Source organism: Aulonocara stuartgranti (genome assembly GCF_965226115.1).
Source record: "Aulonocara stuartgranti genome assembly, chromosome: 18".
In the NCBI taxonomy this organism is placed as follows: domain Eukaryota; kingdom Metazoa; phylum Chordata; class Actinopteri; order Cichliformes; family Cichlidae; genus Aulonocara; species Aulonocara stuartgranti.
This window is the reverse complement of record NC_138954.1, coordinates 4,113,842-4,184,579: the sequence shown is the minus strand read 5'-3', so window position 1 is coordinate 4,184,579 and position 70,738 is coordinate 4,113,842. Positions and strand designations below refer to the sequence as shown.

Below are 70,738 nucleotides of genomic sequence, written 5' to 3'. Positions count from 1 at the left end.
CAGACTACTGCCACAGAGTGTAGCTTGCAGATGTTTGCTTCATTTTACATCAGCAACACAGAAGCTGTGTTCACTCAGTATTAAGACCAAAGAACAACAAACAAGGTGATAAAATCTCTGCAGAAATGCATCTCCCTGTATCATGGAGTAGAAAACCTGACAAAAAATTAAGTATGGCGGCGCCACCAGCTTACTTGTGGTCCTGCAGGTTCCTGGTCCGTACAGTCTGGACCGGATGAACTCCTCGGCCACCTGCTGTTGGAAGGACGCCAGCGTTCGCTCCTTCACCGTCGTCACTGTGTACTTCCCCTTCAGACTGACAAACAACACGAGTACAATAAAAGGACGGAAAGAAGAATGCGTGTTTGATCAGCTTCACTTTAGTGAATAATGATCGTCTCACATATATCAGGATCAGTTTGAGACTTCTTCAGTAGCACCAGCATGCACTTTCATTGGATCCAAAAGGCTGAGAATTAAAACAAGTCTCTGCACACAGAGTCCAACTAATATCCTAAATTTAAAGTGCCCAATGAGGTGAGAACAATGAAAGTATCACATTTCTGTATCATTATTTTATTGAGAGGTTTTCAGCATCTTCACTTCCTCTCTGAAATGTCACTGAGTGGATTCTGATCAGTGGGTCCAGCAGTCAGTGAAGTGCTTGGTAACAACAGATTTTGTCTAATCGTGGTGGGTGAGGAGCTGCAAACTGGCTTTCATCAGTGAATCAAAGTTTGTCTACCAATATTTTATCTGCAGAGATGTTCCCAAAACAATCAGTGGGTCTCTCCTGCTAATGAACTCCAGCTCCACCATCATGAACCATCGCTGGAGGAGAAACTCATGAGGACAGGCTGGAGCAAAGTCTTCATTAAATTAGACTGAAAAATATTAGTTTGAGACACTTCCTGTCTTCAAATACATCATTTTCTCTTGTTTCTATTGGTGCCTGGTAATGTGTAACAGCAACAAGGTATTTGCTGACCACACTAAATAATAAAGAATCTGGCAAGTCCACCCAAGTAAAGTGTCTCTCTTAAACTCTGAAATAAAATGGTTTAAAAACATTGACATACTTCCGGGCATTTGCCAATTTCCCACTCCTTTTCTTTTTCTTCTTCTTTCCATCTCCCCCCTCTTTTTCTGGCTTTTCCTCCTGTTCACCTGGGTGAGGACAGGTTGATTTAGCTGAAGTCACAGATCTGAAGTTCAATCTGCTGCTCTACAAATCAGTGCCCAGTCCTTCCACAGCATCAGCTAAATGGTTAAAGATGTATTAAGAAAGCTTCTTTACCTTCATCTTCAGACTGTTTCTGCTTCCTGGAGAAAAGAAAAACAAACAAATGTTGTGAGCACTGAGTGAGTTGATGGAGACGATGTGTTAAATCCAAGAATTAGACGGGTAAACTTACTTTGAGGAAGCTGAGTCGATTTCCTCCAACACGTCAGCCGATAAGAGTTTTCTTTTCTGTGGAGAAAACAGTCTGTGAAACTGCAGGTTCACACATCTTTTAGTTTTTCTACGGCATTAGGTCACACTGAAAGGCAAAAAGAGAGAACTGTTTTTTGTCACTTTGCATTTTGAGCTAAAGTGAAAAATGTCAAGAATGGGACTGGAACAAAACACTGACATCCTCCTCCAGAATCAATCAAACCAGGCGTGCTACTTCCTGCCTCTTTACTGTAAAGCTAAGCAAAGTTAACCACCCTGCAGTGAAGAAGACTCACAGGCAGAGGGATTAAAAACAATAATGAAGAAAAATAAATAAAACTCTCCTCCCCATCATTTCCTTAATGTTGCTTTAATACACCTCAAACAGCACAGCGGTGTCTCCTTCTGAAATGAACACCCTCTGAACTCTTTTCAGATAGAAGTAAAATAAAAGAAAGCACTGATGTGTGATTGGGTTGAGCCTGGATCCTGAACTATGAAGCAACTTCAGCATACTCAGGCTCTCCTGATCTGGCTTCACTTAAACTAAAATCAATAGTCAGACTGTAATGGGAGTTAAACAGGTTCTGCACTTTCTGAATCTGTTAGTCCGCTTGTGTTAGGGTGATGTAAATTTCATCTTTAGACTTTAAAAAAATACTTTAGCTCATATTAGTGTCAATGCAGTGAGCTCTGAGGATTGGTGACACCATTTTCTAGGCGATCCATTGTTCAGCAGGCAGTAGTTTTGAACTTGTCCATATGTTTTCTCAGGAGCAGGTTATGACTTCATGAGAAGTTACCATGGTTATGCACCCTGGTAAGAAGGTAAATGCATTTGTAAAACTTAAAACTCAGGGTTAGACAGGGTCCAGGCCTCTGAAAGTATTTGAAACCATTTAAAATGACACACACTGACCTTCTGTTCTTGGAAGAGCGCCTGTCTCTTCCTCCTCTTCTCTTTTAGCAGCTGCTTTTCCCTGCAAACAGAGGAGCATTTCATCAGGTTTATGGATAACAATGACACAAACACACAACTGTACAGCTTCTGCTGATAATGTAATAACACTTATGGGGAATTTTTGCTGGTGGCGATCAAGCGTAAGCCATTCTCAGGGGACTGCTAATAATCAAATCAAATCACTTTTTATTGTCACATCACATGTGCAGGCACACTGGCACAGCACATGCGAGTGAAATTCTTGTGTGCGAGCCCCACAAGCAACAGAGATGTGCAAACACAACAACACAAACGAGCAAAATACAAGAATGGCCAACCTGAAACTAATAAATATATGTACAATATATAATAGTGTATGCATTTCTGGATGTGTATACTAAATATTTTCCTACGTGTGTGTGTGTGTGTGTGTGTGTGTGTGTGTATACACATTTTTACAAATTAAATAGTTTATAAAAAAAAAAAATATATATATAATAATAATAATAATAATAATAATAAAAATATATAAAATATACAGAGTTGAATATGTGCAAAACAAGTGGCATTTATATACAGTGTGGAGTGCATAATGTTGGTCCCTCATGTATGAAAATACTGCAAAAACCGGCAAACGCCTCAGGATAATTTACTGATCCGTTTGTGGCCCTGCTGAGGTCACCCTTAAATCTGACTAGACGTGAAGTTTATGACAGAACTGTTACAAATGTGGCTAATAAAAAGGCCTCTGAGTGTGCAGTCCATATCGGGTTTATTTTTTGACGCTTGAAAAGTTTCTCTTTTAGACATTAGCCCAACTAAACTTCGTCAAACAATTCAAAGATCCAGACCAATTTGATGACACAGAGCTGTGCGTCTGAGAGTACACAACAGCTAAAAAAATACACACGTTGTGAACATGAATTTTGTTAAATTTCGTGCTGCCGATTTGATATACGCCTACGTAAAAATTACGTAATGTATCTGTAGTGTTCACTGGAATAGAGACATCTGAATGCAAAGTTTTTTGAATGGAGTTTGGCCCAACCGTCCCAGCACAGGTTAGCTAGCGGTTAGCTACCTTCTAGCGGTATCCAGCGCCTGTTTCATGCTCCGCAGAGCCGCAGCTTTGGAGTCTTCAAAGGTCACCTCCTCTGGAGCTTCATCGTCGCTAGACTCCAGCGACAAGGTGAAACTCTCTGCGGGCTTTTCGATGCCCGCCGTCTTTGACGACGAGCTGGCTTTCCCACGTTGTTTCTTCGCCATGTTGTCCAGCGTTGTGAGACGTCATCAGGCCACGCCGCACACAACGTGACGCAAAAAGAATGAACCCGACTGATCGACCAACCAATGACTGCAGCCCAACAAACAAACCGTTTTAGATAGATCTAAATGAGCGAATGATAGGATTATCTAATTCTAGAAAGTTTTCCCATTTTATATTTGTATTAATTTAATATTTATTTAATAAGTTGTTTGTTGTTTTTGCAGAATATATTTCACCATCCATACAATTATGCCAACATTTCAATATCTCGAAATGTCTAGTTAGTTACTTCTGAGTAAGTCAAACTTTTGAGATAGAATATCATCTATATTACAGTTAACGTTTAACAATTTAGGTGTTTGTAACTGTAAAGTTTGTTGTAGGTAGTATTTTCCAACAGATTTTTATTCATTTATTTTAAATTTAAGGCCAGTCTCTCAAAATTGTGACTTTTTAACTTAAATTTTCGACTTAAGAATCTTGAAATCAACTTATTCAGAAGTTTCAGTCACTAAAATTTTCAGATAATAAGTCGAAATTTCTATTTAAATCTGAATTTTATTTTATTTTATTTTTTTGTTTCAGTGGCGGAAACAAGTGTCTATATTTTCCTCATTATGTGCTTGTTTTGTAATATCTGGAGGAAAATGTTAACTACCTGTGCTTTAATTTTGAAAGATAAAACCGGAAAACCATCTCCTCTTTATTCTAGGGATCTGCCGGGCTGTTAGTAGTGAACGGGACTCGGGCACAATGCACCGACTTCTGCTCGTGTTTGTGGCCGCTGCTGGGGCCTCTGTCTTCGTCCTCCCGCGGATGGATGCGTCCCCGGCGGTCGGGCCCTGCGTCGCCCCGCTGCAGTGGGAGGGAAGGTGGGTTGTGTACGACCACAGCACCGGAAGGAACAGCCGAGCCGCCGTCTCGTACGACGCCCTGAACCAGAGGATCCGAGTCCTGCAGCAGCACAAGAAGCACACCCCGTGTCAGAGGTAAGACCAGTAAATAAACACAAAGTAAACATGTTGTTTACAGACTGCGTTTTATTACTGCACACAGTCAGTGTGAAGAGTTACAACAAAACAAGCTGCAGCTGTAAATCTGCGCTTAATAATCTCCAAATCATCTATATAAGCATCACTCCATTTATCATTAATAATCATTAATAAAGCTGATTTATAATGGATTTGGTCCCAGCTTTAAGCTCTTCTTTTCTGTAAGATCGGCTTTGTTTTATAGTTTATATGTATTTTTATTCACAAAACCAACCCATAATTTACACCCATAGTTATTTATACTGCAAACACTACAAAAAGTAATAATAGTAGTAGTAATAATGATTATAAAGGTCATATTCGATTAATGGATAAATTATTTTCCCATGCGTTACACATCAGTGCTAAAGATCAGATTAAAAAACACATCAGAGACTGACTTATAACTGTACTATTAATCTATAAAACAATGTTTTGTTTAGTTTTTTGCATTTTTGTGTTCTAAAAAGGGTCATAAACAGTCTGTTTGAACACTTCTCAGCCTGGACTAAAGTCTGGAGTTGTGAAATGTTCCCTGGCTGGTAAACGAGGCCACAGAGCGACTTTGGAGTGTTTGGTTTGGGCACAGAGGACTATCCTGCCAAAAGTAACCATCTTCAGACTTTAGAAGACAGAGACACTATCAAACTCTTGGACAGTTTTCTTGCTGCCGAAATAGATGCCCTATAGTTTCTGTGCATAAGAAATGGAAGTAGGAGCCACGATGTTGCCCACTGGTTTTGGATTCTGCGATTTGAATGTTGAATGTTTTATGTTTTGGCCACTGCTCAGGTGGTTTGCTTCAACTGGATGTGACCATGTTTGGATGAGAGCATGCAGTGTTATCACACAGATCCAGCAAGTAACAGACTAATAAAATATTAGACTTTACCAAAACTGAAGCACAAACTTCTTAAACACCAGGATATACGATTTGTTAGATAATTTATTAAAAATGCTCCAAAAGGCACCAACAGGACAAACACAGTGGAGCGCTCCGGTTCTTTCACTGGATTTACTGGAGCTGAGGCCAAACATAGAAATGATTAAAACACATTCCAGTTAAATCAGCCTCTGTAGAGTTCTCATCAAGGGGAAAACTATCCATAGACACCAAAAATGGGTTTGTAGCAGGCTGTAAACATGATTAGTTCTACTGTAAAATCGGTCATTTGAACCTGGGAGTCTGTGCAGAATGACTCAGCTGTGGAGCCGGACTCTAGTGGACATTAGGGGAACTACAATTTCTGATATCTTGAGATTGGCTTTTAGCTCCGTAGGTTGATGCTTGGTGGTGAGACTTTTTTTCACAGTTCAAAACTATGAGTCAAGCAATATCTATTTGATCTTTTTTTTTCCACTGTTTGTGTTTATACACCGCTCTCTGTGTCTTTTGTCCTCTGCACAGTCCCATCCAAAAACTTCTTTAACCTCTTTGTTTCAGGTTTTTTGAGTACATCTACTTGTATCAGAGCATGGTGATGTTCCAGATTGACCAGAAGACGAAGGAATGCTCAAAGATCGCTCTGACTGAAGCCTGGGATCCCTTCGACGTCCCTGATAACTCCACCTTTGAGGATCAATACTTCATCGGCGGCCCTGGGGACAGCATTGAGGTTCAGGAGTGGTCAGATAGGAAGCCGGCACGCAAACGTAAGTCTGAGATTTTTATGCTTTCAAACAGGCCATAGTGAGTGCTGAAGAGTTAGGTCAGTGTTAGCGTAAATTCAGCACGTCCTGCAGCTGCTTTATAATAACAATAAGCCCTTTCACTGTGGTTTTATTGAATTATGAGAGTGGCTGTAGCTTCTAAATGACTTCTTTTCCACGAAAAAGAGTAATTCTACATTTTACATGCATCCTTTCGTGAACTACCCCACACTAATATACAGTACTGTGCAGTACTGTTCCTTTATATTTATCTAGGAAAATGTAATAAACAGTATATAGGTGTATAAGGAGTTGAAAGGATGGCTTGACAGTCAATATGTGGTGTGACCACCTTTATTCTTCAACACAGCCTGAACTCTCTGAACTCTCTTAGGCAACTTTCTTGTAATTTATTAAATAATCTTCAGCAAAAGTTCTCCAGACGTCTTGAAGGACATTCAAAGCTTTTCTGTGGATGTTGGCTGCTTTTTGTTCCATTCTCTGTCACATTGCTTTAATAATATTAAGGTTCAGGCTCTGTGGAGGCCAGTCCATGACTGAAAGTGTTTTTTTTTCTATCCAAATATGCTTTTATTGGCAGTGTGTTTCATCACTGTCATGCTGAAAAGAAAGCCGTTCCCAGTCAGATTCTTCCTACATCCAAAATCTGACTGCACTTTTCTTGGTACAGTTTTAGATTAGGCACTGGAGCCATGGTGGTGGAGATGAGGTAAGAGTGGTTGATCCAAAATTTGGGAAGATTGTTTTTATTGGTTTGAGAGGGGTTACTACAAGACATTCTCCAATGATTTGCCAATACAGCCACAACTCCCACTACCCACTGTGAGAAAACTTTTGGTTTTTGTGTGCTGCTTCTGAAAAGGCACCGAGGCAGAGCTGGCACCTCATCTGAAATCTGCTATTTCAGTAACTTGTCCTCGTCTCTCCACCAGATGAGACCTGGGTGGGCGTTTACACCATGAAGGACTGCTACCCAGTGCAGGAGACCTACACGAGGAACAGCAGTGTCACCACCTCCACCCGCTTCTTCAGCCTGGAGCTGGGAATCAGCGACCCCAACGTTTTCACCCCACCGAGCACATGCCAGTCAGCCCGGCCTGAGAGGATGGTCGACCTCGAGTGCTGAGACCTCATCAGATCTCACCTTTGACCTTAAAAGCTAAACTGCAGTTTAAGTCTGAAACCGCTTCCCTGTTTAGTCATTCACTATTGAAGTATACTGACATTTTGTTTGAGGTAAAATTACAACTGTACTTTAGTCTGAAACCAGTGCCACAGTTTCAAAATTCTCTACTACAAGAGTAGCACTTACAGTAAAATAACTCATTCTGCATATGCCCTGTCAGTTAAATACTACTAATATATAACTACTACAGTTCAGCGCTTCCCAAACTATGGAATCAGGACCCTCGAAAAGGTCAGAAGATGAGATCTGAATGGTTTTAAGATGATTCATGGGAAAGACAAATCGTTACTATTTTGTAACCTGCTTTTATTTTGTGACTTGTATCTTTAAATTTCACTACGACATTTGGGATACTTGTATGAAGCATGATGTGTAAAGACTCAAAGCTAAAACTGTCAGATATCACTGGAATAAAACGATTATTTTCCTCTGAAATGTTGTGAAGTTGAAGTATAAAGTAGTATGAATTAAAATACTCCGTACAATTACCATAAAACTGGATAAACACTTTATGAATGCAGTAGCTTTCTATAACTGTCAGACACTTTAAGTAAACATTATTTTTTTGTGTGTCCTCACTTAGAGCCTGATGGTACTTTTGGCTATAAAATCCATCACATGACATCATTCAATTACGTTCAGTTAACTCTGTGCTCGAAAGGGACTTTAAGAGTTTTGATCTCATTATTACAATTATGGGTAAACCATCATTTCCAGACTGCCAGCTTTGAGTTAATTTCCGTATGATTCTTCTTTTGCCATTTAAATTTATCCCCCAGAACTAAACACAGTAAGAAATGTAAGCAGGTGTACGTAGATTGTTTCCCTTATTTTATAGACATTTTATTACCACAAAACCATTTGAATTTTAACATCAAAGAAAGCTGATGTCTAGTCATGGGGGAGGGGTGTGTGTGTGGGCTTTTGATGCCTCTAATCTGCCCAAAATCCAACGGCGAAGGGCGGAAGTGACGCAACTGTCAGTGCTCAGGCGTCATTTCCGTATTTCAGAGAGTTTGTCAACATTAGAGACTACCGGTGGTTAAAAATCGATCGTGCGGTATGAGGGGGAGATCAACCATCAGAGCAGACTGCAGGATATGAAGACAGCTGAGATAGAGTGACACATAACAGGTGTGTAAAACTGTGACGGTGTCAATGAGCTAACATAGCGCGCACGAGCTCAGTTTGAATGCTAACGGACTGAAATCAATGAAATAACACAAGTCCTCCTCTTGTTTTTAAATGAAGGGTTTTAGCATATAGCATCCGATAAGATACAGGGGAGAGTGACTTTACTATAAGCTGGTTTTTATACATTAAAATCAAAGAGTCGGTGACAGGAAGCTTCTGTTATCAGCACTGTGCTACCATCGGCTCTTTGTCCCTCAGCCCGCGGCCGCCTGCGGGGGCAGGTGTTCCGAAAGTGAATTTTTAAACGAGTTTTTTTTTTTGCAACATTATGTTTGGCCTGTATAAACTAATAATAAGGGGCCAAAATAGCCTCCCTCTGTCTGAACCTGCAGGCTCTCCCACACAGTGAGCAGCAAGCACAAGCTTGTGAGCATAATAACTGTATACATTCAGACAGAGCTATGATGGAGTCTTCTTTCAGACGCTGAGCGTATACAGGACAGTAACAGACATTAGAAGACTCAGCTCCTGCAAAGCTGCAAAGAAAATAAAGTCCACGTGTGCTGATTGTAAAGAGCTGTTTTTGAGACATCCAGCACTGACTGACGCAGACCAAACCAGAACCAAAGGCAGGAGCGACATTATTCTGATAAAAATCTGTAGGTTGGTCTGTTACAATAGATTATTTCCATAAGATCCACCACATCTGCCCTGCAGCTTCATTTAATACACTGATCATTGCAGTGCTCTGAACTCACCAATGCACATGTTCATGCACTGACAAAGATCACCTGTCAGTTAGCGCCTCAGGTTATATCCTGAAATAAAAACATTCTGTTAGGACAAAATAGACTGTTTCCAGCATTAAATCATGTAAATGGACTGCTCATTATACAGCACTAACATTCACAATAAACTAGGGTTTAGTATCTTGGCGTGCAGACTGGCGCAGTAAGTCAAGCCACAATATTACATCTTGTTGAGCAGACTGGTGCCCATGTTAATCTGTGACAAACGGCGGCAGTTAACATGAATGTGTTTTCTAAGTCACTAACGTGTTAAACAGCAGATAGAGTGAACGTGTCACATCCAGGTATGGCAGCCTTTGCTCACAACTGTATTTTCCTGTCATCATATTGGTAACATTTTTCTTATGTCCCACTGTTCCTCAAGACCTCCCACAACAAAATGAATTGTGAGAAAGAGGAGGGTCTGGATGACCAGGAGAGGAACAACAGCCTGGACCAAAAGGACCCAGATCCTCCTCCAATTAAAGAGGAAAAGAAGGAACTCTGCATCAGTCGAGAGGGAGAGCAGCTTGTAGTGAAGCAGGAAGCTGAAGACATCATCGTCTGGACCGGGGAAGAACAGCTCAGACTCCTGGATAACATGTGGAAACCAGAAATAAACTTACGCAGCACAGGTTTGTAAAACCAGCCAGCTAATGAGAGATATATTTCTACAGTTTGATAATCACAAACATCGAAATATTGAGATAATTTTTGCAAATTAGAATCCAAGAACTATGCAGTCACTTGCACCAGTGTCCAAAATGATCTGCCACAACTGAAGAATAAATTTCATTGGTAAATGTGAGTGACATGCTCACAAAGTAAAGACCTGCTAATAGTTAGCATTATATTTTCTCAATTGTGTGTTTTCCTGTTATGTTTCTCCTTTCAGATTTCCCACAACAGCATGACTGTAAAGAGGAGGTTCTCACAGACAAGCAGGACTTTAATCAAGAGATGAACTCAAGTATAAACAATGATGACCCTTCACAGATGAAAGAGGAACAGAAGGAACTCTGCACCAGTCAAAAGGGAGAGCATCTTGTACTGAAGCAGGAAGAAAGCAAGCATGTGGAATCAACTAGAAATGCAGAGCTGAAGAAAAGACCTCAGATAAACAGAAATAAGCGACTGTCGCGTAAATCTGAAACATGTGAAAACTCTGTAAAATGTGACATTTGTGGAAAAACCTTTTACTATAAATCCTCTTTGACAAGACATCTAAGAGTTCATAAAGGTGAGAGGCCACATTCTTGCAGCACCTGTGGGAGAGGATTTAGTCAGATGATAAACTTGAAAAGTCACATGAGAGTCCACACAGGTGAGAAGCCATATTGTTGTAGCACCTGTGGGAAAACATTTAGTTTCTCATCACCCTTCAGAAGCCACCTTAGAATTCACACAGGTGAAAAGCCACATTTGTGTGGCACCTGTGGAAAAAAATTCTACAAGAAATCAGATTTGGAAAGTCATATAAAAGTTCACTCGGATGAAAAGCCCCATTCTTGTAGCATGTGTGGTAAAAGATTCAAGCATATGATAAACTTGAAAGTTCACATGAGAATTCACACAGGTGAGAAGCCTTATTCTTGTAGGATCTGTGGGAGCAGTTTCAGAAAGAAATCATCACTGGAATGTCACGTAAGGAGTCACACAGGCGAGAAACCATTTGCTTGCAGCATCTGTGGGAAAGGATTCACCCAGACACCAAATTTAAAAATTCACATGAGAATCCATACAGGTGAGAAACCATATTTATGTAGCACATGTGGGAAAAGCTTCATTAGCTCATCAGAGTGCAAAAAACACATGAGAATCCACACGGGTGAAAAACCATATTCTTGTAACACATGTGCGAAAAAATTCACTTATAAATCAGGACTAGAAACTCACATGAAAATTCACACAGGTGAGAAGCCTCATTCTTGTAGCACCTGTGGGAAAAGCTACGCTACAATGGTATACTTGAAAATTCACATGAGAATACACACAGGTGAGAGGCCATATTGTTGTACTACATGTGGAAGAAGATTTAGTAATTTAACAGGATTCAAAAATCACATGAAAATTCACTCAGGTGAGAAGCGACATGCTTGTAGCACCTGTGGGAAAGGTTTCATTCAGCTGCAAAACCTGAAAAGGCATATGAGAACTCACACAGGTGAGAGGCCATTTTCTTGTAGCACCTGTGGGAAAGGATTTTGTGGCCTGTCCGGTTTAAAAAGACATATGACAGTACACACAGGTGAGAGGCCGTATTCTTGTAGCACCTGTGGGAAATCATTTAGAGAATTATCAACATTGAAAACTCACATGCGAATTCACACAGGTGAGAAGCCATATTCGTGTGGCACCTGCGGGAAAAGTTTCATTCAGTTGGCACAGTTGCAAAACCACCTGCGAATTCACACAGGCGAGAAGCCATATTTGTGTAGTACCTGTGGGAAAAGATTCCGTAATGTTACGAACATGAAATCTCACATGACAATTCACATGACGACTGGTTAAATGTTTCCTGTTTAAGAAATGTGTCAGTGTAGCATGTGTGTTAATAGTAGAGCGAGCAATGACAGTGCAAATCACACCTGTGGGATAAAATATGATTATCCCACAGGTATTATTCAGCTCAATACGGCATATATTTATTTTACACAATAACTAACTGTAACAATTGTTTATTCTATTAATTGTCTTATTCATATGATGCAGGGGAAACTCTGGTTTTATATTTGTCTGACTTCATATTTTTATTGTTTTAGGCTGTAGAGGTGACAAGCACAAGTTGTAGATAAACTTGTTCCACTAAACAGCTTTGTTATAGAGAAAGAAGCTTATATAAGTTTTTTTTTTTTGTCACTTGTTGCTTATTATGGCAAATATTTAATTTCTCTGTTGTTCAGAGGTTTCACTGCACAATATTAAAAGCAGGGAAGTGTCACACAGAAGACACAAATATATCATTATGAACTTGATGTTCATTTTCATTAAAATTAAACTTCAGAAGATGCTGAAGGGTTTTGAGTTTTATAAGGTTTAAATAAAGATGTGTTTTAAACTCATGGCTTTTTTCTGAGTTGTAAAGTGAAGTCCCTACAGTAATAGAGAGAAAACGCCAACAGTCACATGTCCTTCTATAAACAACAACTTGGTGTAAGTGGGAAGGAAAAACTCTTTAACTTAAAAAATTGTGGCACTACATGCAGTGGTGCCAACATTAGCCATGTTAAAATGTTACCGTTAACAGGTGGTCAGGCTGTCCGCAGGCAAAGACTCAGAGATTTGGCTCTCCATTTCACAGCAGAGTCCTTTCACATTCTTCACATATCCGTGTTGGGCAGAGTGTAGAAACAGCTGCCGAATGGCATTTGTCAAATTAGGGTTTTTTTGAGAGTTTAATTCTTTTTTTGTGAAATCCATTTTCGATTTGACGTATTTATCAATGGATTAATAAATCATTTTGAAATATTGATTTATAAATAGTCTTTATTTAAAATGTAATTATTAAATAATAAGTTACTTTTGCAATGTTTAAATAAATAAAATAATTTAAAAAATACATTTGTAACTGAATTTGCAAATGCATTTTATTGCACTAACAATTCAAAATTGCAGCATAAAATTTTTTGGGGGTGTGTGTGGCTCTTGTGGTCCTCCATAATCATGTTGCTCAACTGGGCAAACAAAATTACTTGATCAGAGATTCATCCAGGAATCATCCTGATCACAATCAACCAATAACACGAGTAATGCGACTCCATGCGACTTGAGTGTGTGTCTTTATTCTGGTCCTTGATTTTGTAAACTTTGTTTCTTTTTGTCAAAATGTTGGCCTTAGTCCCATGTTTTTCCGTTAATCAACAAGGTTTAAAGTGGCTTTAGGTTAACCAAACAGGAAAATATCCACTTTGGGGTTTTCCCATTAATCCACACAAAGAGTTGTTTTTTTCTGGTCAGTGAACTTTAACCTTCTTTCTTTATGAATAAACTGTAACACCTGGAACTTGTCTGAGTTAACATGAGCTGCAAGTTATGTTTTCTTTTACACTTGGGTTTGTTTAATATATTGTTTTTTTCCCCCGTTGTGTTGTAATTGATAATTTGTGCTTGATGAGTTGTGCAAATGTAGGCTTCATTGATCTTTCAGAGTATGGCTTGGGAGTATGTCTTCAAATCAAAATCATGATCAATGAACATTTTACCATGATTATGATTAACCTTTCATGCATGAATTATGACAACCTCAATCTGGATTTTCACTCATCTTTAGGCATGAAAAAAAGATTTTTGAACTTCATTTTTAAGTTTAAGTATACCATTAACACTGACACAAATCCAAGAAAAGAGCCTTTGAATAGCTGTCCACTGTAGTGACCACTACGCGTGAAAGCGTTAATAAATATGCTAGTAAAGCTTAGATTTTCTTTCCATATTTTGATGATAGTATTACTCTTGGTCACTGAAACAATTTTTCTCCCAGTTTCCCGTTTTCTTCTATTTGTTTGAGTCTTGAAAGGGTTTGAACTGCAGGAGGGGAGGGTTTCTGTGCGCGCACACACACACACACACACACACACACACACACACACACACACACACACACACAGTGCCTGAGATTACAATAAAGAACATCCCCTATTAGTGACGAAAAAGAGCCAACAGGAGAGAAAAAACTTGATAGTGACTTTCTGTCAGGGCAAGCAAATCAGGCAGTACGTGCCCAGTGAAATCTATGAACACATATGATCTAAAATCTGAGTGGCCACAATCTCTCTTCTTGCATCTCAAACAGCATTCTGTCATAAAGCGTCTTGCCTATTTGCAAACTTTAAATTACTGCCATCTTGTGACAGTGATCAGTTTTTCAGTTGGTCAAGTTGATCTTCGTTCAACAACTTTACTTTGACATTAAATATGGCACACAGGGCTGGTTCAATTTTTTTTTTTTTTAAAGATCACACATTAAACCATATTATTCGACACAAGTTTTAATTAGATTGTGTTGACATCTTACAATAAATGACCCACATCACAAAGAAACAGTGCGAGAGATTAAATATACAGGACAGGATAAAAATCAAGTTTAGTCTTCATTAAAATAAATATCACCACAAAATAACTAATGTTCATAAAAAAAATATGTTATGTGTTTCTTGATCTTTGTCAGTTTTTAATCTTATGTAGTGTAACCTGTTTAGTGGCTAATAAAAATATCAAACTAAAACATATTTAAAACTAGGATGAAATTAGTAGAATAATATTTTCTTTTTTTCCATCTCGGTGATGAAATAACCTTCAGAGCATATTCAAGCTGGAACTTTGTCTCCATGGCAGACTTCAAAGCACTTATAAAAGCTTCTGAAGCTGAAGAGTAAACCTGCTATTCATAAACTAAAAAAATAAATGTTACTTGTTGACTTCTGGGTAAGTCTGTGTCAAATCAACAAAGACTTCTGCTAGCCCATCTCAGATTTGCATAAAAATTTTACAGTAGAAATTTTAAACATTTATACTGATTGCCGTGAAATTTTAGTTTCATATATTGAATAGTTTTGTTTTTTTTTTGTTTTTTTAAATGGTCCAATGACCCACTTTCAGCCCTTTCCCCCCCCTACTCTACCTACCTACCATTTTGAGTCCTACTGCTTACACAACTCTGAACACTTTTATTCAAATTAGAAAAGGTTCAACAGAAACTTTTTGTTTTTATAGAAATTTAATTTGATGCTTTTTAAGAAATTAAATCCTGTCCAGTCTAGCAGCTTTTAAAATACGAATTATGGTGTAAAAATCACTTTTGTGCCAAACATATGTAGCTTTTCCAAGATACATTCCATGAAGTCTCTATCCGGTTGTTCAGTCTGACGTCACTAGCCGTGTCTGGGTCTAAACTCCGCTGCAGGTCCATATATCAAACGATCAGTATGGCATTACTGAGAGTTGAAAAACTGTCTAAAGTCTTTCATCTTTAATAAAATGATCAGCGTTCTGCTCTACCAGGTGTAACAATTGAGTTTAGCATCCAGGCATCCATGAAAACGGAATTTATGACATTTAACGGAGTTAGAAGTTAGCAGGGAGTTAGCTCGCTAGCTTCTATCTAAATACAATATAGCATGTCCTGACTGCGGGGTTTTGGAAACAAATTAAAACGTACAGCTCTGCTATCACTTCCAACATAAATGAAGACAGAAAACTAAACAGCAGTGACGCTTGTAGGGTTACTGAAGTTGGGCTAGCTGGTATATAATGATGTGCTACGTGACCGCTAGCGACACAGCTATGTTAGCATAATATAAACAAGCTAACTTTTTTTCCACTCGATAAAAGTTAACGTGAGTGTTCTCGGTGGTCAGGAACAAATGTAATCGCATGGCAGGATGCTGTAAAAGGACCAAACTTCAGCCAGGAGAACAACTGAGATAATACATCCACAATACGAGGTTAGTCATTCATATACTGTTGCATGGGCTGGGCTGTAGTTACATCCTAAGGTTTTAAAAACTGAGCTTAAATAAATGATTAGCGGTAATAAAAGCCGAGGGAGGTCAACAGGGATCACTGACTGTTTTAGGAGCTTTTTGAGATTAAATAGAAGAAAATACATAACATTAAACATGTTAACAACACAAAAGCCATATTAAACGCAGACTACTTTAGACCCGGAAGTAGGATTCGTCGCGTCATCACTGAACAACCGGATAGGCTCCTCTTGTTTATGTTTCTTTTATTGGCTTATTTCATCATTTTATTTGTGTTATTTCAGTTATTAGATTATATGTAACATAGTATATTATAATATGACAATGTCTAAGCTGACAGGCAGAAGAGGAAAAAAATACTGCTTTTGGACAACTCTGATAATTCTTGTTAAAATATGAAAAGAGGGAAAATATGCCCACACTTTGAAACATAACATTGTTATGTAAATTGGAGAAGGCTCAACAGAAACTTTCTGTTTTGATAAAAATCAGATTTAATGATTTGATTAACCTCCTAAGACCCAAACTCTTCCACGGCATGCATTTTTAATTTATCTTTGATATCGGGGCATATTGGGACCTGATGAATGTAAAAACAAAGAATTACCAGATTTTTTTTTTTACCTGATTTTTGTTTCTAAGAAAAATGAGAGCCACATATGAGGATATTTGTTTAAAATTTCGATAGAACAGTAGCAGTATAATGTCCTCATTAGTGGATATCAGGCCATTGTTGAGCAAAATTTAGTATTTTGGTCTAAATAACCCAAAATGTGATGTCCACATATGTGGACGGCAGGTCCTAGGAGAAACATGCAAATATCTAATGAAATTATTTTCTGAGTTGTAATTACACAACCATCTAGAAACTTGTTCTATTCAGATTAAACTCTTTACGGATATTTTTGTTTTTGTTAAAACATTTATCGTATTTGCTCAAATGCTTGAAAGCTGAATGAAAATAGAATATTATCACTTTACGACTTAGTTAGAAACCATTTAAGTTTTGAAAGTAACTTAAAACATATAACTTTTTGTTTTGTTTTTGTTTAATATATGAAGCTAAAATTTCACAGGACTGGTTATACAGGTTTAAAATTTCTACCGTGAAATGTTAATACATATTGAAGATAGTTCAGTAGGAAATGTTCTAAAAACTGGCTTATTTGAGACCCTTTATAAAACTGGGCTTCCAATTACATCAGAACAAAAACACAGCCAACTTGAATGACTATTATTAAAAGCTATTCCATACTGACCAGAATATAAGGTCATCTTTTTTCCCCTCAGGTGTAGCTGTGATTTTCCTCACTATGCATTCTAACAGTCACACACTCCTACTCTGCCACATTTTGTAGGGTAGTATGAATTCTCATGTGACTTTTTAAATGAGTCAACTGACTGAAATTTTTCCCACAGGTGCTACAAGTATATGGCTTCTCACCTGTGTGAATTCTTGAGTGAGTTGTCAGGTTTTTAATATGACTAAATCTTTTTCCACAGGTGCTACAAGAATATGGTTTCGCACCTGTGTGGATTCTTAGATGAGTTTGCAACGTCGAATTCTGACGAAAGGTTTTCCCACAGATGTTACAAGAATGTGGTTTCTCTCCCGTGTGAATTCTTATGTGCGTTTTCAAGTTTATCAAATTAGTGAATCTTTTATCACACATATCACAAGAATACGGCTTTTCGCCTGTGTGAACTCTCATGTGAATTTTCAAGTGTATCATTTGGCTAAAACTTTTCCCACAGGTGCTACAAGAATATGGTCTTTCACCGGTATGAATTCTCATGTGCGATTTGAATGCTGACATGTCATTAAACTTATTTCCACAGATGCTACAAGGATGAGGCTTCTCACCTGTGTGAATTCTCATGTGCTTTCTTAAGTGTATCATCTGACTAAATCTCTTCCCACATGTGACACAAAAATATGGCTTCTCACCTGTGTGAGCTCTCAGATGTCTATTAAGTTTGGACTGATACTGAAAAAATTTTCCACAAGTGTCACATTTTAATAATTTTTTACTTGATGCTAAGTCCACATGCTCGCTTTCTTCTTGTTCTAGGCTCTCTGGGTCAGGAGAGTTGTGAAAAAGGAACTGGTCACTGTTTGGTTCTGATTTACACTCCTCGTAAGTAGAAGCAGCCATAAAGGTCTCAGTCTCCTCCTTCAATACAAGCGGTTCTTCCTCATGACTGATGCAGATTTCCTCCTGTTCTTCTTTAATCTGCAGAGGTTCTGGATCCTCCTGGTCCAGATTGGAGTTCCTCTCTTGGTTACAGACCTGCTGATCTGTGACAACTTCTTCCTCCTTACCGATATCCTGCTGGTGGAGGTCTGTATAAAGACATTAAACATAAAAAAGTTTAGTGTATAAAACACAGGAGAAAATAGAAAATAGAAATTGTTCAATTAACTGCTTCCCACTGGTTATTAATGCTGATGGTTGCTGCTGCAGAAAAAAAAACTGACAGTGAGCTCAGCTGCAGGTAATTTTAATTTTCCTTCAGATCCACACTTTGCTGAATTGGAAGCTAGTGCGATTCTTTGAGGACTAGAGTGATGTGTTCGCTAAGGTGTGCGTTTGGGAGTAGTTTTGGTGTTGTGTTTTGAATTCATCGTAGATGGGACACTGCTGCATAACTTCAGGATGTATACAATGAGTAGCAATAATTTAGGGAAATGATGGTTTGGTACGGTGTTCAGTTATATTACTGAGAAGCACTGGACTTACCTTTCCAATAAATTTCTAGTTTTTGCAAGGCAAGATTGGACTTGCAGGGAATCTAGATTTTTGTGTTTTCCTGCAATAAAGAAGACAAAACTGGCAATCAATCTCTTAAGACACCTGTGTTTAATTATGGATTTCATGGACAAGTGGCAGCAGATATAAACTAAACTAGAATAAGGACTGAACACTATTTGACTCCACAAACAGTGACCTAAAAACGCTTTTTACCTACTGTGGTAACCATCTTTGAAAAATAAGCCACTCTCTCTTTCTCAGGTTATTCAGTGTAAGAAAGAGATCCCTCATATGAAACATTTTAACTTTAGTGTTTAGGTCTTGTTTTTTTTCACCCCCATCAGTGTTTTTAGCTCATCTACTTTTTTTGGCTCAAGGGTTTGGCCCTATTTGGTTTAAATCTAAAGCCCCTTGTCCACTAGTACCTACTCAGATCAACTCGGCACGGTTCGCACAGTTTCCAGGATTTTCCATTAGGTCACAGTGCCTGGTACCAGGTACTGTTTTAGTACCTGCTCGCCCAGGGTTCCAAGTGATCCAACCAGATACTAAAATGTGACGTTGTCGCGCTGCATGTCACATTGGCTGGTCAGTAGCATCACTCGATGAGTCATGAGAGCATCTCGCTCACGAAAGTCAAAACCACCATTTCTGAAACTCGGCAACAAAAGAAATTACTACAAAAAACAACGCCATGCTCTCCCAAGTGTGACGAAAAGCTACAGACTGAGCAGCAGGGATATATTTGCTTCGACATCCACATTTGTTGTATGTCGCATATTAATTATGTCGCAGGATGCGTACACAGGTTTTTATGACAACAAGCACGCAAACAAGGTACTACTGGGTTGTAATGGAAAACCAGTCGATTTGAGTGCAGTCGACTGCAGTGTGCATTCACACTGAAGTCAATTTGACAACGACAATTGCATAATTTTGCCTCATCTATTTGAGAAGACCTGGAGAGAAGCACTGACACTGCCGACCTTCACCCAGTATGTGACGTGCCACACGAGAGACAATAAAACATTGGACCTACTGTATGCCAATGCAAAAGAGGCATAAAGTTGAGATGACCATGGGGAGGACATAGACAGCCTTGTGACCTGTTTTACTGGCTACAATAACTTCAGTGTGGATAATACCGTACCCACCAGGACTGTGCAGCGTTTCTCCAACAACAAACCCTGGATTACCCCAGAAATTAAAGCCATCCTCGAGCAGAAGAGGAGGGTCTTCAAAGCCAGAGACAAGGAGGAGCTGAAAAGGGTGCAGAGAGAGCTGAAAGGCCTGATCAGGAATGTAAAGGCCAGCTACTGGAAGAAGATGGAAGACCAGCTTCTGCAGAACAATGTTAGCGAAGTCTGGAGAGGCCTTATAACCATCTCAGATCACAAGGATCAGAACTTTCTGCCTGTGGGGGATGCAAGGTGGGCAAGTGAACTGAATCACTTCTTTAACAGTTTTGATTTATCCATGAGGCAGTCTTCAACATCGGCTGCAGACTCACCCACCCTCACTGCTGCTGTTCCACCTCTGACACATTTTTACCTCTTCTACTCACCCTGCTCACAACTCCCCACCCCAAACACAGCATCCAGCACACAACCGACACAAGGCTCTAGCCTGTCTCTCTCGACCATCCAGGTTAGGAGGGAACTGAGGAAGACCAGAACCAAGAAGGCAGCGGGTCCAGACGACATCAGCTCAAGGGTCGTCAGGTCCTGCACAGATAAACTCTGTGGGGTGATGGAGCACATCTTCAACCTGAGCCTGAGGCTGGGGAGAGTCCCACACCTCTGGAAAACCTCTTGTGTTGCACTAGTGCAAAAGACTCCACGTCCCAAGGACCTCAACAGCTACAGGCCCACCTGATGAAGACCCTGGAGCGGCTGGTCCTGGCTCAGCTTCTGTGCCTGGTGAGTTCATCATTAAACCCACTTCAGTTTGTCAAACTGCTGAGACTCAGCAGTCCATCTGCATCTTAAGGTTAAAGGACACTCTTTCGAGGATGCCAATGTTCACATTTTGGACAGAGAGGACAGATGGTTTGAAAGAGGAGTGAAAGAAGCCATCTATGTCCACTGTGAGCGACCATCTTTGAACAGAGGCGGGGGTTTACGACACCAACTGTCTGCCATCTATAATCCAGTTTTGAGATCCCTCCCCAGACGCCTTAACGCCCACTCACATCCTGGGCCATCTGATCTCAGGAATTCGCATGATAAGGTGGGGCCAGGTTTCACAATGAACTCACCCGAAACTCTGGCTGATTGGGACCCACACCCAGTTTCACACCTTGGCTCAGGCGATTAGAGGATCATCAGGGGGTCCTTTTGTCCCTCTGTGGGGGGTTACTCCCACTAGGTTTATATCTGGGACTCTCCACCATTTGACCCTAGAACTGAAGAAGCTTCTCGGATGAGAGGTGAAACGTCTTCAAGTAACTTAAAAAAGTCCAGACGCTTTTCTTTGCAAGCTCCTTTGACTACGATGACCTGGATGACTGAGAACCTTCACAGCCACTTCAGTTTGCCTACCAGCCTGGCATTGGAGCAGATGAAGCTGCCATTCACCACCTACATCGTTCACTCTCTCACCTGGAGACCGCTGGGAGCACTGTGAGAATAATGTTCTTTGATTTCTCCAGTGCCTTCAACAACATTCTTCCCACGGTCCTGAAGGACAAGCTGGAGAACTCGGGAGTGGACCATCACCTCACAACATGGATAATGGACTACCTCACCGACCGACCACAGTATTTGAGAACTCAGGGCTGTGTGGCAGTCATCTGCAGTACAGGGGCCCCACAGGGAACGGTTCTGGCTCCGTTGCTCTTCACCATCTACACTGCAGACTTCTCCCACAACTCCACCCAGTGCTTCCTGCAGAAGTTCTCTGATGACTCTGCAATAGTCGGCCTCATCACTGATGGGGACGACAAGGAGTACAGAGACTTTGTGGACTGGTGCCAGCAGAACTACCTCCAGATCAACACTAGTAAAACCAAGGAGCTGGTGGTAGACTTCCGCAAGCACAAACATCCTCCACTGCAACCACTAAACATCCAAGGTATGGACAATAAGGCTATGGATAGCTACATGTACCTTGGTGTTCATCTGAACAATAAACTGGACTGGACTCACAATTCAGATGCCCTCTACAGAAGAGGGCAGAGCAGGCTGTACCTGCAGGTCTTGTGGAGTGAAGGGCCCACTCCTGAAGACCTTCTATGAGTCTGTGGTGGGCTCAGCCATCTTTTACTGTGTGGTCTGCTGGGGACAGAAACAGACTGAACAGGCTGATCTGGAGGGCCAGCTCTGTTTTAGGATGCCCTAAAGGTTGGCTAAGTTGTCATCCCTGGTGGACAACATCTCTCACTCCATGCAGGAGACTCTAACAACACTGAGCAGCTCCTTCAGTGGCAGGCTGTGGCCCCCACGATGTGGGATGGAGAGATTCCTCAGGTCTTTCCTTCCAACTGCTGTCAGACTCTACAACATGGTCTCTGCAGATGACTGCACACGTGCAGACAGACACACACACATCGGATACACAATTGTAACCGTCTCCCTGATGTGCAATATTACAAAGTGCAATTTTTTTCCTACAACAACAGAGCTCTTTGTACAGTATTTTATCTTATTTGTATAGTACTTTATTCTATTGTATATAGTATTTTATTCTTGTTGTATAGTATTCTATTCTAGCTTACCCTATCCTATTGTGTTTTATTAACATTTACCACTCTTAAACTTGTACTTTCTGCCGTGACCGAAAGATTTCCCACGTGTGAGACTAATAAAGGTTATCTCACCTCATCTTATCTTAGGTTGAACCTTTATCATGCAAAAAAGAAACCAGAAACGCTGTCGTCTTCTCTGAACCAAAGCTTGTTTAAAATGGAATTAGATCAAAAACTGTACTGAAACTACATGTGAAATTTTTTTTTTTTGAAAATACTTTACCACATTCTCTGGTCTAAAAATGAGAGACACCATCTGGTTTTTTTAATCAGCACTCAGTTCAAAAACCTGCATCTTTGTTGGTACAGAGGTGCATTTGTATCCACTGACCTGGCAGCTTACACATCTGGAAAAGCACCAACAATGCTGAAAGGTATATCCAGATGACGTAGTTTTAAGGAAGACCTTGCATATATCAGCAAGACAAAGCTGAATGTCATACTGCATTTATTACAACAGCATTAGTTTGTAGTAGAAGAGTTACGATCCTGTGAAAAACCAAGTTCACTCTTAGTGATTCAGTAGCTTGTAGAACCACATCCAGCAGTAATAACTTGAAGTCATCACTTTCCGTGTGACTTAATCAGTCTCTCACATCATTGTGGAGAAATTTTGGCCCACTCATCTTTACGAGTTCATTAAAGTTTATGGGGGATCGTTTATAAACATTTAGGGAACTCTTAGCATTTTATGTCCAAAGCGTGCCCTGAGTGCATGTGTAGTAAAATGGCTGAGTAATGAAGGTATCAGGACAATGGTCAACCCATGGGACAAAAGATCTTTTGTCGCAATAATTTCTCCAAGTTTCTATTTCTTTCATGTCTGTGAAGGTTCTCAGTCATCCAGGTCATCGTAGTCAAAGGAGCTTGGAAAGAAAAGCGTCTGGACTTCTTTAAGTTGCTTGAAGACGTTTCACCTCTCATCCGAGAAGCTTCTTCAGTTCTAAGGTCAAATGGTGGAGAGTCCCAGATTTTATCCCAGTGGGAGTAACCCCCCAAAGAGGGACAAAAGGACCCCCTGATGATCCTCTACCTAATGACATGAGCCAAGGTGTGAAACGGGTGTGGGTCACAATGAGCTCACCTGAAACCCTGGCTTATTGTGACCCACACCCGTTTTCACACCTTGGCTCATCTTCTCGGATGAGAGGTGAAACATCTTCAAGCAACTTAAAGAAGTCCAGGCACGTTTCTTTCCAACCTCCTTAGACTATTTCTTTCATATTATTCCCTCTCCACTCTCTCCTTGCGTCCTTTATACTATCCCTAAAAATTTTAGTACCTTTTAGCTAAGTTTAAAATCCTAAAAGAGTTATATAATTTTTATGGACTTTTATTTACAGTTTAACATACCTATTCTGTGTAGCTTTATTTCAGGTTTCCAAATGGTATCCAGCAGTCTGAGCCGCTCTTTCCCGGTCCAGACGATGATGCCTTCGGCCTCCTGACCAGTGCAGACTTCCTCCTGTTCCTCTTTAATCTGTGGAGGCTCTGGGTCATTTTGGTCCAGACTGGAATTCCTCTCCTGGTTACAGACTTGCTGATCATCCACACCCTCCTCTTCCTCACAATTCATGTTGATGTGGGAGGACTTTAGAAACAAAGGGATATAAGAAAAATGTTACTAATGTGATGACAGGAACACACAGATATAATCCAGAAGGACTGTACACTGCGAGCATGTCTCTCACTTTAATGTGCACAAATTTGACAAATGTGTCGGGAGTACCGTGTGAGACAGTCTCGAGTTCTGGTGTTCTTATTTGCAAAGTTCAGAATACAAAACATTCAGGTAGTGGCTTAAAGTGTGAAGCAGCTATTTGATTAAAAGTTGTACCCTGCAGAATCACACATGTCTAAAGAGGAAACAGCTTTTCCTAAATCCATGATAAAAACACGCTGCAAATAAACAATCAGTTGCATTTAATTTTGCCCATGAGAACTTCTCTGCCTATGATGGGAGATCTACTCCAAGATTCACATTAAGAGCTACTTTCCTTTGTCCAGTGTCTTTCACTCATTTCAATCAGACATACTGTCAAGCACAGAAAACCAAGGGAGGCTCTGCTGCTGCCATGAGATTAGCTGCAGCGAGATTACTGCTGGATACCTTTAGTTTAAGGGTGCTCTATCTCAGCAAAACTTGGAAATATTTTGAGAAACATTTCAATTTCAATTATTTTACCTGATCATTTAAAAATTAATTTTCTTACACCCAGAGTTGGCACAAATACAGGCTTTCTTTACTTATGCAGAAGTACCGATATACTCCAATAAAAGTTGAAGTACTGATTCAACTTCTTTACTCAAGTAAAAGTGAAAAAGTACAGGCTCTGAAATGCACTCAAAACAAGAAAGCAAAAACTAATTCATTGAAGAACATTTCTATTTCCTATTTCTATGCAAAGCTAACTGAACTTCATGCTAAACTAATGTAATGGTAAAATAAAATTAGTAGAATACAAACTTTGTTTGTCTGAATTCAATTCTAATAAATGTACTCAGCTTGAATCAGTTAAGTAGGACATCAAGAGTGAAAAAGAAGGAAAAAAAATATCTCTGTTTGCTGTTGCCGACATTGTAGAGGGCGACTTTGCCACTAAACAGCAAAATGAGCACAGTGAGAGGTTAAAGTGGATTCAGCAGGTGGGGGAACCCTGAAATCAGTTGTAGTGGCTCAGTGTGAGGAAAAGAATGACAACTCACAATAATTTATATTGAGAGCAGATTATCTTAATGTGCAGGCTGTGATCAGATGACCTGCTGCTACTGCTGAGGTTTACTGTGGATTCACACACCTGCATCAGATGTTCCATGAGTTTTTCTGGCTGATTTCCATCCTCTACACTGACAGTACACTGTTGATGCTGTCTATTTTCTAGATGGTAAAAAGGTTGAATTCAGTGAATTATTCTCCTACCTTTGAATCTAACCTCTCTTCTTCCTCTCCTGTCCTCTTTCTTATCTTTCTCCATCTCTGTGTGACATCAGCTCTCTTTCTTTTTTCTCCCTGTGAAATATAGCAGCTGGAGCTTTAGCTAGCAACACACTGTGAACAACTGCACACAGTTTGTGTGTTTGCTGATGTTTGTTCAGCCTTTGAACTTGAAATGACCTGTGACTTAAATAACATCACTCCCTTGTGTTCGTTCCTCTTCTGTAGCGTTATCTAAATGTTAAAAGTACTGCAACTTACAGACATTTGCAGTTGTTCCAAAAATATAACAAAATAAAATAAAATAAAAACACCACCTCATGTTAACCCCTTACTATGGCACACCGTTTTGCCTCTTTTATCCCTTTTTATGTGACATCCTCTGGTAATTAATACACAAACAGGATTCCCTTTTATGTGTTACTGTTTAGGCTCAAATAAGTTTGATGTTTGGAGGCGAGAGGCGGAGAGAAAAACATGTATTTAAAAAAGGTGAGGGTCGTCTGCTAGGGTGTTAGGACCTGATCGGGGGTGTTTTCCACAATATTTCTCAAAGTAATCTGCAGGTTGTACAAACACAGTGACATTCAAACTGTTGTAAGCGACCCAAGGACCTAAAATCTGCCAAGCACATCTGTCCTAGATATTATCAAAGTCATTTAAAGCAGAAAAAAAGGTTTACAAAACGTGACTTTTAACAACTGCACACAGAGTAGACACAATAAGGGAGATTCAAAATGATATTTTCCAAAGAGATACGTAGATCCTGCTGACTACAGCCAACCAACACATAAAAAAGGATATTAAAGATTTTTTTTTTAAAGAAAGGAAAACACGCCAGCACTGCCAACCCCTTTTATGCAGAACAAAGTCGCTTCCCTCAGTGTCTCAGTGGGTATTTAACGTCAAATATTTACATTTAAAATAAAGAGAAGCGCTTGATTTTAGCCTGTTAGCCTACAAACTGAGCCGCTACATGAGCTCCAGCACGGTTCACACTCCCGTGTTAGCTCACCGAGACCGTCTCAGTGTTACACACCTGTAATGTGTGGCTTTATGTCGGGTTTCCAGCTGATGTCCAGCAGTCTGAGCTGACGGCTGGTCTCCTTCTCATGCCGGACGATCGTTTTTTCTTTTTCTTTTTTTTTTTTAACTTGTTAGCAGATTTCTTCAACAACAATCACTCTGAAACCCGAACACTAGACATGTTAAACAGTAACCATTGCGTCATTTCCGTCATTTCTCTTCTATTGTACTTCCGGTGGACTAGAAAGCCTAAAAGCGTATTGCTGCGCTTCTCAGGTCAGTCAGACGAAAGTAAAGTCCTTACATAAAGTCTGGCAGCCCTACGAAGGAGTAATGTACGATAGATAGATAATAGCTTTTTTTGTTTTATTGTAATTGATCATTTTGATAACAACATGGAAATTTAGAGATTAAATAATTATTAGTGGGACAAGTAATAATATTACGGGGCTCAGGGGGTTGGGAATCGCATCTGTAACCGGAAGGTCGCCGGTTCGATCCCTGGGCTTTCTGTCCTGGTCATTGTGTCCTTGGGCAAGACACTTTACCCTACTTGTCTACTGGTGTTGGCCAGAGGGGCCGATGGCGCGATATGGCAGCCTGGCTTCTGTCAGTCTGCCCCAGGGCAGCTGTGGCTACAACTGTAGCCTCCACCAGTGTGTGAATGTGAGAGTGAATGAATAGTGGTATTGTAAAGTGCTTTGGGTGCCTTGAAAAGCGCTATATAAATCCAATCCATTATTATTATTAAAAAATAATGCTTTTCTTAATGTAGTCCTGATGCTTTGCCTTACCTGCCTCACACAGATGTTTCATTTTCATCACAGCAGTAAAAGTATTGCTGTTTTATTGACAGCTGTAAAGAAAGGAGTTCACACTGAAGTATCGGTTTATATAAAATCAAACACACTGAGCTCCACATAAACTTCATGCTAACCAAAATGCGTGCAAAAACAACCAGATCATTTTAAACATGCTGGAGGTGCTGCAGACAAGCAAGAACCAAAAAATGTCTCTTTGTCACCATTTTATTAGATTTTTACTGTTTGTGTTAAACTATGCTGTTTCTGTCCCTGCTCTTTGTTCTCATCAAAAGTCTTGTTCTGTTAACACTCTGTGCTGAAGCTGAAGGAAATATTAGATGATACAGCTCCAGACTAAATCACTGACCCATTAATGACGCTTCGATACAGTTGTACCTTGCACTTCTATCAACAAGGATGCAGAGGTTAAAGCACTTCAGCTTAGTTTGTTCACAGCTGTGCCAAAATTCATGAATACCTCCACGGATGTCCTGAGGAGGGCAACAATATGCTTTTAATGCAGCCGATCTGACGAAAATTTAAAAGGAGAAGAGGAAGAACGGAAATGATGCGTAATGCAATGTCAGACATATGATGGTGAAAGAAAAATTGATCAGGTTGGTGATATAAAAGTGAAACTTGACTTGATTGATTTGTTTCGTACGAACTCGAGAAGTGAAAGTTATCAGACCCTATTTTGATTCTTAAGGCAGACTCGTTGGTTTTGTGAGGATTTCATTTTTTTTAAATAACCGGTCTACACTCCACACCAGTTGGTGGCGGTAATGCGCCATTGTGCTGTTTGCCAACAGCCATTAAACAATAAAAAGAAGAAGAAGGAACCGACGTTGCTCTGTCCCGTTGTGTCTGAGAGGAGGTGACTGCTGCTGCTCAAGAAATCTCAGAGGTTAGGACAGGATCGTCCGGTATGAGGAGATCAGTCAGCACAGACTGCTGGATATCAGCTGGAAATCTGAGATAAAGTCTCACATTACAGGTATGTAAAACTGGTGATGGTCTCAGTGAACGAACACAGGAATAACATATAGCACCATATAGGACTGATCAGAGCTCAGTTTTGGCTAACAGACTAACAAGGACTTCTTCTCTATCTTTAAACAGCAAACCTTTAGTATTAACATCCAGGAGACAGAAGCCGGTTCTGTGTATTTTGGTCCGAGAGTGACAAACCTGGCAGGTTTTCACCGGACGGCGTGTCCGTGCCGTCGGGTTTTGTGTTTTGTGTTTACGTCTTTTTGCGGTTACCTGCCCTTTAATCGTTTGCTGTTTTAGCCGACTGACGGTTGAAATTGTTTTGTGAGCTTTAAGTCGAGATTCCGGCTTTTCTGGCAAAAAATACTTTTACATTTAAAAACTGATCAAATTAAATCAGGATTTAATGAATCGATAACTCATTATTCATATTAAAATCGTTTTTTTAAACCCACCCTCACACAGAATAGCTGTAAAAGAAGAGCACTGTCCTGCAAAGTAACAGTGTGTAGAAATGAATACAGTTTCATATGAATACAGCTAATGTAGTTATAAAGCTATAAGGCATCTGGTATAAGAAGAAAAAATGATAAAAACATAAAAATGTTTTTCAATAATTGTTGTTATTATTTTTTAATAAGGATAGAAGATGTTTATACGTTTATATTACTATGTTTTATTATTGTTTCTGTGAGGTGCAGCAGGCCATGTGGTGGTTGTGACAGTGTAGAATATATATATACTGGAAGTGCTGGGTATACAAGTCTGGCCTAAGTCTTCGGTCAGAAAGACTTCAGCAGTCCAGGAGTTTAGTTCACCGTCTTTAATGAAGCTTCACAGAAGAACTGGTTACAGCAGGGCTTGCCATGATAAATCCAACTGTGATACAGCCAGATATGCACTTATAATTGTGGCAGATGCAGTATAGGTGACTATAAGCATGGTTGTCTGGAAACAGAAACAGGTAATACTATAATTAGCAGGGTCAAAGATAACTAAGCAACAATCAGAACACATCATCAACTCAGACACAGCAATATTTTACAATGTCCACTAGGGGTCGCCGTAAGACCAGAAGTTGGCTAAATAGCACATATCTTCCCAGTTGCAAATGTTAATAACAATTTAGCATCTTTTTACTGTCTTGATGCATACTAAATCATCCAGGTATTAAAATCCCCAAAAGATTGTGGTCATCTGGACGTAGTGTTCTCAGTGGTAGAAATGTTTCATCACTCATCAAGTGACTTCTTCAGTCTCAGCTGACTGCAGGTTTCCCCAACCTTATAAACAGTACAATTGCACAAGGACTTGAAACGAGCCCACAGAATGAACAATGGGCTGTGAGGTCAGTTTAATGATCAAGACGATCATTAATATGCAAGTTGTCATGACCACTGCTCAAAGACCATTGATCAATGGTCATTGATCCATTCACATACAATTTACAGAGAGCTGCACTCACAGCATTGTAAGATGGTGAAAGATGGACCATTAGGCCCCCTCCTCAATTGAGAGATTGTCTTTCCCTTTTCACAGGTACTCCTCCTTGGGGAGTCAAGGAGGTCTGTGATCAATGTCTATTGATTTGTGGCCACATATATGTATATGTGTGTGTGTGTGTGTGTGTGTGTGTGTGTGTGTGTGTGTGTGTGTGTGTGTGTGTGTGTGTGTGTGTGTGTTTATGCATATGTGTATGCTGGGTTTTGTTTTGTTTTTTTCATTTGCCTCTTTTATGGGCCCCCCAGCTGTCTGTGGGTCCCTGGGCATGTACACAGAATGCCCACTGAAGTAACTTTGCCATAAGATTTATTAAAAAATTGGGATTTAGATTGATCTACTTAGAAACATGGGCTGTGAGGTCAATTTCTTTTTTCATTAATATGCAAATTTGATCAAAGACCATTGATCAATGGCCATGAGTACCAATAATGGCTGCACTCACAGCACTGTAAGATGGTGAAAGATTTACCCATAGGCCCCCTCCTCGATTCAGAGATTGTCTTTTCCTTTTCATGTAAATTACCTCTTCAAGGAGTCTTTGATCAGTGGTTATTGATCAATGGTCATTACAATCTGCATATTAAATCAAGGAACTGACCTCACTGCTCGCCGTTCATTCACTGGTTTCAGTCATTGTGCAGATGTACTGGTTATAAGGTTGGTAAACCTGCAGTCAGCCCTTTGAGTGCTCCAGGAGAGTAGAAAAGCGTTATTTAAGTATCAGTCCATTTACCATTTAGCACTCACACGGTGTTCCTGAAACACTTTCAGTTTTACTAACAAATGTGAGCAACATGCTCACAGTGTACAGCGCTGCTAGATTCTATTTGCTCACAAGTGTATTTTCCTGCTATCACATTAGTAACAATTTTCTTGTGTCCCACTGTTCCTCAAGACTTCCTAAGACAATATGAAGTGTGAGGAAGAGGAAGGTCTGGATGATTCGCAGGACTTCAGCCAGGGGAGGAATTCCAGTCTGGACCAGGAGGACCCAGAGCCTCCACAGATTAAAGAGGAACAGGATGAACTCTGCATTAATCATGAGGGAGAACAACTTGTAGTGAAGCAGGAGGCCGAAGGCATCATTGTCTGGACTGGGGAAGAGCGGCGCAAACTGCTGGATACCATCTGGAAACCGGAAATAAACCCAGAGAGCACAGGTATGTAAAAACACTCTCTCTACACACACACACACACACACACACACACACACACGGAACACCTGATTGTTCTGTAAATAGTTTTAAATGTTTATTTAAAAAACCGTCTTGGCTGCATTTTTAGGTAAACAGCTGCAAAAACTTTGTTGTTTGCATAACTCAGTTACTTTTTTGAAGAAGTAACTATAATTAATTGCCCAACATTTACAGTTACAGGACTCTCTCCCAGACCACAGACTCATACTCATAATACAAGTCAGAGCTTTATAAATAAAAAAATAAAAAAAGAAGAAGAAGAAATTTTTGTTTTCAAAATTGGAGTTCAGTTATTTTTACTTCCAATAGTGTTAACATACTACCAGTGTTGGGTAAGTTACTTTAAATTAGTAACTTAGTTACATTACTAGTTACTGCTATCAAAAGTAACTCAGTTACTTTCAAAGTAACTAGTTACTAGGGAAAGTAACTTTGGTTTTACTCAGAATTCTCTTGTTAGTGTGTTGCTTCCGTAACTGGATACCCAGCAAGATTGCCAGTCTTCTAGCTTGCTTACTTGTGCATTACAAGTGCATTGTGCCACCTACCAATAGAAAGGAAAAGATAATGTGCATATTTCCATGAGAGAAATCCCACGCCTGGACCGTCGTTGACCGCCGCCATGATTCTAGCCTACGTCACAACGTCACGTGCGCTTTTTACATCCAACACGAAAACTGCAGTCGTGGTGCTTTCGATTGTACTCAGAACTCGGAAATTCTGCCTTCCAAATAGGAAGATGTAGGTAACACCAGACTGCAGATGAGCTGCATACAGAGCTGGACTGGGACAAAAAATCGTCCCGGGCATTTTGACTAGAGACTGGCCCACCATTATAGGAAAAATCATAAAGCCGTTGAATGAAAACAAACACTGTTGTGACTAGGGATGGGTACCGGTGTCCGGTGCCATCATAAACGGTAGTAACCAGACCGAAAAGCAGCGCACATTTCGGTGCTTTATTTCGGTGCTTTTTTTTCCTGAGCTGTGATACACTTCTAGCCAATCATTTTACGTTTCCGAGGATAGTAGGCGGGTCCAGGTACCTACGTTCTTTTATGCAGAGCTACAGATTAAAAATGCCCAAGGCAAAAGTCTGGCTGTACTTCACAGCAAAATATGCAAACTCAGCAGCCTGCAACAAGTGCTTTAAGCTGATACTGTGATACTGTCAAAGGAGGTAACACCTCAAATCCGATGAAACACCTGGCGACGCATAGCGTTTTTTTTAAAAGCCCAGAAATGCGCCGTATTTGATACCTTGCTGCGAGACCTCACACCGAGCGCATCTACTGCGGGTGTGGTGCCTGTTATCAGACCTGGGGTTAGCAACATCCCCAAAAACACGAAGAGGAGAGTCCTGGCCCCTAGCCCTGCCAGTGTAGCAGAAATAATGAGGATGATGATGCAGCAGCAGCCGTTTTTCTCTGCTTGAGTAGCTTAATGTTGTTCGTGTGTAATTTACGTTGAGTAGGCTAACCACATTATTACATTAATGCATGTAAGGTGAACTAGCAAACATCATCATAGCTACATGCGGCTGTCTTCTTGTTTGATGGCAGATACTCCCTTCACCCTGGCCAAAAAGGCTAAAATGACCAAAGAAAAAGAGGGAAACGGCTAAACATGAGAGGTTTTTGGATAAAGTTTGTTTTTTCCATTGTTTAAGCACTGCTTCCAGCCAAGAGTGATACCATATATGCCCCATAGCTGCAGAAAAGGCTAACATTGTTATCTTTTTACAAAAACCAGCTGAACATGAGAGGTTTTTGGACCAATTTTGTGTTCTCCATTCTTTAAGCACCGGTTTGAGCACCGTTTGAGAACCGGCACCGTTTCAAAAGTACCGATTTGGCACCGGTATCGGATAAAACCTAAACGATACCCATCCCTAGTTGTGACAGTGATGTACACTGTCTTGATGGTATATATGCATCAATCTATCAATCGTTTGTTGCAAGATTCAGATAATAATTTTTTTAAAAGCTAGATATTTTAAATGAGAATAAGAAAGAAAAGTACTATTTTGTGCCCCCCTCTCCCTGTTAATGCCCTACTTGGCCCCCCTGGCAAAACTTTGCTAGACTTGCCCCTGCACAGTTACCAGCTGTCAGCTACGTAAAAAAATGATCCTGGTGTTATTTGTCTCTCAGAAACAGCTCATAACTTCCCTTCAACTCATTCATGTCACCTAAAAGGTAAACCTGTTTCTCCATCACCTGTTCAGCTCTGATGATTCAGTAAGGACATCTCCTGGTTTCATCTTCATGTTTCCCTCTCACCAGCAGAGATGGGCAGTAATCTGATTACCTTTTTCAAGTAACGAGTAAAGTAAGGGATTACTATTGCAAAATCGGTAATTAGATTACCGTTACTTTCCCGTAGGAACGCTGCGTTACTGCGTTACTAAAACCATGATTTTTTGCGAGAATGTCTCATGACAGTGACGTAAGCAAGTGCGCCGTTGGTGACAACAGCTGTGTGCAGATCAACAATGGATCACATATCGATTGTGGGAGAGAGTATGAGCGTGCAGCGTTTAAAGCGTGGAAGTACTGACCTTATTTTGAGTTTGATTCCGTAAAAAGTGACAAAAACATTAGCGTCCATCGTGCGTGGGAAGAAAACTTCTTTTTACAGCGAAAAAACCCCCTAAACTTCCAAGCAAGCACCGAGTGCGCTATGACATAATGGGAAACTCACAGAGAAACTCGCGGACTCTTCAACTGACCGCAGCACACCTGCACCAGGGTAAACCTCCGCCTACCCCCAGTCCTGCTTTACAGGTAAAAATAGAGCAACAGGACCGCTGAGTCTTTGACTTTATTTATTTACTGCTGTGTTTTACTTGCATCTATTTGAAAGAGTGAGTGTAAACACAAAAAATATTTTATTTTATGTTCTGGAATGTGCAGAAAATAGGTTTAAATGTTAAACTAATTTATTCAAGTCAGAGAATGTCGCATATAATTAAATTTTTGCTTGATGCATAAAGTTAAAAGATTAAAACTGATAAAACAAGTTTAAAAAAAGAGACTTTTCCATTTGATTACATTTTGTATGATGGATTATGCAGAAAAAGTAGAATTGGGCTGAAAGATCTATCGCTTTATCACCTCTTCAGGTTGTAAATCGTGTTTTAAAAAAGTAACTAAGTAACTAAGTAATTAATTACTTTTGAAAATAAGTAATCAGTAAAGTAATGGGATTACTTTTTGGGGGGAGTAATCAGTAATTAGTTACTGATTACTTTTTTCAAGTAACTTGACCAAAACTGCTCACCAGATAACCAAACCGACATCATGACCAGCAGCTTTTACGGCTGTGGCTCCAGCAAACATCAGCTGATACTAGAAATTAATATCAAATAAATTCTAACAACAGCTGATCAAGCTTAAACGTGCTGCTGTTGTTTAACGCGACATCCGCTGGTTTCCTCTTTCTGGCGCAAAGTGGGCGATAAACAACCAAGAGAGAAAAGCCGATAAGCTGATCATTGATCAGTTTAATGATTGAAGTAGAAACAGGAGAGGGAGAGAGAATGAGAGAAGAAGAGGCAGCTGTGCAGCAAAGACACAGAAAAACTCCAGCTTTGTGTCTTTTTCATTGTAGCTGAAGTACTGGACAAGCTGCGTTCCTTTTCACCTCAATACGAAACGCGTAATATTTTATCGGAGACGATTCCGTGTTTTTAGGGGATGGTTGGCAACTCTAATAACTAACCTTATGAACAAAATAAAGTTCAACATCAGTAACATAGCACCATCCAGCTGTATAGAAACTCCATCATGCTAGCTAGTACCCAGTACGAAAAAGTCCGCATAACAAAAATAAACTGTACCTTAACTTGGTTTATATCTGACCCAGATAGACTTCAGGTCATAACTTCTTACCTGAAGTTCAGTTCACCTGACACTTGGACCGGCGGCCGCCTCGGGTCTTTGCTCCTCCTGCCTCCCCCTTCCCTCATCCACCTGCTGGCCTCCACCACTTGCTAATGTTACTGAATCAGTGGAAGCTCTGCGATAGCCACCGCAAGAAGTAACGAATAACGATCCTATCTAAATCCCAGTAACGATTAACACGTTCCTGATTTTGGCATAATAACTAGTTACCGTGCTCGTTACCACAATAATAACGTAGTTACTGTAACACATTACTTAATAACGTGTTAGTCCCTACACTGCATACTACACAGGTCATGAACAAGATTTTTTTAATTTTCATTGTAAGTGAGCTAAAGCAGTTAATTAAAAGTAGTCTAACATAAATGTAAATGCTGTAATTTAATAAACCATGAAACTTGGATGGATTCGATGTTGGCGTGACCACAGTGCACACATCTAATGTCGCTCACAGTGGTCCAAGGGACCACTCAGGGAGTTTGTGTGTTTGCTCAGACACATGAAAAATTAGAGGGAACATTGCCCCCCACCCACCCATGAAAGAACTGCTAGAAAATACACAACACACAGTAATAATATGTTTTACATTATAAAACAATTCTAATTCTAAGTGATGTTATACACTGCTTGCATTAAATTTTAGGATCGTATTTATACTGTTAAACTCGAACAAAAGACGGTATATTAAAATTATGTTAAAGTTAGGAAGGTAAAAATAAAAATTTATGGTTACTGACAATTTTAGATTTTTCATTTTATTTTACATTAGGTGTGTTAATTCAGTTTCTGTTTTGTAATTTAATTGATGTTTGTATTTAAACATATGTACTTAAAAATAACTGAAAATTCTGTAAAATGTTAAATGAAAACTCTGGATGTTTAAAAACTCTGCCATTTAACAAATATTGAGCTTTTCTAATAAGAGTGTCAGAACTCCAGTCATTTATATCAGTGCAAAAATTAATTGTTCAAATTTTGGAATTACACTTTTCTTTCATAAACACATTTTTCCCATTTGTCCCATCAGATCTGATTCACCAAGTTGAGCGTAACAAGGAGGAGTTTCTGACAGACCAACAGATCTGTAACCAGGAGAATAACTTCAGCCTGGACCAGGAGCACCCAGATCCTCCACAGATTAAAGAGGAACAGCGCAACAGTCAGGAGGCAGAACAGTTTCTACTGAAGCAGGAAACTGATACGTTTATGGTGATTCCTTTTTATGAGCATAGTGACCTCAATAAACTAGAACCAAACAGGAACCAGCTTCTTTCTCTTAACTCTTATGAACCAAACATGCGTGATTGGAAAGAAGGTCACCATGTGGACCTGGGATCGGCTAGAAATTGGGAGCTGAAGAAAATGAGACATAACGGAAACGATAGTCACAGTAATATAATACACATCTCTCCAGTATCAGAGAGTCAGTGTAAATCTATTAAAAATAAAAATTGTGTAAAATGCAACACTTGTGGTAAAACCTTTCGCGATAAATACAGCCTCACTAGACATTTGAAAGTGCACACAGGTGAGAAACCTTATTCTTGTACCACCTGTGATAAAAGATTTAGTGAGTTGTCAAGTTTGAAGAGACACATGAAAATTCACACAGGTGAAAGGCCATATTTTTGTAGCATCTGTGGAAAAAGATTCCGGCAAACGATAAACTTGAAAACTCACATTAGATGTCACACAGGTGAGAAGCCCTATTCCTGTGGCGCTTGTGGAAAGCAATTCAGTCACATGATAAACTTGAAAACTCACATGAGAACTCACACAGGTGAGAAGCCCTATTCCTGTAGCACTTGTGGGAAAGATTTTAGTAACTTCTCAGCATTCAAAACTCACATGAGATTCCACACAGGTGAGAAGCCGCATTCTTGTGATACTTGTGGGAAAGGATTCAGACATATGATGAACTTGAAAACTCACATGAGAACTCACACAGGTGAGAAACCCTATTCTTGTAGTACCTGTGGCAAAAGATTCAGTCATAAATCAACATTGGAACGTCACATGCGAATTCACACAGGTGAGAAGCCACATTCTTGTACCATTTGTGGGAAAAGATTTTGTAACTTATCAGCATTAAAATCTCACACTAGATTTCACACAGGTGAGAAGCCACATTCTTGTGGCACCTGTGGGAAAGGATTCAGTCACATGGTAAATTTGAAAACTCATATGAGAATTCACACAGGGGAGAAACCATATTCTTGTAACACCTGTGGAAAACAATTCAGTTATAGAATGAACTTGAAAACTCACATGAGAACTCACACAGGTGAGAAGCCCTATTCCTGTAGCACTTGTGGGAAAGATTTTAGTGACTTCTCAGCATTAAAATCTCACACTAGATTCCACACAGGTGAGAAGCCACATTCTTGTGATACTTGTGGGAAAAGATTCAGTCATATGATGAACTTGAAAACTCACATGAGAACTCACACAGGTGAGAAGCCCTATTCTTGTAGTACCTGCGGCAAAAGATTTAGTCAGAAATCAACATTGGAACGTCATATGCAAATTCACACAGGTGAGAAGCCACATTCTTGTAGCACATGTGGTAAAAGATTCAGACATATGATGAACTTGAGAACTCACATGAGAACTCACACAGGTGAGAAGCCCTATTCGTGCAGTGCCTGTGGCAAAAGATTTAGTCAGAAATCAACATTGGAACGTCACATGCAAAGTCACACAGGAGAGAAACCACATTCTTGCACCACGTGTGGGAAAGGATTTAGTAACTTATCAGCATTAAAATCTCACACTAGATTCCATACAGGTGAGAAGCCACATTATTGTGGCACCTGTGGGAAAGGATTCAGTCAAATGGTGAATTTGAAAACTCATATGAGAATTCATACAGGGGAGAAACCATATTCTTGTAACGGCTGTGAGAAAAGATTTCGTTACACGACACAGTTGAAAAGACACATGAGAATTCATACTGGTTGAAAGTTTCACTCTTACAAAATGTGGGAGAGCTACTGTCACGCGTTTGTTTCTCACACAGGTGAGAAGTGAAATCACTGCAAGACCTGAGGGAAAAGACCCCATTCTTATCTATGGTATAGTTTCTGTCAAGAACACTTAAAGACAGAATTCTTTGGGGCACTTTCATGTTTATCAGATAGCATAGTGAAGACAATAGGGAGAGCATGACAAGTGAATAGAAAAATAGGCGCAGCAAAGGGAATCAGGTAGGAATCAAACATGAGTTACAGCATGCAATATTACAGCATATACTAATCTATTCAACTTGTGAGCTAAACTGTTATCCAAGAGCTTTGAGAATTGTTTATTTAAATTATTACCTCATTTCCATGATATATTGATGAATCTCTGAGTTATTTAAATCCCTGTATTTATCTGAACTCATATTTTCCAGTTGTTCTAGTGTTGTACATGTGACATCAATTGTAAATGTCTGTTGTTTACAATATTACAATTGTAATAATTATTATTTTATTATTAAAAACCAATAATTATGTCATGGTGGACTTGAAATCACTTTGTTTTGCCATGCTGAACTTCAGGGGAAATGTTATGCCTATATTGTTATTTATTGTTTAGTTCTGTTGTAAATGAGTATGGGTTATGTGTTCTTAAATGGTAAATAAAGAGATATTTAAAGGTTTTTGTGGTTATTTATTTCTTCAGAATCAGAATCATCCATCCATTTCCTTCCGCCTTTCCTTTCCAGGGTTGCGGGGGGCGCTGGAGCCTATCCCAGCTGTTATAGGGTGAGAGGCGGGGTACACCCTGGACAGATTGCCAGTCTGTCACAGGGCTAACACATAGAGACACAGCAACCATTCGCACTCACATTCACTCACAGATTCACACCTATGGGCAATTTAGATTAATCAATCAACCTATCCCCACTAACAGAATCAGATATACTTTATTAATCCCGAAGGAAATTATGGTTTACAGCAGGCAGCATGCTAGTTGGCGCATTCGCACTTACAAGGAACCTTCTGACCAAACATGCTTTAGACATACATCACATTAGGGAAGCCGGTTAGAGAGGTAGGCTGATAGGAAAGAACAACAAAATTAAACAAACATGAGGTGAGAGGAGAAAAAACTCCACCCAGACTGAGCTCCTAATGGGAGAACAGTTTGAGAGCAGAAAAAATCACCTCAGCACAAAAAAGCACATGGCTGTTATTACACCATAGAAACACATGACAAACAACACATGACAAGTAACTTCTCTGGCTCTTGATGAAGGCGGTCGCACTTTCTCCCTTCCTTTATCTTTCCTGCTTGGCTTTCTCATGTCTCTGTCTAGTCTTGTCTACTTTTCTCTCTCTACCCTGGAAGAGTCTCACAGTCTGTTCTCTAAAACCTAAAAGAGGAATTATGGATTTGATCAACTGGCCCCTGAATGCAATTGACACCCTCTTCACAACGAGAAGCCTGGGTTTGGAAGAGACCGTGTGTCCTGGAGGGACATTCTCTGCCGGATACATGATGGATGGGTGGAAGGACTGGAGGGTTGTGTGCCTGGTGGGACTGTCGACCAAGGACATTGAAGACCTTTTTGGAACCATGATAACAGGGTTCTTGCTGATAGGCGCTGGCTTGGCCCTGGCTTATCGAAGAATAAAGAAAGCGGAAACGGCTGTTCAAATTCCCACAAGGCTGCCCGCTATGTTGATTGGAACGATGGAGTGAGCCGTGGCTTCTCAGAATGGGCTCATTAGATGCAGCCCGGATGACATCTTGGAGAAGCTTGTGGCTGCTGTGAGTACTGAGACTCTGACAACATCTGACAACATCTTGGAGAGGCTCACGGCTGTCGTGAACACTCGTGCTCTATGAGCAAACTGGATAACATCTCGGTGTAGCTGGATAACATCGTGGAGAGGCTCACGGCTCTCCATTGGGAATGGTGAGGAACCAGTGATGGACATTAGACAGACTGTAAAATTGTCATGCAGTGGTTTGCACTAAAGAAAGAACACCACCATTATTTCATGCGGCTACCATATCGGCGCCTGCTGCGGTCTCAAGGCTGGAGCTGAACATAACAAACAATTTGTCCCCTGATAACAAACTGTGTTTAGACTCTTCGTTCCAAACGCCCTCGTACGCTTATCTCCAAGGCTGAGTCGGACGGTGGGTCTGGGCCCAGCGCTGGATGAATAGCTGCAGGGCAGCATGGCTGTGTCTGCATCAGCTTCTCACCCCTTACCCACCCCTGTTGCTTTTCACATGCTTCATGATGTTGTGATCTGGACATTTATGTGCTCTTTGTGCAGAGGAGGGGTTTTTTTCTGTTCTCATGCTGTCCTCCCATAGGAGCACCCAAGTCCCCTCCTCGACTTGCCCATTGTATTGTACATTTCAGTGTTTTTCCATAATACTACCGGTCTCCGACCTGTGTCTCCCCATGTGATGTCTGTGTTGTGTATGTAAGGTCGGGGTGGGGGGATGGGGGATGGGGGATGGGGAGGATTTCTTGACTGGTGGAAATTCCTAAAACGAAGTCTTCACTTATCCCTTTGAATCAGTGGATAACTGACACTTTAACTTATATTTTATTGTTATTATTGTATTGTTAGGCGGTTGTGGGCAAAAGACCTGCAACTGACAAATAAAGGCTATCTCATCATCTCATCATTATTGTTGTTTGTTTGTCGTATTTATTATTCTTATCGTACCTTTCATATTTCTGGAAGTAAACTTCTTTTTACATCAAAAAAACCAGTGATGCGCAGGCACTCAGTAGGCCACAGGTGTCAAACTCCAGGCCTCGAGGGCCGGTGTCCTGCAGGTTTTAGATGTGTCCTTGATCCAACACAGCTGGTTTAAATGGCTAAATTACCTCCTCAACATATCTTGAAGGTCTCCAGACGCCTATTAATGAACTAATCCTTTGATTCAGGTGTGTTGACCCAGGATGATATCTAAAACCTGCAGGACACCGGACCACAAGGCCTGGAGTTTGATACCCCTGCAGTAGGCAAACGACAGGCTCTGGTGGCTCAAGCTGGGGTTGTGCCTCTGGCTCAGGAGGAGAGGGACCCGCAGGTTTGGTCTCTGATACAGGTGGAGGCATGGAAGCCGTCTTAGGGGAAGCATCCTTAGAAACATTGTCAATAGGTTCTTTTCTAATTTTGTTCCAAGTCACACACAGAATTAATTGAGACAGAACAGTCAATGACAGGCTCAGGGACAACACTTTCACTCATATTTGGTCCAGAAATGTTCACGTCACATTTTCTATACCAAACTCACACAACCAGTTTAGAAACACCAGCGTAGAATAGAAAAGCCCTTTTTTGTCATCGTACATGTACAACTAAACTGTAGCTTGACAGTTATACAATCATACAACTGTTATACAAGTTCACAGTTATACAGTTGAAAAAAGTTATTTTTGGACTTTAAACTCACAAAATCAGAATTTAAATAAACATCGGGAACACTGGCAGGTTCAGGAAGAAAATAATCTGTCCTTAGTTTATTTGGCAAGGAAACAGAAAGCACAGACACAGAAAGCACTGGCCACTCAGAGTGACGCCGAAAACCAAGTTCATGTCAAGGGGTGTGGAAGCAGGACCCAAACACAGGACTGTGCAGCAAACTGTAAACTTATTTATAGTGAATAACAATAATGACAAGAGCAAACAATCCTCTGTATGTGAGTTTTTGCTTCTTGTGCTTGCTTCTTGCTCCCATGTTGTGACTTCTCGAGTGACCTTGGTGAGTTTCTTTCCCCCTTGTGGTGTCTATGTACAGAGCGCTCAACTCCCTCCACTCGTGTCCACAACACTCTGGGAAAACAACAAGCAACTGGTAAGTACACGCCACTTCTCAACTCCAAAAACACTGTCCCACAATTGCTGGGAAATAACTGATTTCTCTTAACAATCCAGCATCGACTGCAGCTCAGCTACTCCGTTAATTAGCCCTCCAGACGAGGCTGACAGGTGCATGTAATTATCCCTCAGGTGTGGCTGGCTCCACTGCAGGGAAAAACTCTCTGGGCCTGATGTTACAGGAAACTCTGGGCACCCCCCCGACACACACACACACACACACACACACACACACACACACACACACACACACACTCATACAGATGGAAATGTGGGACTGGGAGAGAACAACAACGAACATATGACAGCATGGCATGTTAAACAGAGACACGGGCGACCAGCGAGGACTGCCTTCCCAAGACAACCCCAGAAATATAAATAAGTCCACAAAAAACACATGAACCCATGACAGTTCATGCATTTATTACTTCTAGGCTGGACTACTGTAATTCATTATTATCGGTTTTCAGTTTGCGGTGCTTTAATGTGCCCTGCAGTGGTCAAATTTGTGTGTTGATCATCTATACAGCAGCTTTTTGTCAGTGTGGTTAAACCGAGGGTGACATATTTTCTTCACAAGACAAAGTGCTGCATGACTTTAACTGTGAAAACAAAATATCTTGTTTTTTTACTCACAAGCTGCCTTCTCCTTTTCTGTGAAACAAAGTTCTGAACTCTCTTTTTCCCCCACTAAGATTTAACTGTGAAAAATAGATTCAATACAAAGCAGTAGAGGGCAGTAAAAGACCAATTTATCTGGTCGTCTATGTTGTCTTCTTTGTCAGAGTGAGGTTCTTGTGGAAGAACACATTGTACCTGTTATGCTTTGCATAATAAAAATATAGCTTTTCTCTTAATATTGTATTTAGGTCCCGTGCTGTTCAAGAAAATAAAACAAAAATGTGAACTAACACCCTAACAGTAACTCTGCTCACTAAAGTGGCTTGGATAGGAAGGTAGTTCTTATACTGGCCAATCTAAACAAAGCTATTCGGTTTCATTTGACTAATGAAAAGAGTCAAAATATATTCGGTATGTCATGGTCCTGTCATGGTCAGCGGTATGACTGTTGTGACTCTTGTGTTTTAACAAAGTTATTCCACATGAGCTTGATTTCAGTGAAAGAATTTGACAGTCTGCAATCCTACAGTCAGAGTCTACTGACTGTAGCTGTCAACAGTAATAATAATAATAATAATAATAAATTTTATTTATGAGCGCCTTTCAAGTCACCCAAGGACACTTTACAATAAGATAAAACACTTAGTAAAACAATGGCAGAATAAGAACAATAAAATAAAGCACAAGATAAAATGAACAAACAGTGGATTCACAGTGAATATGCAGATTTGAACAGATGAGTTTTGAGTTGGGATTTAAACTGGGGGAGAGAACCAATATTTCTTATTTCTGGGGGCAGAGAGTTCCACAGCCTGGGAGCAGAGCAGCTGAAAGCTCTGCTTCCCATGGTGGTGAGGCGGAAGGAAGGTACAGTAAGCTGGATAGAAGAAGAAGAACAAAGTGAACGGGCAGAACAAGTGGTGGTTAACAGGTCAGAAAGGTAAGAAGGAGCGAGGTTATGAATGGCCTTGAAGGTGAGCAGAAGAAGTTTGAAAATTATCCGGAATTTCACAGGGAGCCAGTGAAGTTCCTGAAGAACAGGTGATGTGCTGGTAGGAGGGGGTTCTGGTGATAATGCGAGCAGCAGAGTTCTGAACCAGTATGGAGGGATTTTTGGGGGAGACCATGCAAAAGAGAATTGCAGTAGTCAGTATGGGAGGTAACAAGACCGTGGACAAGAATGGACGTAGACTGGGTGGAAAGAGAAGGAAGCAATCTGTTAATGTTACGTAGATGGAAGTAGGCAGAACGGGTGAGATTATTGATGTGAGATTTATAGGAAAGTGAACTGTCTAGGATGACACCAAGGCTCTTAACCTGAGGAGAGGGGAAAACTGTGGAGTTATCGATGGTGAGTGAGAAATGGTTTGCCTTCAAAAGGTTGGATTTGGTGCCAATAAGGAGGATCTCAGTTTTATCCTCATTGAGCTTTAGAAAATTAGAGGTAAACCAGGATTTTAACTCGGATAGACATTCTGTAAGGGAAGAAGGTGGGAGGGAGGAATCAGGTTTGCAAGAGAGATATAACTGGGTGTCATCAGCAAAACAGTGAAACTGAAGATCAAATTTGCGGAAGATGGTACCTAGAGGGAGGATGTATATTATAAAGAGAAGAGGGCCTAAAACTGAGCCTTGGGGTACACCAGAGGTGACGGGGAATAGACGAGAGCGGAATGATCTTAGTTGAATAAACTGGGAACGGTCGAGGAGATATGATTGAAACCAGGCGAGGGGTGTGTCAGAGATGCCGAGAGAGGAAAGTCTGCTTAGAAGGACAGAGTGAGAAATGGTGTCAAAGGCTGAGCTCAGATCTAAAAGGACGAGAATGGTGAGAAGACCAGAGTCAGCTCCGATTAGAAGATCGTTAGTGACTTTAAGTAGAGCAGTTTCGGTACTGTGACATGAGCGAAAACCAGATTGAAATCACTTGTAGATGTTATTATTAACCAGGTGTAAATGAAGTTGAGCTGCAACCACTTTTTCAAGTATCTTAGAAATGAAGGGTAGATTGGAAATCGGACGGAGGTTGTTAAAGTTGTTAGGATCTAAAGAAGGTTTTTTCAGTACAGGAGTGACTAGAGCAGTCTTCAATAAGGAGGGAACGATACCGGTGGTGAGAGAAGAGTGAATGATAGCAGAAATGAGTGGGAGTAAAGAAGAGAGGCAGGATTTCACAAGCCCTGTGGGCATGGGGTCAAGATGACATGTGGCAGGCTTTGATTTACATATTAACTCGGAAATATCAGATAAATCAGGAAGATGAAAAGTGGAAAACGGCTCAAAAAGGAGAAAAGGTTCTGGAGAGGGTGTAGACACAACATTTGATCTGAGTTGCTGGTGGATGTTATTGATTTTCGTAGTCCAGGGCCCTGTTTCAGGAAGCCGGTTTAGTGGAAAAACTGAGTAAGTATACCCTGAGTTAACGAAAACTCTGGGTTTTCGGTTTCACAAAGCGAGTTCAGATGAAGCCTCAGTGAGTCACTATGACGACACACTCCGTGAAGCTAACCTGCCCCCTAGCAGGTTTACTACAACTAACCCTGACTGTCTCCGCCCCTTTGTCGGAAACCTGACAGTAGGAAGTGTCAGACATGGCGTGCCACTTCCTTGAAGAGCCAGTAGATCATGAAGCCCAAATTCTCCGCAGAGCTCACCGCCGGGAGAGAGTGATCAGAGCGCGTTTGGACATTTTATCATTTCCTGATGATTTTCTGTGCGAACGTTACCGTTTCTCAGCACAATCTCTAAGTTATTTGGATAACATCCTCAGGCCATATATTACGCATGTGACACATCGCGGACATGCTCTCAGTTCTGTACATATTATTTGTATTGCACTTCGTTTTTTTGCAAACGGGAGCTTTCTGTATAATATTGGTGATGCTGAGCACGTTTCCAAGGCTACCGTCTGTCGGGCAGTCAGGAATGTTACAGTTGCACTGAAATGTCTCCTGTACTCGTTTGTGGTGTTCCCCGGTCATAGACCCACAAGATTTATCAAAGAGGGATTCCACAAAATTGCAGGTATCAGGATGAACAAAACTTAATATATGATGTGGTGATACTTGGACTACTACTTAAATTGTACATTTATTTTCAGGGTTCCCAGGCGTGATTGGCTGTATAGATGGTACTCACATTCCAATCATTGCTCCTTCAGTAAATGAAGGAGACTATGTGAACAGGAAGTCTTTCCACAGCATTAATGTACAGGTACATAGTTCCCTGTAGCATTTCAAACTAACAAATTATTTCATTATAGTAATGGATGCTAATTTGTGTTCTCTGCACTGTGAAGATCATATGTGATGCTGCCAACATTATCACAAATGTGGAAGCCAAGCGGCCAGGCTCTGTCCATGACTCACAAATATTCCATGAATGTACACTGAGCACAAAATTTGGACATGGTGAGTTGAGAATACTTTAAAATATATAAAGACCAATTGCTTCAGGGACATTTGAACTGAAGTGTATCCTTCTGTCTTAGGAGAGTTCACTGGCTACTTGCTTGGTGATAGGGGGTATCCATGTTTACCCTATTTGCTTACCCCTTACCCTGACCCTGAACGGGGCCCACAGCAGCGATATAATCTGGCTCATTGCAGGACAAGAGCCAGAGTTGAAATGACTATCGGAATGCTTAAGGCCTGGTTCCAGTGCCTTCAAAGACTCAGGGTCACCCCAGAAAGGGCATGTGACATTATTGTGGCATGTGTGATTCTTCACAACATTGCCACAATTAGAGGAGAACACTGTCCTTCTGAACCAAACATCAGCAGTGATCCAAACCATGAACATCCTGACCCTCCCACGGACATACAAGATGGAAGAGCAGTCAGAGACACCATATGTCACAATCATTTCCTTTGACCCATCATCTCAACATGTTGAAAGAAGAATAAACAGATTTTTTGTTCAACTGGCTTTATTGGTCGCCTGTATTTCCTGTACACAAAGTATTAAAAGATGTAAACCTCATAAAGTGTCTCTGTTGCTTCCTCCTCTGTAACAGCTGTCAATGTTTCTTCATTATTTTCCTGTAGTAAAGAAATTAACAACATTGCTGTTCTACTGTAAACTCATATAATCTGTGGAGTATTAAGAGTACTCATAACTGCATGTTGGTCTGGCTCAACAGGAGGCTGCACCAGATGCAGTACACCATCACCATCAACTGATAGAATATGAGGTTTATACAGGTCACTTATAACTTACAAGGGACCAAATGGCAATTAACAAACATACCAATCACCTTACACTTCATTGTCATTATGCTCTCAAAGACAACCAAGACTGAGGGAAGGCAAAATCAGTAGGAAAATAACTTCACTACAAAATAATTCATTATGGTAAAGAGTTTATCAAATGAATGAGTAGCACTGCAAAGGTGACTGTGAAGAAAGGATGTATGTGTAACGCGGTTAAAGAACCAGGGCGCCTGACTGCAGCCTCATAGACAATGAGCTATCAGAATAAGATTCGACTATGGAGCCTAAGGGTGTGAATAAAACACAGGAAACAAAAGTAGAGCTCAAATATATATATATTATGTTTGTTATGAGAAGTGTATAGACGTATGTACAAAAGAAATAAAAACATATGCATATATATCACAAACAAAAATAATGTTGACAATACAAAACAGCTTAGTAGGTTCCAAAAGGAGGTGGGATGAGGTGTAGTCCAGTATGTGATTTAGTTTAGTTCCATGGACCTGTGATAGGTCATGTGTCAACAATTTGTGATTCAGTCCATAGGTTCACAATTCCTACCGCAACGTAGCGGTGGTCGGGTGGCTCGCCATCTCGCGCTGATCAGGGCTGATCGCGGGAGAACAAAAAAAACCTGACCTAAACAAGGTCAAAAAACAGAAATTATCATTCACAGAAGAAAATGAAACAGCATTCTACTGCTGTGACAAAATAAATACATAAATCCATAAATAACAAAGTCAAGTAATCAATGCCACGTTTCATACAACAATCAATAAACCATCATCTCTTATAATGAATGTCATTCTAAATACTATTATAGAAAGACATTCTCATGGGTCCCATCAAAGTATATCAGCGTTAAAGCTAATAAATATTATCCAAAGTTAATCAAATATATTTACAAAACTCATTTAATCACAGGTGTTGCGCAACAGATTCAATAATGTAAATGGAATTTAACTCAATGCAAAATCTCATAGGCCGTGTCGGCATTTCATCAGAAAAGTAACAAAAAACATCCAAAACGGACAAAACTACAAAAATCAAATCACTCATTCCACTCTAGATACGTTAAATCAACATTCGGCCATAATGGAATAAACAAAAACAACAATATTCAATAGATGACACTAGTAATTGCACTTACTGTCGCTAGCCTAGCATTAGCTTACCGGCATTGTAGGATGTGCGATCGCGGCTCCGCATGTACATTAATTGTGACAAAACAAAACAAACAAATAACTCACCGTTGAGTCGAGTGTGAGGTAGTGTAAAGATGAATGAATCGGCCGGGTTATTGCACGCTGTCAACTGGCCTGTAGTGCAAAATTTGTCGTGATCTGACAAGTACACCAACCACAGGGACAACAGCAGCCAGAGGAGCAGGGACATGCAGCTGATTGACCCGGAACTTATACAGGATTCATTCCCGCCACAATAAAGGGACTGGCGGAAGTGGGGTCAGAAGTTACCGTGGTTACATATGCACATCATGTATTATTTTGAATTTACCCCTTATGTAGGCACTTGTGTCTTGCGGGGTTACTGACTCAGAGGATGTCCCCGCAGAGATGCCTTCAGCCACAGGGCGCCCACTGTTTTGGCTGAGGGCCAACTGCTCAGCCTCTGTGAGTGGTGGTGGTGGAGGACCCCCACCTGTTTTTCGGGCCTCCGCTTTTTTTCTGTTGGCTATAACGGGCCACATTTGAGCATACAGAGTAAGCAAATATGTACTTGTAATGTGCTCAGATAATTTCAATAAGTGCTTACAGAAAGAAAATTAATGTAGCCTCTAACTGCAATTGATTTACATGGGACAAACAGACCAAGCACTATGGCTCATAATACAATTACACCTTACCTGTTTGGACTATATTTTTATATTTCATTTTTACTTGCTGCCAGGAACGTTTGGGGCCTGTTGGGTTGCACCTGCGCTCACATCACGTCACAAAATAAAATGTATAAAATAAAAAATAAAATAAAATAACGTGTTAAATGGGTGGAAATCCCTAGATCAATGTTTAAATTAACACTCACGCATTGACTCTGTCGGCTGTGTTTTGCCATGCATGCTCCCTTTCTTTTGCAGCTGTGGCTGTGTTACTTTTTTCCGCAAAATTTGCATGTTATCGGCATATGCTGCCATCAGAATTTCGGCCTCAAGCGCTGTGAAATACATTGACCGCGCCTTCTTTCCCTCCGTCTCCATGGTGACTCGCTTAATCTGTGCTCCACTAATCAGGGCTTTATGTATCCTCGTCCGCGCGCTTCACTTGGGGTTAAAACAACTCCGCGTTGACTGAACTAATTGTTATCAGCCTTTCTGAAACCGAATATTCCGAGTTGGACAGTTCGGGGTTACTCAACCCTGCGTATCGTTTTTCACTCTGAGTTTTCTAAACCGGCTTCCTGAAATAGGGCCCCGAACAGCATCAAGGAGTTGCAGGTTTCAGAGGAATAGAAGTGCGGTGGTAAAGCGTTGGGGGGTTGAATTAGTTTGTTGAGAACTTAAAACAGAGTCCTTGCATTACCCTCATAAGAACGGATAATACCAGAGTAGAAGCTTTGTTTGGCCTTGTTGATGGAGTCTTTATACTGAAGTACGTGGTATTTATAGATTTCTGAATCAACAGTTAAACCAAATTTCTTATATTTATGCTCTAGCTGCCGAGCTTTGGCCTTCAGAGCTCGGAGGTCAGAGGTAGGAGGGAGCAGGGCGAGCGAAGGAAACAGAGTGGGTTTTTACAGGAGCCAGAGAATCAAGGACAGTGCGTAGACAATTATTATAATATAACAACAAATCATCAGGAGTAGAATAGAAGTCCGGAATCTGAACATTGTCCAAACTGGTAGTGAGAATGTCCATATCGATGTTCTTGATGTTGCGGAACGAGATGAGACGGGTTGGCTTGGTAGAAGAGCAGCAGAGAGTGAGGTTAAATGAAAGGAGGAAGTGGTCAGTTATGGGGATTTCAGTAGCAGAAAGATTCGAGGGAGTAAGACCAGAACAGCAGACCAAGTCCAGGGTGTGTCCTTTAGAGTGAGTGGGAAAGTCGATAAATTGTTGAAATTCAGAGCCTTCGAGACAGGAGGAAAAGTCTCTGGTGAGCAGAAGGTCATTATTGTCCATGTGAATGTTGAAATCTCCCACCAAGATCACATTTGGGGAGAGAGATGTGTGGGTCCACGACATGTAGATGCTGGTGATCTGTAGGGCTATGTGGCAAGGACTTATCACAACTGAGTGTTCCCACACTTGGCCTACTGCAGTTTTACCTTTTTGGGCCCATATACGGGTTTCTATGGGCAGGTCCATGAGACTAGTCTATTGTCATTATTTTCTCTGTAAGGAAGTGAGGCAATTCATTTAGCAGATTTACATGAGGAAATGAGTAACATGAAATTATTGATTCATTTACTCTAAAGGCTTGAACAGAAAAAGAGATAAACACATAACTCTCATCTTCCTGAAGCCAGAAAGCCTGATACACCCAGGTAGCCCTCCCTCTTCTTGCTGCTCTCAAACCCAGCAACTCCTCTTTTTCCATGTTTCCTTGTTCCCTCCTCTTGTGGTGACGTGTAAGAGCTGACTTGCCCCATTCAAACCAGAAAGTCATGTTAGATCAGAGCTCACACTAGTTTCAGTTATAAGAAACAGAAACGCACACAGTCACTGACACTGAGAAGAGAAATGGCACAGAAAAGTGTTCAGCTGGACCGAGAAACCTTCTCTTGTTCGATCTGTTTGGATCTACTGAAGAATCCAGTGACTCTTCCCTGTGGACACAGCTACTGCATGAACTGTATTAATGACTTTTGGGATGGAGAGGAAAAGAAGAAAATCTACAGCTGCCCTCAGTGCAGACAGACTTTCACAGCGAGGCCTGTCCTGGTAAAAAGCACCATGTTAGCAGTTTTAGTGGAGGAGCTGAAGAAGACTGGACTCCAAGCTGCTCCTGCTGATCACATATATGCTGGACCTGAAGACGTGGCCTGTGATTTCTGTGCTGAAAGGAAACTGAAAGCCTTCAAGTCATGTTTAGAATGTCTGGCATCTTACTGTGAGAAACACCTTCAACCTCATTATGATGTGGCTCCATTCAAGAAACACAAGCTGGTGGAGCCCTCCAAGAAGCTCCAGGAGAACATCTGCTCTCGTCATGATGAGGTGATGAAGATGTTCTGTCGTACTGATCAGCAGAGTATCTGTTATCTCTGCTCTGTGGATGAACATAAAGGCCACAACACAGTCTCAGCTGCAGCAGAAAGGACTGAGAGGCAGAGAGAGCTGGAGGTGAGTCGACAAAACATCCAGCAGAGAATCCAGGACAGAGAGAAAGATGTGAAGCTGCTTCAACAGGAGGTGGAGGCCATCAATCAGTCTGCTGATCAAACAGTGGAGCACAGTGAGAAGATCTTCACTGAGCTGATCCATCTCATCCAGAAAAGAAGCTCTGATGTGAAGCAGCAGATCAGATCCCAGCAGGAAACTGAAGTGAGTCGAGTCAAAGAGCTTCAGGAGAAGCTGGAGCAGGAGATCACTGAGCTGAAGAGGAAAGATGCTGAGCTGAAGCAGCTCTCACACACAGAGGATCACATCCAGTTTCTACACAACTACCCCTCACTGTCAGCACTCATCAAGTCTACAGACTTATCCTGCATCAATATCCGTCCTCTGAGGTATTTTGAGGATGTGACAGCAGCTGTGTCAGAGGTCAGAGATAAACTACAGGACATTCTGAGAGAGGAATGGACAAACATCTCACTGACAGTCACTGAAGTGGATGTTTTACTATCACAACCTGGGCCAAAGACCAGAGCTGAATTCTTAAAATATTCATGTGAAATCTCACTGGATCCAAACACTGCAAATGCATGTCTGTTATTATCAGAGGAGAACAGAAAAGCAACATCCACAAAGAAACAGTCTTATTCTGATCATCCAGACAGATTCACTGGATGGTCTCAGGTCCTGAGCGGAGAGAGTCTACCTGGACGCTGTTACTGGGAGGTGGAGAGTGGAGGAAACGTTTATGTAGCAGTAGCATACAACACTATCAATAGAGCAGGGTGGGACAATGAATGTGCATTTGGACGTAATGACAAATCTTGGGCATTAAATTGCAACAACAACAGTTTTACATTTTGGTACAACAACATTAAAACTCGTGTCTCAGGTCCTCGTTCCTCCAGAGTAGGAGTGTACCTGGATCACAGAGCAGGTATTTTGTCCTTCTACAGCGTCTCTGAAACCATGACTCTCCTCCACAGAGTCCAGACCACATTCACTCAGCCGCTCTATGCTGGACTTTGGTGTCGTAATTCTCATGATACCAAAGCTGAGTTCATTAAACTGAAATAGACTGAAGTCTTTCATATTGTTGTGGGTTAAAAATCTGTACTTTAGTTTCCCTTTTAATTTCTCTCCATCATCATTGTGATGTTTCTTCATTGCAGAGAGTTCAGCTGTTAATCAAACATTATGTGTTGTACTTTGACATCTTCTTGATGTTTTCTTGAGTTATTTAGGTGGAGTTTTTTGTTTGTTTGTTTGTTTCTTGTGGGTGACACTAGCCCAGGAGTTAAAGGAGGTCACATCCTAATTGGAATTCTGGTGGTTCAATCCCTGCTTGCTCCAGTGTGCATGCTAAAGTATCCTTTGCTAAGACATTGAACCTTAGGTTAATGTGAGTGGATGTTATTTAGACAGTACTTAAATGTTGAAGAAAGTGCTTGTATAAATATATGGGTGAACAAATCCATTTAGCTCTTTCTTGTGTCTGTTTAGCCATGGAGGCTATCTTTCTCCAAATGAAATTTAAACTTTTCAGTTATCTTAATGTTTATATTCTTTTAATTGTATATTATTGTTTCTGTCCTACATCATAGTCTTTAACAGAGAAAACTCTTTATCACAGAGATTTTGTTCCCACCATTTTGTACATTTAGAAATGAAATCTGTAATCACATACACATTTGTCTTTTTGGTAGAAAAAAAATACTTTTGTTGTTTCTTATCATGATAATAATCTAAGTATAGATCATTCAATTATTAATACTGAATGCAATATGTAACTTATTTAATACTTAAGGTGCAAACAAACTGAAGATATGTGTAATAAATAAACTTTGATCAAAGTCTTCTGTCTTCAGTCCATTCTTTCAGTTCTATTTTTCCTTATTCTGATTAGGAAAGTGTTCTGTCAGTAAAATCTAAAAAACGTGTTGGACAATTTTCTATCACTGTAAAATCCTACAAGCTGCCAATGGAGAGATACCAAACTGTTTCATTGTTCTGGTAACAGTGGCAATAAAGATCTAGCTTATCTTAGATATCAAAATGAGCTTCTTCAGCCAGTGGCAATCCCATATCTCCACAGTCTGGGACCAAACTCTATCCTCCAAGCTGTCAATGCTCACCCCCACGTATGAGATCTATCAGAGACTACCTGGAGGGGAGTGCAGAGGATGGAATAAGCAGATGTGCTTCATCTTTCACTGTCAAAGGAGCTTGGAAAGAAAAGCGTCTGGACTTCTTTAAGTTGCTTGAAGACGTTTCACCTCTCATCTGAGAAGCTTCTTCAGTTCTAAGGTCAAATGGTGGAAAGAGTTGAAAGAGGAGTGAAAGAAGCCATCTATGTCCACTGTGAGTGACCATCTTTGAACAGAGGCAGTGGTTTACGACACCAACTGTCTGCCATCTATAATCCAGTTTTCAGTTCCCTCCCCAGACGCCTTAACGCCCACTCACATCCTGGGCCATCTGACCTCAGGAATTCACATGATAAGGTGGGGCCAGGTTTCACAATGAGCTCACCCAAAACCCTGGCTGATTGGGACCCACACCCAGTTTCACACCTTGGCTCAGGTGATTAGAGGATCATCAGGGGGTCCTTTTGTCCCTCTGTGGGGGGAAACTCCCACTAGGTTTATATCTGGGACTCCCCACCATTTGACCTTAGAACTGAAGAAGCTTCTCGGATGAGAGGTGAAACGTCTTCAAGCAACTTAAAGAAGTCCAGACGCTTTTCTTTGCAAGCTCCTTTGACTACGATGACCTGGATGACTGAGAACCTTCACACACATTTCATCTTTCACTGTTCAATTCATCTGTTGAAGGTGTTCAGCTCATGTCTGTCAGCTCTCATGACATGAAGTTTAAAACAAAGAAGTTCCATCTGGAACTTCCTTATTTTAAACCAAATGAGTTGCAACAGGAACTCCTTTGTTCTATTGTAAGTCAGCAATGCAACAAGAGCACACGCATCCATTTATAGCCTTCAAAAGACAAAAGCATCATTCCATTGCAGATTAGGCAATTTTTAGAATATTTTCTGCTTGATCATCTTTGATTTGCCTAAAATTTTGTCTAAAAATATTGTTTGAGCACATAGTATGATTGCTATGACACTTCAAGGTTATATATCAAACACTTTTCAAAATATGTTTCTACCAAAAAATTTCTGTCAACCCACTTTTGGGCCTCTTTTTGACACATTCAGCTGTCTGCTGTGATGAAGGGTCTCGAGATTTTCATTAAACAGCTTTCCTTCAGGAAAAAGAGCATGACAACACATTGATAAGCATGGTAAGGCATTACTAGGTAATACAGAATAAAATGCAATAATAAAAGGCAATATCTGATTCCTCTGTCAATCAATTCATGGATTTACTAAACTGGATTAATAGCTGGAAAGTAACTTACTGTGCTGTGATTTTGATCTTCAAAGTCACAACACATGCACGGTGGTGCAGTGGTTAGCACAAGTCAGACACTGATGCTGGACAAGAAACCCTGGCTTGCAGTCTTCACTCTAATTCATTCTTAAAGTTTTTCATTGGGTTGCTTGGACCAGTGGACCTTGCTTTGTGCACAGTCATTTTGGATCAGGAAAGGGCCATCCAGCTAATATGTATGGCATGTTCAGGTGTTTGATTTTATACAATTGTACCCAAGTAATTGATTGGAAAGCTGAATTCAATTATTTTGATGGTTGATCAAATACTTTTGGCAATATACTATTGATTAGTGAATGGTTCCCATCGCTGACCATGTGTGCTACTTGTTTTTAAACCTTTAATTAAAAAAGAAAAATTCTGCTAAAGTTTTGTAATCAGTGTGACACACACAGCAAGTTCATGTAATGTAGCTGCAGGTTTACATTTCAGACTGTATAAAAAGACAACAGTAACTTTTAATGTATTTAATTTTATTTTATATAGAGTTCTGAAATCTAGAACACAGGTTTTAAACCATGTAAGGTATCAGATAATTTACCCGTCAGCCTCTTAAGAGTGGAAACGTTTGTGCTAAAGGATGACAGTCATAACTTGAACTTTTTTGTTTTAAAACAAAGAAGTTCCTCCTTTGATTTAAAAGAGGAAGTCTGAAATTGGAAAGATGCCCAAAGACTGTCACAGAACAGGATGTTGTAAGAAGTGCTTTCTATTTCAGGAAATAAACTCTAATCAACATCTGTTGGGTCAGCATAAAAATGTACATTCAGTGGTGCATTCAGAGCACTTGGAGCTTATCAGTGTATTAAATCGAAGCTGTAGAGCAGGTGCAGTGGAACTTATGGAAAAAATGCATTGTGTAGTATTGTCACAGAGCAGACTGATGTACATATTTTACCTGACAGACACAATGCCTTGTGTCTCCAGAGTAACATGAGCCCTGCTTTTCATGGTTTTGTCTTTGTCATTCCTTAGTCACAGCTGGGTGTCTTCACAAACAGCTCATTACAAACAGCACACATACATTTTTCTATTTTACTCCTGGCAGTTTGGAGCTTTGTGGGAACTGAGTTAGAGGTGGCGGATTTATCCAGATATCAATAGTCCAGTCCATATTTTGTTTCTATCTGGTAAGTCCAGCATGCACTATGAAAAATGACTGAAATTTTTTGTTTTAACTGTCACCTATATTTTATTTATAGATTTTTATTGTATTTATTCATTTATTTTTATTTATATATTTTATCTATTTATATTTATAGCACATTTAAACAACAAAAGTTGACCCAAAGTGCTTTGGAGACCATCCAGCTCCAAAAACCCATTTTCATGTTGTTGTTTTTTTTTTCAAATACATTAAAAGCTGAAAGTTGTTAATTATTGTGGAAAGAATAAAACAGTGATTTATTGGTCAATGAAATTAGTTCAAAATTTGCAAATTGCGTCACATCATAAATCATGAGACACTGCTTTCCTTTATAAAAGTTATGGTTATGATCCAAAGTTTGGGTGCAAAGATTGATTAGGGTGACATAGGTTCACATGTCAAATACTTTTCAAGACATACTTTTTGAAAAATGGTCTGTTGACCCACTTTCACTTTATTTCACATATTAAAGATAAAATCCTGAAATTTTCACCGGCCTTTCTTACCATCTAAATGAACCAAAGATCTGTAATTTTGGATAAATCCATTGACAAATACCCGAGTAATGGCCTGTTAAAATATGAAGAAGAAAAAAGTCCAGCTATCATGGAAGTCACAGAAAGGAAGACTCACTCACAGGACACTGAGTAATGTTTATGTAGGTTTTACAGGTTGCTTTTAAGTGCCGGAAAAATAATAATTTTCTAAGATGCAATTTATTCTGAGAGAGTCGGTAACACTGTGGGCACAAACACACATTGTCAGACTGTTACAAATACACAAGGGCTTCTGAGACACTGGAGTAGTCTGCACAGAATCACAGGTTAGATCTGAAAACGACCCTATGGATTACATGAAGAAGCCAGAAGCCAATAACCCTTTGTAATGCAACAGTCAGGCAAAAAATGAGGAATTGCTTTAGCCTAAAATAGGCCGTCTGATAACCACATGAGGAGGAGGTATGTTAATCAGCAGTATTTAAGAAGTGAGAGTTTGCCAGGAAGGCGGGGAAGCTGGGAAGTACCGCCTCTGAAAGAGTAAACAAAACACGCCCACAAACATATATGCATACAAAGAAAGGGAGGAAAAAATAGGGCTAGAAAGAGAGAGAGATGGTATGCCAGTGCAGGAGGTCAGTGACCACGACACCAGCACTTAAGCAAAGTTCCATATTTGATAACACACTAATAAAAAAACATAAAGAGCCCACAATATTACAATATTTGAAAGCACCCCCCAACAATCTCAGCACCCTTTATGAGCAAGCACTTGGTGGCGGAGAAAAACTTACTTTAAGGAACAGAAAGAAACCAGCCTCAGGGAGAGGCAGCCATCTGCTGTGACCAGTTGGGTGTGAGGGGAAAGAGAAGAGAGCAGAGAGAGATGGGATACAAGCAAACACAGGAGAGAACCAGAGTTTAAAAATTTAATGACTACCTGTGTTTGTCCTGCATGTCCCGCCTCTTCCACTATGACAGTTCAGTTTAATTCAATTTTACAGTCGCCTTAAGGCCATCTGCTGCGACCAGTTGGGATGAGGGGAGGAAGACAGGACAAAAGGCATGATGTGTAAGAGAGCCATAGATTAATAACAAGTAATGTTTCAATGCAGGTTTATTAACACATAGTGAGCGCGAAACTTGACTAAAGAAGAAACCCTCAATGAATCATGGGAATCCCTCAGCAGCCTATTGCTGTATAACTAAAGGAGGATTCATTGTCACCTGATCCATCGCTAAATAAACGCTTTAGCAAAAGGGAATCAACCATAGGGTCCAGTTCCCTTTAACCCAAATTAAATAAGCTGGATGGATGGATTTTATCCAACATGAGTATGATAATTAACTGAAATATTTTAAAATGAAATTCTGCACACACGTAAAGACAAAGATGAGGACGGAGCATGTGGAGATTTACATATCCTCTTGGCTGAGAAAAACAAAAATATGAGGTCATTGTTCCAATCCATTGCCTCATGTTGACTGTTGAGTGAAATTAAGAGGTTCATGCATGTCCTTAAACGCCTTGAGGCAAATGCTGTTGTAATTCGGTGCTATATAAATAAAGTTGAATTTTAAAAAATAAACAACTGAAAACCCTGCCAGCTATGCTTTCTGTCTGTGTGTCAGTGTCACTGTTTGCCAAATATTTTGTTGTTTAGTCTTTGAATAATGAAGTCTGTACAAAGCTTTAAATTGAATCAGCCTGTCTTGCATTCAGAACGGCTCTGAATGCAAGACAGGCTCTCCTTTATTTGATTTTAGGGAAGCCAACATATTGGCACAGGCCTCGCTGAGATGGCTGCCAGTAACTCGGATGGAAAAAACTTTAACAAACCGTGACACTAAATGTTTGAATATTAGTTGCACCAGGAATAGATTAAAAAAAAAAAGAATGTGTTTTTAAGGTTAACGTTAAATTCAGAGATGTACTCCAGTACAAAATGTCTGATTTAGGAGTAAGAATAAAAATGTAACTGAGGAAAAAGGAACTTAATTTGGAGTTGAGAGAAGGAAGCAAATGTTTGTTTTGAGAGTTTTTAAATCCTAAAACAATTAGCCACTCGTAGAAAGCACCATGGTCTTTTCAATATTGCTGCCATTTACAATAGTTCAGTTCAGTCAGACTTTTCTAAAACACCCAGAGCAAAATCTAAAAAATAATATGCTCGCATCAGTTAACAGGAGTCATACATGGTCTTACAAAAACTAAACTAAACAAAAGAAACAACATTTCTGTGAGTTTACAAATGTTCTGTCTCCCCTCTAGCTTGCCATCAATTGCTCACATCATCATGCCCCTCTCATCTCTTCTTCCCATCTATCTTTAATTGAAACTAGCAATTAATTCTGAGTTCAGACATACTTTGTTGTTCATGTGCGTGCACCATCATGGCATCTGTTGGCACTTTTTGAAAGACCATGTATAGCAACTCTTAATTGATGCAAACATTAGTTTTGCCACGGTACTGGATCAGTGACCCAGTGTTTTCCGTTTCATATTATTAATCTTTGATTTTATGATGTATCTTTGTTAGTTCTTAGGTTTTGCTTCTGTGTTTGGATTGTGCTTCTGAGGTCAGTCTATGCATTTCCTGTTTTATTGTGAAGGTCTGTGTCTGATGTCAGTGTGTTCAGTTTACATTTCCCCTGTCTCGTCAGGTCAGTTAGGTTCAGCTGTGTCTCCCTCTTTTTGTACTTATAGTGTTTGTCCTCTTGTGCTCGTCGCTGGTTAGTCTATGTTATTTCCCTGCGTCATCCTGTGTTGTTTCCCTGAGTCTCCCTGCGTCTCTCTTTCAGGTCTGTGTTGTTAGTTTTTTCCAGTTTAGTTTTTGCTTAGTTTCCGTCCACGCCTTCACGGTTTCTGTTTGTATCACCCACCTTATGAATAATACTCACTTGCATCTCAGCCGTGCCTGCATCTTGGGTCCTTACTCTCACACACCACACTGCTTAGCTCAGCAAACTGTGACAATTTGTGATTTGTCCTCTGAATGCTTTGTTATAAAACAGTTGAGTCAGAACTTTCAGAAATTCTTATAAAGCCTGCAGTTGACCAGTTAGGACCAAAATTCAATATTTTTCCATTTGTTTTGAAAAGTATTACAATATATCAGGTCAGGTGGTACAACCTCAGGCCAGCCGCATCATCAGTTTCCTCACCATCCACAGCTCCTTAAGAATCCTCTGATCTACTGATATTACTGCTTGCACTGATTAATCCTGATCCATCTTTTTGTTTTTCTTGCAGCCAATAATCATAGCAGAGAAAACTCTTTATTAACGAGATTTTGTTCCCACCATTTAGTACATTTAGAAATTAAATCTGTAATCACATACACATTTGTCTTTTTGGCAGAAAAAATACTTTTGTTGTTTTTTTTTCCCTTAAATCTACAAACATATTAGAAGCTGTAAAACTGTTATTATCATATTATCAATAATCAAAGTATAGATCATTCAATTATTAATATTGAATGCAATATGTAACTCAATATTTAATACTTAAGGTGCAAACAAACTGAAGATATGTATAATAAATAAACTTTGATCAAAGTCTTCTGTCTTCAGTCCATTCTTTCAGTTCTGTTTTTCCTTATTCTGATTAGAAAAATGTTCTGTCAGTAAAATCTAAAAAATGTGTTGGACAATTTTCTATCAATATATTCTATATTTTTCAGTGTGAAGCTGTCACAAACCAGGGGAATTCTCTGAGTGCTGTAAATCTTTAGTTCCCTAACCATAGAATTTAGTAGAAATTGCATCGCTTTAATCAAGATATTATAGATTTTAGATATTTTAGATTTGAAATAAATAAATAAATAAAAAGTCTATGATTACTCTTGAGTAATGAGAGGAGCATAGACCAGAGAAAAACTCAAAAACGTCCTTTTCTACAATCTTGCTATCTGTACAATTTAATAACTCCATAAACTGGTTATGGAGGGTTTTTTTTCTGTCGACTTGTTTTTCTAAATGACTAAAATAATGGAAATTATTTTCTCTATCTTAAATCCACTTGGCCTTTGATCTAATAAAAGCACTTTGAAGGTACACGTCATGTGATGGTCCTAAGTCTTCTGACTCAGTGTTTGTGGTTAATTTATATTTTTTGATTCTTTTTACTCATGGGTTTTGGTTCTCTTTGTTGTTTTCTGCTTTTGTTATATTCTTCGTCCTAGGATTTAGGTTTCTGTTACTTTGTCTTTCCCGTGTTCCTCATCGAGTCACTCGTCTCCCTAGTCAGTCGTGTCACTATGTCTCAACTTCTAGTCTGCGTCTTTGTGATTGTCTCATGTTTCCTGTTTTATTTTGACGGTCTCATGTCCTATGTCAGTGTATCTAGTTTTGCGTCCTCATGTCTGATCATGTCTAATTAGTCCCAGCTGTGTTTCCCTCCTGTTTTCCATTCCCTCGTCACTCCCTTGTGTATTTAAGCCGTGCTTTCCTTTGTCCTTTGCTGTGTTGTACCACTCCATGTGCTGTGTGTGATCTCTGTGTCGCCGCTGAAGCACTGGATTTAATGTTTTCCATGCATCTATTAAATTATTATCCATTATAAAGCCATTAATAAATTAATGTCATTGTCACTTTTCCCTAATTTTGGGGGACATCTATCCATCACTCATTTGTTCCAATCACCACCCACGAGAAAATAATCAGCAATACAATGTTAAGATCTGATACCACCTTAGTGACCTCTTGAAGGAGAGTTTTGTTTAGTCAGTCATTGTTAAAGTGTTATGTGTTAAAGCATGTCGCCACTCCTCCACATCAATTTCAATCATGGTTGAAGAGAATCCTATCACATTGTGGGATAAGCGATGGACGGAGGGAAATTTACTGCAGTCACAGAAATCCTAAACTTGGAGGAGTGTGACAGCCGTAGCCAACTCGAGAAAAAAGAGCTCAAATGCAGGACGCAGACGGAGCACTGGCAACGATTAAGTGACAGTTAGTTTACAAAACAAGTGTATATACAACGAGGCTATTCAACTGTGAACTGTGGGCAGTGAGTATAAACTTGTGCCATGAACAGTGCCAAAACTATGGAGCACTTATGCAACCTGAGCTATGCAAACAACAAGAGAGACTATAAGAGACAAAGACAAATAAGAGTAAATGGTTCCAGGACAATGCTGGCAGTTATTGGTTCTGAATGTTCCTTTTAGCTGCTTAATTGCCGCAAGTGGATCAGTTGCACGGAGGGGAGAGTGGTCTGGGTGAGTGATAAGGAATCCAAAACTCCTGATGCTGAGGCAGGCAGGTGTGTGTAGTGAGCAAAAACCATGACTATGAAGACTGTCAAGAGGTCCAGTGTCCGAATGCAGGTTCTATGGAGAGGATTTGTATCTGGTAATCTGGTGAGTAGCTATGAATGAGAGGTTCAAGGTAATTTACTATATTTACAAAACACACTGATGGCCTGCACTAACTGTGGTTAGCTGAGAATCTGGTAAAAAGAATTTGAGAGCGCTGCCCTTAAAAGTCAACAGCTTAATTACCCACAGGTGAGAGCAGGAACACGGTGGCTCCTCCCAGAGGTGGACCTGTCGGCTCTGTGGAAAAACACTGGCACTAACACAGACCATGGCTGGAGGAGGAAAGAAGGAGGAAAGCAGTTCCACTGTTCCATGTTTAATTTATTAGGCTATGGGACAGATTTACAAAACAAGTTAAATTATTGTGTTATTATATGTGTTATTGATATATTGATATATATTTGTCCTGAAAGTAAAACACCTGCAAATACACATGTCATCAGGGTAACTGCAAAAATACTCTTGTTTAAAACGTTGTCACTGAAACAGAAGCTCTTTAATGAATCCAGCAGCTTTATAGTATCAAAAGAAGACTTTGCACTGCTACAGATGTTAGCAAATCAGGCCTTCAATGTACCTTCTTTAAAATCTCAATCTTTTTAATGATGTGATATTTTTCACATGTTGTTCTCACTTATATGACTTACATAAACTAACAGGGTTTGAACACGTGGTGCACATTATGTAGTCTGTCTTCTTGTAGTTTTAACATGGCGCAACACATCACGTAAGGGCGTTCGACTTCAGCACCACTCTTCTCTTTTCCTAACTTGTTATCAATTCTCCTTCATACCTTTGTCTCCATTTAAACAATATGGAGGTCAAGGAAAAGAGGCTAGGGGATAAACAGATTGTCTTCCCCTAGCCCTTTGTCACACCATCCTGTTCCCCTCAGACTGTTTCCTGTGCGTCGTGGCCATTATGTTTCCTGCAGTTTTCCTAATTCCAATGTTTCCCTTGTGTTTCTCTGTTTGTTCATGGATTTGGGTCACCTTCAATAAAAAGATTTTCATGTAATCCCAGACTCTACATCTGGGGTCCTCAGTCTACATGAAATACAACACATTGGAGATATTCCTGTTTTTAAATGTGGTACATAAAAAAAGTGATTTGACTTGTCAGTAAAAATCTGAAACATGATCTGTTCCAATCAAAGCAGCCAAATGAGCTGGGATTTTATGTGTTTTCAACTTACATGGACAAAGATTAAAATACACTTTTTACTTGAAGTTACATTCTAAATATGCTATTTTTATTCAAAAAATCCTCAGAGATTTCATTTCATATCATTTCTGTTCAATTTCAGCTTTAATAGTCACCTTTAACAAGGGTCTATTAGAAACTGGGGTCGAAGGCATTTCAAGTTTAAATTCAAATTCAAATTCAAATTTTATTTGTCACGTACACAGTCATACACAGTACGATATGTAGTGAAATGCTTGGACAACTGCTCGTGACCTAAAGAAAACAAAAAAGGAAAAGGCTATGAATAAGATAGGAAATAAATATGAAAAATTAAAAAGGGTAAATTTAACTAGGAAGGAATAAAATATAAATTAAGGTTAAAAATGAAATAACTGTACAACACAAATTAGAATGAAGGGTAAATTTAACTGGGAAGAATAAGATAAAGATAAATATATAAATTAAAGTTGAAAATAAAATAACTGTACAACAAAATACACAATACACAATATAGAACTATATAAGAATGTATGAAGAAATCTAAATATAAATAAATATATACACAATAACAGCAGCTGTACAAGTATTAACCGGAAATGAAGAATATAGTGACCAGTGTTGTGCAAAAACAAAGTCCAGAAAGTCCAGTGTGTGTGTAAGAACCATATGTGTGGGTCAGTACTGTGTGGTGGTGTGATTGAGAGACCGTATCGCCTGCAGGAAGAAGCTCCTCCTCAGTCTCTCTGTGTTGGTCTTCAGGGAGCAGAATCGCTTTCCTGACCTCAGCAGAGAGAACAGTCTGTTGTTGGGATGGCTGAGGTCCTTCACGATCTTCCTGGCCTTGGTCCAGCACCGCCTGCTGTAGATTGAGTGCAGGTCAGGGAGCTCGGAGCGGATGGTGCGCTCAGCTGACCGCACAACCCTCTGTAGAGCTCGTCTGTCCTGCATGGTGCTGTTCCCGAACCAGGTTAAGATGTTTCCCGCCAGGATGCTCTCTATGGTGCACGAGTAAAAGTTCCTGAGCACCTTGGAGGGCAGTTGGAAGTCTCTCAAGCGTCTGAGGTGGTAGAGACGCTGTCGGGCCTTTTTCACCACGGTGTTGATGTGACAGGACCATGACAGGTCCTGCGTGATGTGAACTCCGAGGTATTTGAAGCTGTCCACTCTCTCCACTGGGCACTCGTTGATGACGGGGGTCTGGTAGTTTATAAATGTAGCACAAAACTTTTATAAAGGGTTTAAATTTTTTTTTAAAAAGGTCCTAGAAATGGTTCAACATGGCCACTCTCTCTCATACTGCTTTACTTCTTACAGTGAAGCTGCTGTCTAAATCAGCACCTCCTCTGTTTATACATTTCTTCGTTTCCTCCCTTTTAAATCTCCAGTTTGAAGATAGGTGCAACCAAAATGTGGTTATGTGTAAGGGCTGACAGGCCCCATTCACATGTTGTTTCAATCAGAGCTCAGACTAGTTTCAGTTATAAGGAAAACAAACTCACACAGTCACTGACACTGAGAGGAGAAATGGCGCAGAAAGGAGTTCAGCTGGACCAAGATCTGTTTGGATCTACTGAAGGATCCGGTTACTATTCCCTGTCAACACAGCTACTGCATGAACTGAACTAAAAGATTCTGGGATGGAGAGGAGGAGAAGAAAATATACAGCTGCCCTCAGTGCAGACAGACTTTCACAGCGAGGCCTGTCCTGGAGAAAAGCACCATGTTAGCAGATTTAGTGGAGGAGCTGAAGAAGACTGGACTCCAAGCTGCTCCTGCTGATCACTGCTATGCTGGACCTGAAGATGTGGCCTGTGATGTCTGCACTGAGAGAAAAATGAAATCCTTCAAGTCCTCTTTAGTATCTTTGGCATCTTACTGTGAGAAACACCTTCAGCCTCATTATGATGTGGTATTCCATTACTCCCCAACACTGCGTCTTACTGACAGTCAGTGAAGTGGATGTTTTACTGTCAGATCCACCAGAAGCAAAGACCAGAGCTGAATTCTTAAAATATTTATGTGAAATCACACTGGATCCAAACACAGCACATAAACGACCGAGACTGTTGGAGCCGGGGCTCGAACCAGCAACCTTCCGATTACAAGATGAAATCAGTGACACTTTTTGGGACAACAACATCCAAACTCCTGTCTCAGGTCCTCGTTCCTCCAGAGTAGGAGTGTACCTGGATCACAGAGCAGGTATTTTGTCCTTCTACAGCGTCTCTGAAACCATGACTCTCCTTCACAGAGTCCAGACCACATTCACTCAGCCGCTCTATGCTGGATTAGTCTATATTATGATAACTCAATCAATTTTGATGTCTTTGCTGAGTTTGTTAAACTGAAATAGACTGAGGTTTTTCCTATTTTCATCAATTTAAATCTGTGTTTTACTTTTATTTTATTTTCCTTCCATCATTGTTCTGGCATCTCTGCACAGCACAGCGGTCAGATGCTAATCAAACATCATGGGTGATACTGTGACATCTTCTAGTTGTTGTCTTTTTATGGAGGCTGAAATGGATTGTAGCACTGAACTGTTTTAGGATATTTGATAATCTCTTCTCTCCCATGGTCCCTGAATCCAACACCATCGTTACACGTCATGACTCCTATGAACTATCTGACAGCGTGATATTACAGATATTGACATTTCTTTTTTTTTTAATGTATGGACATACCATTAGTTAGTCAGCTATTTAATTTAGTTTAGGACTAACTTCAAACTGACCTGAAGAGAGCAGCAATGCGACGTTGATGCGTGTATTCTACCGGAAGTACAATAGAAGAAGAAAAAGAAGGAGAACGGAAATGACTTGCCTCTTTACTGCTCAACAATTCAGTCTTCGGCATCGGTAAGAGTTTGTCGAGGAGAGATTAGCTGCTGCCGAAGACGAAATCTTCTCAGATCTTCAGAAACGATCTCCCAGTATGAGGACGACATCGACCGTGAGCACAGACTGGTAGAGACTAACCGGAAACTCGAGATAAAGTTACAAATAATAGGTACGTGAAAGTGTAGCGGTCTCAATGAACTAACACAAGAATCCGACTCATGCTGGATCCTAGTCAGATTTGTTGTTTCAGGCTAACAGACTAAAATCAAGGAGCAGCATCGAATCGTTTTTATAGAAGTAAAACAAGCGCTTCTCTGTTTTTTTAAAGCGGTAATTTTGCCCGGAACCCTTATTCGAGAAGTCGCGGTCAAGCAAGCCGCACCTTCAGTTGTGCTGCTCCTCTATTCCCGACATTGTGGTACGGGTGCCGAGTGACTAGCACAAAGGAACACGCGTTCATTCTGCAACTTTGAAACTGTCTTTATTTTACTTTATTTGCAGAACTATCGTTTTGCTCCGCTGTCCCGTATAGGAGTTTTTTTTTACATTATACGTTATAATACATTAATACATTCATGATACGTTATTAAACTATTTAAGGCTTGTAGTAGTGTATCTCGTAACTGTATTATTTAAGGAAAAATGAGTCAAAATCTATGTAAATTATGTTGCCTTGTTTATAATGTTACCATCTATGAACTGTAGTTGCAGTTTGAATTGATGATTGGATTGGATTCCTATTCAGGTTGAGACCTGTAAATACAGGAAATCCTTAAGAACCTTATTAGTTGTAAAATGTTCATCCAGCTCTTTCTGTTTGCAGTTAAAATTAAAAGCATTGTGAATATGGAGAAGTAATTTCCACATTACTTTTTTCATCTGATTTTTGGGGTTTTTCCTCTGTATTATTGTGGGGCAGGGGTCTCAAACTCCAGTCCTTGAGGGCCGGTGTCCTAAAACTTTGCCATGTGTCCCTGCCTGTTGCAGCAGACCTGAATAAAATTATAAGGGCATTAGCAAGAGTATAGAACTTGACTGCATGCTGAAGTGGCAACCCCTAACCGCTTAAGTAAATGTAAATGGTAAATGGCCTGTATATAGCGCTTTACTAGTCCCTAAGGACCCCAAAGCGCTTTACATATTCACACACACATTCACACACTGGTGATGGTAGCCACAGCCACCCTGGGGCGCACTGACAGAGGCGAGGCTGCCGGACACTGGCGCCACCGGGCCCTCTGACCACCACCAGTAGGCAACGGGTGAAGTGTTTTGCCCAAGGACACAACGACCGAGACTGTCCAAGCTGGGGCTCAAACCGGCAACCTTCCAATTACAAGGCAAACTCCCAACTCTTGAGTTGGGAGTTGAGCCACGATCGCCAAACACTTACATTTTTTAAATGTAAGTGTTTGGAAAAATGTACTAAAAGTATTTTTATTGCACCATGTTCATTCACTCATGAGCTCCTGTAACACAAATCAAATGGCTGAATTGCCACATCAGCATACAGTCAAGTTCTATAGTCTTACGAATGACCTACTAATTGCATTCAGGTAAGTTGCAATAGGGACAAATGGAAAAGTTTCAGGACCCTGGTCCCCGAGGGCTGGAATTTGAGACCCCTGTTGTAGGGTCTTTACCTCACAATATAAAGCGCTGTGAGGCAACTATTTTTTTATCATTTAAATTCCTATATAAATTGAATTGAAATGACTTTATTTGAGAAGACTTTGTTTGGTGTATTGTTTTGTATAATAAAGTGACAACAGAAAAGTGTACTGTAATATAGGGAGATGATAACCATGAACGGAGTCTGGGTTAACCTGAATCGATACTCACTGCAGTTGTGTTTGTTATTGTGAAAACTAATGTAACTGCAGTTCAGACATGGTAATATTCACACATTATGTGATTTGAGTGGACCTTGCTTTTATTTTTTTCTAAAACCATACAGTTAACCTCAAAAAGGAATATAGTAAAACTGTAACCTTGAGCAGAATTCATGTAATTTTAATTTAAATATAGGGATATAATACATAGGCTATGAGATATCATATATAATGATGAGTTTTTCTAAACCTGTACAGCTAAAATGAGATGCCAATTTTTTTTCTTTTTACAGGGAAAGTTGGGGTCATAGCTGCAGTGATGAACTGAAACTTGTACAAACATACAAGTATATACAATGTCTAAGACAATTTGTAACATTTTGTGATATGCTGAGTATTCTAATAAGATAAGCTGTGATATATTACTTTTTTCGAACTGCAGATTTAGTTCAGTTGTGAGACAGCAGTCACCAGTTCCCTGTGATATGAGTCGTCATAGTTGCATATGAATCTGCGATGTCCACACATTGCAAGATAATGCTAATCTTTTTGCTATCCTCAACTTTACACTTCATTTATTTCTACTTCATTTTAGAACCTGAATTTGGCTTTATCCATGAAAACACACGGCAGTGACTTATGCCTGAGCTCCAGTGTCTTAAACATGCAGCAAAAGCCACAGTGTCTCAAATCTGTCTGCCTGTCACAGTCTCTCTCTCTCTCTCTCATTCACAGACAAACACACACGTGATTTGTTTCTGAGGCTTTCATTTTTGTTTTGCCAACTTCCTGAGCTGCTGTACTCACTAGAACAGCAACAACAGACTGAAAAGCAACTGATTTTATTACCGTATTTTCACGACCATAAGGCGCACTTAAAAGTCTTAGATTTTCTTCAAAAAGTACGGCGCGCCCTATAGCGCAGTGCGCCCTGTGTGTTGTAATGAGGACGTAGTAGAGAACACCATGAGAACGCTAAAGGGTGAAGTGTGTGCGTTGACTTTATCGCACATACCTGTGTAAAAGAACAGGTATGTGCGTTATGCAGGACATCGTTGTTTTAACAACCCTGAAAATGGCAAAGAGACACGCTTACGAAGCACAGTTTAAACTGAAGGCCATCAGCTACGCGGAGGAACATGGAAATCGAGCAGCGGCGAGAGAATTTAAGATTAACGAATCGATGGTTCGCAAATGGAGGAAGCAAGAAAACAAGCTCCGGCAGGTCAAGAAAACGCAGCTGAGTTTCCGCGGACATAAGGCGAGGTGGCCCAAGTTGGAGGAAAGACTCGAGCGGTGGATCATCGAGCAAAGAGCGAGCGGGAGAAGCGTTTCGACGGTCACCATTCGGCTAAAAGCAGTTTCACTAGCTGAAGAGATGAACATTGAACATTTCCAAGGAAGTCCGTCTTGGTGCTTTCGTTTTATGAAACGGTGCCATTTTTCCATCCGGACCAGGACTACGGTAGCGCAGCAACTTCCAGCGGATTATAAGGAAAAGCTGGCCATCTTCCGCTCCTACTGCAGCAAACACATCGGCGACAAAAACATCCAGCCCAGCCACATCACAAACATGGACGAGGTCCCGCTCACTTTCGACATCCCGGTGAGTCACACTGTGGAGAAGAAGGGGACCAGCACGGTAGCGATACGCACAACAGGGTATGAAAAGTCTTCTTTCACTGTTGTGCTTGGCTGCCATGCTAATGGACAGAAACTGCCGCCTATGGTGATTTTTAAGCGAAAGACTTTGCCTAAAGAGAAGTTTCCAGCAGGAATCATCATTAAGGCAAATGAAAAGGGCTGGATGGATGAGGAAATGATGAAAGAGTGGCTGAGGGAGGTGTATGTAAGGAGACCAGGTGGTTTTTTCCACGCATCACCATCGCTCTTAATCTGTGACTCTATGCGTGCCCATCTCACAGCCGATGTGAAAAAACTAGTGAAACAAATGAACTGTGAGCTTGCTGTCATTCCGGGAGGCCTGACAAAAGAACTCCAACCGCTGGACATCGGTGCGAACCGCCCGTTCAAAGTAAGGCTGCGAGCGGCCTGGGAGCGATGGATGACCGATGGAGACCACAGTTTCACCAAGAGTGGAAGGCAGCGCCGGGCAAGTTACGCCACAATTTGCCAATGGATTGTAGATGCTTGGGCTAACATGTCTGCTGGCACTGTTGTTCGAGCTTTCGCAAAAGCCGGCATCATTTCCGAGGAGCCGCACGGCACGGAAAGTGACTCTGACAGTGAAGACAGTGAACCTGGCATGTTTGATGGAGATTTAGCGCAGCTGTTCAATTCAGACACAGAGGATGAGGACTTCGATGGGTTTGATGATAAAAATGTGAGTACCAAACTTTGTTTTGCTCCTGCTTTATTTTTAAATACGCACACTTGTATGCTTGTGTGTTGTTGATGATGACGATTACTGATAATAAAAATGTGAGTACCAAACTCAGGTTTGCTCCCGCTTTATTTTTAAATACGCATACGGTACTTGTATGCGCCCTATGGTCCAGTGCGCCTTGTGTGTGTGTTAAATACAGTAATGGCACACATAACTGAGACTGCGCCTTATGTGTGTGTTAAATACAGTAATGGCACACATAACTGAGACTGCGCCTTTTAGTACAGTGCGTCTTATGGTCGTGAAAATACGGTATCCCAGTATTAAAAGGTTCACTTTGTATTTGCAAAAATAATAATGATAATATATAAGATAATTTATATAATAATAACGTATCAATATTTAGTGTCCCTGTATCGATAAAGTATTGCCTTACTCCTTTTAGAGATGCACTTATGTGTTGACTCATGTACCTATTTAGCTAGGTTGGTATGATACCTGGGATGAGCTTCCATGCTGTGTAGACACAGGTAATCAGCTGGTAGCTCAATGGTGGCGTTCTCTGCCCTGTGTTAGTTAGTCTGGGTGAGCACCTGCTGTTATGAGCACATTTATTTGTGCTGTTAGCATCTTCAGATAGTAGGTGTGGATCACCTCAGGTCCATAATGTTGACTGCCTCTTTTTCTGGGAGGTTGCCGTGGTCTGCTGTCAGGTCCACAAGTCACTTAACGCTCGTGGTATACAACATCTCTTTCTCCCAGATGTTCTTCCAGTATTGTTCAGTTTTATCTCTGGGTGCCCTCTTATTATTGTTCCCTTGTAGCTGAGAGTACACCTTGGACTGATGTTTGGAGAAGAGGCAATTTATTCTCTTGGCCTCTGCTTGTCTCTTCAGCCTAGTGCCGAGAGGTGTGAGCTTTTGTTTCTAGAACCTTAGTTATTTGCACCTTGTTGTATATCTTATTCATCCAGGACCTGTCGTTCAGTACTTCTGTTAGCTGACTAACCCCCTCTGGGCTTCCCTGATTTTTGGCTTCCAACCTTCTTCTCCACAGAGGACTTTCTCTGCATGCGTTCTTGATCTCATACCAAAGTGTTTCTATTATTTCTGTGGCAGTGGCATATATGAGCTCATTTTTTTTAGTAACACTGGTAGTGGGAATGGTGAGCCGAGCTTTCTTGTCATCTGCAAGCATCGCCTATGATGAGACTTGTTAGTGAGGGAGTCATCAAGCGAGTAATGAATCCAAATGTAAAAAAAAAAAAAAAGTTTGGCTCAAGTTCTTATCAGTGTTTACCGAGTAGATCAGGAAAACGAAAAGAATATCTAAGAAGTGTCTTAGCAGAGCTTTATT

At 40.3% G+C, this 70,738-nt stretch overlaps 7 protein-coding genes across 9 annotated transcripts in view; 5 read left to right on the top strand and 2 right to left on the bottom strand.

Annotated features, from left to right (window-relative positions):
- The window catches only part of nol7 (nucleolar protein 7), a 5,564-nt gene extending 1,877 nt beyond the window's left edge, over positions 1-3,687 (bottom strand). Inside the window, exons 1-6 of the mRNA XM_082513685.1 lie at positions 3,457-3,687; positions 2,355-2,415; positions 1,416-1,471; positions 1,298-1,323; positions 1,080-1,167; positions 195-316 (exon numbers count right to left, since the gene is read on the bottom strand). Coding sequence (XP_082369811.1) covers positions 195-316; positions 1,080-1,167; positions 1,298-1,323; positions 1,416-1,471; positions 2,355-2,415; positions 3,457-3,641 — 538 coding nt within the window. The 5' untranslated portion in view covers positions 3,642-3,687. The remainder of the gene's footprint in view (positions 1-194; positions 317-1,079; positions 1,168-1,297; positions 1,324-1,415; positions 1,472-2,354; positions 2,416-3,456) is intronic.
- Positions 3,688-3,918: 231 nt separating this feature from the next.
- Positions 3,919-7,965, top strand: epdr1 (ependymin related 1). Its single transcript, XM_082513687.1, has 4 exons — positions 3,919-3,937; positions 4,355-4,631; positions 6,118-6,326; positions 7,277-7,965. The coding sequence occupies exons 2-4, from the start codon at positions 4,396-4,398 to the stop codon at positions 7,468-7,470; spliced, it is 639 nt and encodes a 212-aa protein (XP_082369813.1). The 5' UTR covers positions 3,919-3,937; positions 4,355-4,395; the 3' UTR covers positions 7,471-7,965.
- A 524-nt stretch (positions 7,966-8,489) lies between these two features.
- LOC309694508 (uncharacterized protein) lies at positions 8,490-12,871 on the top strand. Its single transcript, XM_082514653.1, has 3 exons — positions 8,490-8,664; positions 9,838-10,087; positions 10,348-12,871. Exons 2-3 carry the CDS (start codon positions 9,853-9,855, stop codon positions 11,961-11,963), a joined length of 1,851 nt encoding a protein of 616 aa, XP_082370779.1. The 5' UTR covers positions 8,490-8,664; positions 9,838-9,852; the 3' UTR covers positions 11,964-12,871.
- Positions 12,872-16,581: 3,710 nt separating this feature from the next.
- On the bottom strand, positions 16,582-26,597 carry LOC309694545 (uncharacterized protein). 3 transcript variants are annotated; one of them, XM_082514726.1, is made up of 4 exons: positions 26,407-26,597; positions 25,353-25,442; positions 23,786-24,023; positions 16,582-18,278 (listed from the first exon to the last, which is right to left on the bottom strand). In XM_082514726.1, the coding sequence occupies exons 3-4, from the start codon at positions 24,006-24,008 to the stop codon at positions 17,272-17,274; spliced, it is 1,230 nt and encodes a 409-aa protein (XP_082370852.1). In that variant the 5' UTR covers positions 24,009-24,023; positions 25,353-25,442; positions 26,407-26,597; the 3' UTR covers positions 16,582-17,271. The 3 variants fall into 3 exon arrangements, with proteins under 3 accessions (XP_082370852.1, XP_082370851.1, XP_082370853.1); XM_082514727.1 differs by lacking the exon at positions 25,353-25,442 and adding an exon at positions 18,676-18,745 and having other exon boundaries at positions 18,194-18,278; XM_082514725.1 differs by lacking the exon at positions 25,353-25,442.
- A 38-nt stretch (positions 26,598-26,635) lies between these two features.
- On the top strand, positions 26,636-38,436 carry LOC309694498 (uncharacterized protein). The gene is made up of 4 exons (XM_082514632.1): positions 26,636-26,669; positions 28,009-28,193; positions 30,588-30,852; positions 35,821-38,436. The coding sequence occupies exons 3-4, from the start codon at positions 30,603-30,605 to the stop codon at positions 37,752-37,754; spliced, it is 2,184 nt and encodes a 727-aa protein (XP_082370758.1). The 5' UTR covers positions 26,636-26,669; positions 28,009-28,193; positions 30,588-30,602; the 3' UTR covers positions 37,755-38,436.
- Positions 38,437-50,127: 11,691 nt separating this feature from the next.
- On the top strand, positions 50,128-52,474 carry LOC309694521 (tripartite motif-containing protein 16-like). The gene has a single exon (XM_082514669.1). It carries the CDS (start codon positions 50,165-50,167, stop codon positions 51,833-51,835), a length of 1,671 nt encoding a protein of 556 aa, XP_082370795.1. The 5' UTR covers positions 50,128-50,164; the 3' UTR covers positions 51,836-52,474.
- Positions 52,475-64,837: 12,363 nt separating this feature from the next.
- Positions 64,838-70,738, top strand: part of LOC309694491 (uncharacterized protein) — an 18,225-nt gene continuing 12,324 nt past the window's right edge. The window contains exons 1-2 of the mRNA XM_082514619.1: positions 64,838-65,372; positions 67,771-69,379. Coding sequence (XP_082370745.1) covers positions 68,069-69,379 — 1,311 coding nt within the window. The 5' untranslated portion in view covers positions 64,838-65,372; positions 67,771-68,068. The remainder of the gene's footprint in view (positions 65,373-67,770; positions 69,380-70,738) is intronic.

Bases quoted from the DNA above. Each gene is read 5' to 3' on its own strand.
- LOC309694521 (XM_082514669.1), top strand. From the start codon at position 50,165: ATGGCACAGAAAAGTGTTCAGCTGGACCGAGAAACCTTCTCTTGTTCG.
- LOC309694498 (XM_082514632.1), top strand. From the start codon at position 30,603: ATGAAGTGTGAGGAAGAGGAAGGTCTGGATGATTCGCAGGACTTCAGC. The intron at 30,853-35,820 runs GTATGTAAAAAC...TTGTCCCATCAG, and splicing joins AATAAACCCAGAGAGCACAG to ATCTGATTCACCAAGTTGAG.
- epdr1 (XM_082513687.1), top strand. From the start codon at position 4,396: ATGCACCGACTTCTGCTCGTGTTTGTGGCCGCTGCTGGGGCCTCTGTC. The intron at 4,632-6,117 runs GTAAGACCAGTA...TCTTTGTTTCAG, and splicing joins AAGCACACCCCGTGTCAGAG to GTTTTTTGAGTACATCTACT. The intron at 6,327-7,276 runs GTAAGTCTGAGA...TCTCTCCACCAG, and splicing joins TAGGAAGCCGGCACGCAAAC to ATGAGACCTGGGTGGGCGTT.
- LOC309694508 (XM_082514653.1), top strand. From the start codon at position 9,853: ATGAATTGTGAGAAAGAGGAGGGTCTGGATGACCAGGAGAGGAACAAC. The intron at 10,088-10,347 runs GTTTGTAAAACC...TTCTCCTTTCAG, and splicing joins AATAAACTTACGCAGCACAG to ATTTCCCACAACAGCATGAC.
- LOC309694545 (XM_082514726.1), bottom strand. From the start codon at position 24,008: ATGAATTGTGAGGAAGAGGAGGGTGTGGATGATCAGCAAGTCTGTAAC. The intron at 18,279-23,785 runs GTATGTTAAACT...GTCTTTATACAG, and splicing joins AATAAAGCTACACAGAATAG to ACCTCCACCAGCAGGATATC.